Source organism: Dermacentor silvarum, chromosome 4, assembly GCF_013339745.2.
Source record: "Dermacentor silvarum isolate Dsil-2018 chromosome 4, BIME_Dsil_1.4, whole genome shotgun sequence".
NCBI classification, from domain to species: domain Eukaryota; kingdom Metazoa; phylum Arthropoda; class Arachnida; order Ixodida; family Ixodidae; genus Dermacentor; species Dermacentor silvarum.
This window is the reverse complement of record NC_051157.2, coordinates 95,970,714-96,042,802: the sequence shown is the minus strand read 5'-3', so window position 1 is coordinate 96,042,802 and position 72,089 is coordinate 95,970,714.

Sequence of the window (72,089 nt, the reverse complement as noted above, 5' to 3'; positions counted from 1 at the left end):
GGCATCCGCAAATACCAGCTCGGTGAAACGATGTCGACTTGGAAGTAGTAATGAATGCTTCACGTCTCGGGTGTCTTTGAGGTTCTGTAGTCTTCCTCCGACGCGTAGAAGCCCATTCTCGTCGAGACGAGGAATGGGTGTAATTGTGCTACCCATGAATTACTGAGCTAACCTTGTCTTTCCAGCAGCCAACTCCTCTCCTCAGGAAACGATTCAGTCTGAACTTGCCGGATCCAATATCTCTCAGCTGCCTATATTTCTTCAGCAGAGATAACTCCCGCATTTTGAATCTTGCGCTTAACGTTAGAGACATAGCGCTGCACCCATGCTGTGACACGGTGAAGCTTTGCAGTGAACTGAACTTCGTGGCCTCTAGCAGTGCGGTTAACTGCACTGCGTTTCCTGTAGAGTGAAGCTTCGTTGGTTTTGTCGCTGTTATTCATAGGATGTCGTTGATTTGGGGCTCTGAATGCTTCACAGCTGGTCATTTTTCCGAGTCCTTACTCAGCCAAGCTGGTCCTTGCCACCAGTCTACCTCGGTAACCAGCGTATTTAAGGAAACACCTCGGGTCAGTCTATCAGCAGGATTGCTTTCTCCTGGACAATGCCGCTAGCTACATCTTGCTGTAGAACCAAAATGTACTCTGTTCATACGCCAAACCTCTACCGCTTCTTCCTTGAAAGGAAAAGCAGGACTTTTTCAAACCACAGAAATTTGAATAGGTCACGGTCCTCTTTTCGTATCTCCACTTGCAGGAACGCCTTCTCGATGTCTCCTGTCATCGGTGCTAGGCACCATCTGAAGCGAAGGAAGACCTGCAGTAGGTCCGGGTTTAAGTTCGGGCCAGTTTCGAGGCAACTGTTCAGAGATCTCTCTCCTTTGGCGTGAGAGGACGCATCAAAAACCACGCGCAGCTTGGTTGTGAGTGAGTCCTCAAGAATAACGTCCCTGTGTGGCATGTAGTACGCAGGGCCATCTAACGATTCCTTGTCAAGTATTACTTCAGCATGGCCAGAAACAATGTACTGACGAATCGCCGTATCGTATCTCTCAAGCAATCCTTCGGACGTCGAGATGCGCTTAACCAGATTTTGTAAACGATTGAGTGCGACGCTGTAATTGTCTTGTAGCAGCTCAATATCTGGTTCTTTACACTGCACGGCTACTTGGTACCGCTTTTCAATCTTTACAATTTTACGTTGGAAAACAGACAACGTGTCTAAGTGCCCATGAGTTGCTTCCCTTGGCTCAATTCCCATAGCATCCAACGGCCAAAAGGACTCCCGTGTGCTTTGGTCTGATCCTTTCGCTTCTCCAGCTTGCACTTGGAGGACGCAGATCATCACTTCGGATGTTCCGTTTATGAAGCTCGTTTCTTGGCAGGATCTTGTAGCGTCCAGCCGAGAGTGGTCTTGACCGCGACCAATCCTTGCACTTCCGTGCTGCGTATGATGTCACCGCTCAAGATGTTCCATAGTTGATCAGATCCTATGAGGAGGCTAATGCCTTTCTAGCCACATCCTCGAGGCACAGTTTGATCGTCCTCCAGCGGATAACTTTGCTCGCTTAATTTGGCGGCGAAGGAACATTCCATAGCCGTAGCAGGGATGTCGTGGCAAATTACTGGCATGGCTATCGCTTCAATGATGTGCTCGCTGTCATCAAATTGACTACGTAGACGAAGTTCGACGACATTGCGATTTCTCATACCAGAAGGAGCGTCTGACGCAAACGTGTTCGCAACTAGGCATGTCTCTAATAATTTTTAGTCACAACTGCGCCACCAGGTCTTCCTTAATGAACGTGCGTTGACTGTCTCCGTCGAAGATGCCTCTGATATAACTTGTCTCGTTGTAACCGATGATCCAAGAACGAAAAGTCTGTAAATTAATGGCCTCGTCAAGTTGACAGCTTGTAACGGCAGTCGACCGCCTTCATTGGCTTGGTAGCATCATATACGACGTTATGTGACTTCTTGCCCCTTGTCGCTCGAAAAGCTGGGTCGCACATCGTTGAAATATGCCTGCCTTTGCATGCGGTGCACACCAACTTCTGCCGGCACTTGTTTGCGCGGTGGCCCTTTTTAGTACATAGGTAGCACCGCATAGGTTTAGCCAGCCCGTTCTTTTTCTCTGATATGGTCAAGGTTGCGCTACATACCTCGGTTGCATGTCTTCTAGATTTGCAAAAGAAACATTCGTTGCGGATTTGTTTTGATTCTTCCGATGCATGCAGGACTGATGACGATGGCACATGCTTTCTGTGAGACCCGCCGCCTTTGAAGGAGGATGCCGATGGAGCACACTGCTCTCTTGTTTCGAGCTCTATCTGTGTATATCGCAAGAGCTGCTCGAGTTTCTTGCAAGACGTTGTGGTTGCCTACCCTGAAGAAGAGGATGCCGTGCCTTGTGCGTCATCCTGGAGACGGCTATGGCGGTGGAACGCCAAAACGATTTCTTGTGGCAGGAATTGAAGCAGAACGTCGTAGAGCATCGCCGCAAAACTACTAGTTGGAACTTCTGGGACGTTGGGGCCGCGGACATTCAGCTGGACTCCGTCGTACAGCCTGCGCAACTCCCTCGTATCCGATATAGACATCACGGGCTGCAGTTCGCGGAGCGCTCTGAAGTTATGCTAGACAATCCGGCTCCTGTCCCCGAACCTCCCCTTTAGCAGATTGATGGCACTCTCATAACACGCTTCAGTCGTTAGTAGTCCGGCAATGGCAGCTGCTGCTTCCCCTACCAGGTAGTTGCGGAGGTAATGGAATTTATCAGTCGTGCGCAGAGATGTATTCGCATGGACAGCGCCGTTGAATTGCTCCCAAAACGACGTCCATTGACTGACGTCCCCATGGAAAGGCTTGATGGTCAGCGTTGGGAGACGAGGTCCGAAGCTCTGTGACGCAACTGTCGTTGGGGCAGGTGGTGTACTGAGCATCGTCGAGGGAGGAGTCTGCACCGTGCTGCCGATGCTGATATCTTCGAGCCGGGCCCGGAGGCGTGTCAGAGTCTCAAGCGTCTGGTCGTCATAATGCGCTGCAGACTCGCACTCTCTTTCAAGATCCTCGACGGGAATCACGTCCTCAAGCTCGGCATTAATCTTCTGAAGCTCGTCACGGCTGGCGATGAGCTTGTTTAGAACCTTGCGTAACGCCGTGTGGTCGTCGTAGCCGCTCTCCAACAGCGTCGTCGCCTCATTCATGATTTTCGTTGATTGGGTTTGTCTAGCAGAGCGTTTAGCTTTCAGACGGTCCATGTTTCCTTAGGTTCGTGGCTTACTTACTCGTAAGGTAGCCGGTTCCACGCGTTGCTTCCCTGGGTGCGGCTCCAATGAGGATCAGATTGCTTCGGCTGCAGTTTCTAGAAGAAACTCACGGGCGCCGGCGCTCGTTGTCCACGTCGTTGGGATCCGCTCGTTGTCCCGGGTTTCGGCACCATATGTTGCGGAACGCCGGCCACTCGGTTGCGTCGCCAGAAAAGACGGCGCCGCGATACACTCAACGAAGCCTTTAATGGCGAGAGACGAACACAAAAGGTATCATTGATGATGATAACGGTGCGCGCACTTCTTGGCGCCAGGCGCGGTGGCAGCATCCCACGTTCCATTCTTTTTCTTCGTCGTCTGCTGCTAATCTCCGACAAGAGTAGCAGGATTGCTTACAAGGAAATGAAAGATTAGGAGGCGTGATGTATATAGGTAATTTCAGGGATTTATGGGGCCGTTTGACTGGAGACAGGAGTAATTAGATAACGCTGCGAAAGGCCTTTGGCCTCCCTCAGGTATCATGTTGACTTAGGAAGGCAACGATGTTAACGACGGCGATCAATGACTGAAGTCCCGCAAGGGCCACTGAAGTACACCTGGGCGACGAATGATGAGCCCCTTTTTGTTACAATATATGGTTTTTACTTTTGTTGCTCTTCCTCATGGTCTTGTAAACACCGGAACAAGGGTGCACAGCCTTCGTGCCCGTATTGCATGTAGGCAGAACCACGTCTACAGGCACACGTGACGCTGCCTCACATGTTTTAGCTGACAAGAGGTAAGTCGAAAGTATTTTCAGTTACGAGAAGTTCCCGTTGTAACCCCATCTAAACGAAACATCTCTGAAATCTCTAGTTATAAACCCTGCTTGTACACCTTGTTGATGCTAGCGGAGTGCAACCTTATCCAGCCAAAATCCGTGCTGTTGCGAACTTTCGTGTTCCGAAGTGTGCTAAAGACGTGCGCAGCTTGATCGGCCTTTCTGGCATTTCCCTTTTTTATTTCTCCTCTCACTGAGCTTTAGAGAAAGATTTTATTTCTACGTGGTGCAATATCAAGGCCTCCGCGTTCTCTCATCTAATCAGCCTTCTCGGAATGCCACCCGTACTGACCCATTTTACCTCCCCCCCCCCCCCCCCCCCTAAACACTAAAATCCGCAACGATGCCAACGGCCATGGCTTTGTCGCCGAGAAAGCACAACGCCAGTGCGGCAACTACCGTGTTATTGCTTATGCCAAGAGGCTCCTCTCAACGTCGAAGCGGAACTACTCCATTACTGAGCGCAGATCTCTAGCCCTAATTTTGGTGGTTGAGAAGTTCCTTCCACACTTATATGGCCGGCGCTTTTCAGTCGTCCCGGACCATCGTACTATCTGCTGGTTGTCCTCAGTTAAAAGATCCGACAGGACGACTTAGTCACTGGGCATTACGCCTACAGGAATATTCCCATTCGGCCATCTACAAGCTTGGCCCTCTGCACTGATTGCTTGTTCCAGTACTCAGCCTATGAGCATGAGGACGACGATCTTGGTACCGCCAACAGCATGTTGCCTATGTCGGTCTTCACTATCACCGGCTAGAAACGGGTTTAGGCGCAAAATAAAACTGGACTAATAACGGACACGGACAAGCGCACTTAATTGTCCCTGTCTATTCTTAGTCGGTGGCTTATTTTGCGCCTAACACCATTTCTAACCATGTACTAACTAGCCCAACAGCAGACGTTACTAAGCTAGCTTCGGCTGTGAGCAGTACCGGGACCTATCTCTGGGAGCACTCATCGAGCGTTTGCAATCTTCACGTACTTACGCCCCTGGCCCCCGGTGCGTTCCTCAGGACGGCATCCTATGCCTCGGTTACTCCCACAATGGCAGGCCTCCTCTTCTCGTCGTTCCCAGACAGCTGCGTCGGACTGTTCTCTTCGCGCTCCTTTATGTACCCACTGCAGGGCACTTTGGGTTATCTCGCACGTACGACCGCATCAACCGCCGCTTCTATTGGTCCGGTCTCTCTCGTTCCGTCGAGTGCTACGTTCATGCCTGCGATTCCTGTCACCGTCGGAAAACGCTTCAGGAGATACATGCCGGCAATCTCCAGTCGATCACTATTCCCGTGGAACCGTCCTTCCCAGTAGGACTACATCTAATCGGCCACTTTCGCGCACCATTCTCTGGAAGCAAATGGGTAACAGTGCCGACTAATTACGCCAACCGATACGCCATCACACGGGCTTTCCCGACTAGCTGCGCCACAGATGTCGCGGATTTTCTCTGTGCATAATAATGTCCTACCTGAATGCGCCCTACAACAGCTGCTCACTGACCATGGTCGCAAGTTATTGTCGAGATTTATCGCCTACATCTTGAGTTGCTGCTCTACTGAACACAACCTGACCACCTCCTGCCATCCTCAAACCAACAGTCTAACGGAGCAGTTGAGTCGCGTACCTTCACATGTATGCTGTCCACGTGCGTTTCGAACGATCACCATGACTGGGACGCTGCCTTCTCTCAAGTCACATTTGCGTATAATTTTCATCATGGCCATGCAGGAGTTTCTCCTTTTTAGCTATTGTATGGTAGCGAACCGACCTCACAGCCACCTTTTCTTGCAGCCACCTCCCCTAGCGGGTACGCGCGTGGCGCCGTCGCCCTGACCGACCACGTTCCCCAGCTTGCCCGTATTCAGCTGATGGCTTCGCCAACCACTCCGCGGCGTTTTTACAATGTCCACCACCATGACGCACAGTTCTCGCCTGGCGCGCTCATGGTCATGTGGTTACATTTCCGTCGTGTGGCACTTTCAGAGAAGCTCCTTTCCTGATACTGGCCGCACCGCGTGCTGCGCGCCAGTGATGTCCTCACTCTCTCCTCTAGACCCAATGACGCCGTGTACATCAAAAGGCTCAAGGCCCACTCTATGCTTACGACTCTGGTTTTAGTTGGTCTCGGATGGCTGTTTTGTCACCGGCGCTAGTGCTACGGACCAATATGAATACTTACGAAGAGGCCGTTGGTATGGACAAGACGACGACAATTTGAAGCTAGCGCGGGCCTTCTGCCCAAGTGCAGCGCATCTGATTGTAAATATACTTGTATATGGCTTCTCATCTGCCTCTTTCTATGTACAATATTGCTACGTGCGGACGGGTGGTGCGGACGGGACCAAGTGGGTCAAGACAGGTGGATTGGTGAGATTCGTGATAAGGCGTGAAAACGCGGCAGCCTGAGGGAAACCCCACGTTAAAGGCACGTCTTTCTTCAGAAGTTCAGTGAGCGGTCGAGCGACTGCTGCGAAATCTTTCACGAACCGTCTGAAATAAGAACAGAACCCCACAAGGCGCCGGATGTCTGACAGACTGAGGTATAGGAAAAGCCGTTACTGCTCGAACCTTCTCCGGGTCGGGTTGTATGCCGGAAGCATCGACGAGATGGCCTAGCACTGTAATCTGTCGGCACCCGAAGTGACACTTCTATGAGCCTAATTGGAGCCAAGCCTTGCGGAAGACGTCAAGGATAGCTTTGACGCGCTCAAGGTGCTTCTCAAATGTAGGAGAAAACACACGGACGTCGTCGAGGTAACAAAGGCAAGTTGACCATTTGGAAATTTGAAGCAGACAATCCACCATCCGTTCGAACGTGGCAGGGGCATTGCATAGACCGAACTGCATAACCTTGAATTGGTAGAGGCGACCTGGACTGCCGAAAGCGGTCTTTACTTGGTCTTGCTCATCTACGGAAATCTGCCAATAACCAGATCGAAGGTTGATGGACGAAAAGTATTTGGTACCGTGAAAACAACGAAGAGCGTCTTCGATTCGTGGTAAAGGGTAAACGTCATTTTTAGTGATTCGGTTTAGGTGGCGGTAATCAACGCAGAAACGCTACGTGTCATCTTTATTTTTGACGAGCATGATCGGCGACGCCCAAGGACTCGACGAGGGCTCAACAATGCCTTTGGCGAGCATCTGGTTTACTTTCCTCTGAATAACTTGCCGCTCTGCCGTGGACACGCGATACGCTTGGCGGTGAATGGGAACAGCATCACCAGTGCTTACTGATGCTTAACAAGGGACGTCTGACCAAGTGGTCGATTGTCAGCGTCAAATATGTCGCGGTAGGAAAGCAAAAGGCAATATAGGGGGGGGGGGGGGCTGCTTGAGCATGTGCGAGGTCCGGAGCGACCATGGTACGTAATGGGCCATCGAGGTTCATGGCATCCGGCCGGCAATCAGGAGGATCTGGAGACGCGTCGGCTGCAAAAGCAGTGTCGTGGTCGTCTATCACTGAGCGGAGCGTGGCCACCTGAAGGCATAGCGCCTTCAGGTAACACTTGCTTCGTCAAGCCAAAGTCGATAACGGATCGGAGAGGCACATCCGATTAGCGGCAAGGGTTACGGCGGAGTGTGGCACAGAGAGGTCGCGCTCAAGAAAGACATCAAGAATAGGTGCGACGACATAGTCGCCATCAGGCACGGTTGCCGTTGAGGCCAATTAGACGAAGGCTCAGGCTTTCGGAGGTAAGCGAACATACGCTGTTGTGCAGAGGGTGTTCGGTTGTTCGGGCAAACGTCGGGAAGAAGAGGAAGCTCGAGGCACAGTGTACCGGCGGAACAGTCGATGAGGGCAGAATGCGTCGTCAGAAAGTCGAGCCAGAAGATTAGGCCATGAGGGCAACTGGTCAGCACGGTGAACAGGACAGGAACTTGGCGGCCAGCAATTCCTATGCGAGCAGTGCACATACCACTTGACGGCAAGAGTGGCGCCATTGGTGACGCGTACGGCTCGAGTGATGGCGGGCGTAAGAAGTTTTAACAGCGAAGCTGTTTAAGCCAGCCGCAATTTGTGGTTCGTGGTTCGTATCAAGAAACTGCCGCGCCGTAGCCATGACAACAACACGGGCGGAGGAGGACGGCGCGGCGCATGCGCACGCGGTCTCCTACTGGCGCCAGCTCCCGCCTTTCCCGACCCCCGCCTCTCTTCCCTCCGTGGCGCGTTGAGCCAGGAGAAAAAAAATCACCTCATATCCACGAAATGAATGATGATGAGTGGGCGAAGCACCGGGGGATCATTCGGGTAACCGTGAATCCCCCCGTACATTACCTTAATTGTGATCAATGCAGCAGCACGGCGACGCCGGCAAGCGGACCCAGAGGCAGCGAGAGCGCGGGAAGCGGCGGCAAAACGACGGAAGCGTTCTCTACCTGAGGTTGGTGGCGCCGATGCTCAGTTCAAGCGCGAGCTTCGCGAGCCCTCAGCTCCGGGTCCGCTTGCCGGCGTTCCCGTACTGCTGCAGCTTCGCGAGCCCTCAGCTCCGGGTCCGCATGCCGGCGTTGCCGTGCTGCTGCAGCGTCGCGAGCACTCAGCTCCGGATCCGCTTGCCGGAGTTGCCGTTTTGCTGCAGCTTTCCGCGCCCTTGACTCCGGATCCGCTTGTTCACTGCGTCGCCGTGCTGCAGCAACTTTGCGAGCCCTCGACTCCGCTTGCAGTTGAGCCGCCACTCTTGCCTTTTCATTCATAGTGGGCGCGCCGTTATCAGAAGCGACCGTTAACATCCATGGCTGAAGAGAGAAAGAGAGCGTGCGCCGGGAACGACCGCAGCACCCCTAGCGGACTCCATGCAAACCCGAGCTACGGACGACGAGGGAGGGACAAGGCTCAGCCCTAACGTGCTTCGCCCCTAAAAAAGGCGAAAGCTTGCATTAGGCCACGCAGATCTCAAGACACAGTGAAGCTGGCCGATTGATATCGAGCGGCTAGCCTCCAACGCGTTAGGCGTCGGCAAGCAACAGCGTTCTTGGCACTGTGTCAACCTTGGTTAGCCAGCCTGCGTTTGTGGCATGCCAGGAACGCAGTCACTCGTAGGCGCCGACGCGTCCAGAGCCAGTCACGCGAAATGTCGCGAAAGAGAAGGCACCTCCGGAAATGGTCGCTCGAGAATACTGCCGCTAGGTGTCACGAGCCAACAAAAATCTGTTCTTTAACTCACCGCATTAGATGGCACAGCTTCTTTTCCTCTGACTTGGTTGGGTCCACCCGATGCTAGAGGCGTGTCATATCCTCGACGTACGGCGTCACGCTCTCATTCGGCTGATGAATGCGGGATTGGAGCGCCCATTGGGCTCGTTCGTGGCGATCAGCATTGGTGTAGGTCTCCAGCAAGGCATGGTGGAACTCGAGCCACGATTTGATGAGCCCTTCTCGGTTCTAGTACCAAGTGCGAGCACTGTCCTCCAAGCTGAATTGGACGTTTCTCAACTTCGCCGTGTCGCTCCATTCGTTTACCTCGGCAACGGGCTCAAACTGGGCTGACCAGTCTTCTAGATTCTCGAATATATTCCCCTGGAACACTTTCGGCAATCGGTGATTCTGCAGCAGGTACTGAGTTGCCGTTGTGTCCGCACCTTGTATAATGGTCGGTAGACACGGCGACGTTCCTTCCATTAAGGTCCATGGGGGCGTCGATGTTGTTTCGGAGAGATGCTCAAGTTCCGGAGGCAATCCTCGGATTCTCCTGCTGGCCCGGTGAACAGGTGTGTTCACTAGTATAGGTGTTTTTCCGGTGTGTTCACTAGTATAAGTGTTTTTCCGAGCATGAAAGAAGCCCTCGAATACACGCAAAGTGCGTCGAGCGGCCAGTCGTGCGGCAATTATGCGTGTATTCGCTGGCTTCTTTCACACTCGGAAAAAAAAAAACACATTTATGTAACACGTATTGAGCAACAGAAAGCTGTATCGGGAGTTTTTCATGCCGCTCTACAACTTTCTTATTGAGACTTTGATAATTAGGACAGTACTTCTCGAGTTAGATAATTAATTACAATTCAAAAGTTAAATCTCAGTAACGAAAAAATTACTGCCGGCTACTCCACTGTACTGGAAACAATACGCACTAGGTTGGCTTCGCATAACGACGTTCCTCTTTTTTTTAAATCGTGCAGCGTTATAGCTGGGACACCCTGTATATTTGTTGTAATGAAGGCATTTAGGAATAATTTGTTTTATCACTCAGTAATTCCGTAGAAACACCAGACCAGCCACCTGGACACCTATAAGGGTAGTAAGACGGCAGTGGTGTCTTTCATGCTACCTATTCGGCAAGACAGCAGTAGCACTTAACAAGCAGCTACGGCCAGGGAGTTTTCATATCTTTTGTCAATAGTTTATCAAACTTCTCTTTATCAGAAAAGTTCGAGAGTGATCGCAAAGAACGCTTTGCTTTAAAAAGACATCATAGAAATGCGCGTGTAGTAGTGGCACAAGCGCTATCGAACGTTGCGGACGTCGCACGCTCTGCGCCAAACTTGAACGAGTGCACTTGCCATGGCATAAACAGATGGGATGATATGGATGCCAAGAAACATTCACGTCAGAAAAGTTAAGGAAATTATCTAAAAGGAAAACGCTGGAACAAAGCTTTGTAATCGCCTATCAGTGAAGCAGAAGCGACTTCGTCTCGCAAGATTAAAAAGAAAATGGAAGAAAGCAAAAGAAGATATGCAATACATCGAATATTTTTCTTTTTCTGTATTTACAATTTTTACAACTAAGTCTTTTATAACCTCAGTGGAAACGCCACATGCAGTCACGCAGTGTGTTCAATTTAAATGTCATGCTCTCCACCGAGGCCACCCGGCGTGCCTGGAATCGTTCAAGTTCAATCAGCTGAGATTTCTTTTTTCTTTTGGGGACACGTGACACATACTTTCGGCCACGGCCATAGAAACAGAAATTATGGAACGGTTTAAAACCACATCGGACTCACTCTCGTAGCTCCTTCCCTTTACCTCTCTGAAGTTTTAGCCATGCCAAATTTGTCTGGGAAATGTTTGTCTTTCTGCTGAATTTCATAGTTTTGAATAGACTTTCAAACGATGTGCAACTGAATGTCATACATAACTTTGCAAGGGTATATCGCGGATACTAGAAACAATCGCGGTGAATAAAAGCATAAGGAACGGTATACTACTCAGATCTTCAAATACTGCACGTATTCCCCGCATTCCATGTGAAGATGAAAGTGATCAAGGATATACAAGTGCCAATATTGCCAACTTTAAGATGCGGACATTGCTACACGGGACAACTGCTGCCACAAAAATGGTCGCGTACCTACTTTTCGAAGTTGTTCGCCGTACACTAAGCTTCACCGGGTATCTGAAAGATGCAGGCTGCGGTTTATGCGGCCCACCCCCGAAGAAATGGTGACGGCGGGTTGGTGTACGGTTATAATAATTTTTACTGGTGGGTAGCCTGCGAAATTGGAAAATGCACTAACTAGCGAAGGAACAGAAAAGCAAAATACGCCAGTGACGTGTTCAGGCAAGGAAAGTCAAAACAAAAGACAAAAGCTTGTTACTGGTAAGTTATGTATGAGCAAAACAATGTAGAAACACACACATTCAAATATATATATATATATATATATATATATATATATATAAACAGCGTGCGAACGGCAAAGATAGGGAAGGCAGGGTTTTCAGTTTTCAAAACCAACAGGAAGAAAATGATAGAACGACTGCTAAGTTCATACCGAGTAATTAGTTTAAGCTAACCGACTGTGCCTTTGTTCAAGCTAACCAAACGGGCTGCCACGCCACTGTGCATCTGCTCACGACATTCGAAGTTTTTTTCTGCCCTCGGACTACTGCTTGCTTGAGGCATCTAAGAAGAAAATAAGGAAAAAAAAACGTTTACCATAAAGTTTTTAATTGCTTTCAAGAATTTTTCTCTTTAAATATTTTGAGACGAGATGAAGAGAACGTCATTGAGGGTAGCCCCCGAAAAGAAACACGGGTGCTCCCCTCGTCACGATGAACTAACTTGCCTAACTCACCAGCTTCCTTCACTTTGTTTCATCAAGACCTTGCAACTTTCATACGGAAGCAAACGGTGAGTGGCACACGGATGAAAAATACACAAAAAGGGCTATGCGCCTACCCAAAGGAAATAAAAGAATGGCCGAAATTACTTGAATGTGCCCTAAGTATGGGTCCCGACATAACTCATGTCGTAATTCATGGCACACGTGCCCGGCGATATCGAATTGCAGCTCCGCAGCTAAGAAGCGAATGTTTAAATGAGAAGGCTGATTTATGTACATTTATTATATTGCTGCGCTCCCCCGTATATAGGGCTGCCTAAAATAAATCTAGGGGCGGAAGCGAAAGTAAGATGGCAAAAGTAGGGACGTGGTAATCTATTCCAGCGGAACGCGCGTATTGAGCGTGGAAGACTTAGGCGTGCCTCGTACGCAGAAGCAAGGGCGCCGGTGGCTGAACCTCCGCATAATCCTAAAGTTCGTGTGGCGAGCGCTAACAAAGGGCAGTTTAGCCTGCAGGGTGAAGCACTGAAAGCGATGGTGAGGTTTAAGCGCTGCGCTCGAGCTCCTCGCACGGCGTTCTAACAACACGCGGAGGCTACCTGACGTGACTCAGCACGCCAGACAACTGCTGCTGTGAAGCACCCTGGAAAGGCGTGTCGCAGTGCTGACGCGAGGAGGAACGTTGTTAGGGCGTCGTACCTTGACGGTGCACGAGATGAGGCGGATCGAAAACCGTCTGCGTTGGTCAGCGTTAAATGAAATGATTAGATATATATATTTAGGTTGATGTTTTCTATCGGTTCCGTTCAGACCACTGCGGTGCACCAAGGTTGTGGTATTCACATAGCTCTTGAGCAGGCACGCTAAAGCGTGTGCCCACAATGCTCATGCAGGCAGCGGAAGCCACAAATGCTTCCCTGGTTCCCGCGAAACCGATTGAACAGAGCGTGACGTTGCGTTCATGTGGCTTCGTAGTTTTTGCAGCATCTCTGGAGGCCTTGCGCATCTCTGGAGGCCTTGTAACCATCTATGCGAGGGTCACGAATGCGCCCTCAATACCACGACAGCTCGACGGCGGCGGCGACAGCGCTGACGGCGCGAACGCGCCTTGCTTTTCTGAATAATTTCTACATCGATAAAACTTGCTGACAAACGCAGTGGTACTATGTACAGTCGGTTAATTCAGGTCTTGAAAAGCGTCGGCAGTCATGCCCGGTCGAAAGCGAAGACAAATTCATGTTTGTGGCCTTTGTTCGGCGATCTACTATGCACCACAGGCGCTGCTGATATTATCTGGCGAGTGGTCCAATCATGAGGTTCGTCCTGCGAAAATACAGCGTGTTCAACGCGTTAAACTGGGTCAGAGTCTTGCTAGGCACGTTTCCTTCTTAGTATGTTCGCTCTGATGGTATATCTCTGAATCTGCTGTTAGATGAATGAAAAATTTTAAGAGGGCAGTTTCGAGTGCACGGCTTTAAGGCTTGCATTTGAATCGTGTACCTAACAACGGCCGCAATTGTGTTTGTTTTCTGGCCGGCCAGAGAGCTTTTTCACCAGCCCGCAAACACTTTGTAGGGATGTTTGGCCCCAGTGTACAATTTGTGATGTGCGCAATGCGCGGCTTTGGCGAAGTATTGAACTGCGGACGACATCTTCCATCTATAGGGTGCAGGTTGACTTCTTTTCCGTCACTCCGGCTTTAAAACCGAGCTGAAAGAAAAAAAAGAATAGCGTTCGTGCGGCAATGTCATTATTGCGAAACATAGTGTAACTAGTCGCAAACGGCTAGGCCTTATAGAAAAGGCAATTCAGTTGTACAATTCAAAAGTAGATCCTAAAACGTTCTTGTATTCTATGGCGTATTCCTGCCCTATTTTGACCCAAAAAGTGAGACCTTCGAAAACGAACCAAAACCTTACTTGGTAACCGTAATTATGGGAAACAGGCACGACTGTGCATGCATCATGAAATCTTGCATTTTTTAAAACTTCACTTGTAACATCTCTTAATGATACTTCTCGTTGAACTAGTTTGGCTGATTAAGCTTAGGGAAGGAAGTGACGCAGCAGACATGAGAAGAGAGGCCAGACATGGACAAGTGAACTCTAGAAGAAAAATGTTATATATTTGAGTGTAGTATATCGCGCGAAACGCCGATGACACGCTCTTGAATATGGAAATAAATTCTTTGGCGTAGTGCTAAAACACAATGCTAAAAACACAAATGTTGCTGTTTTAGACTATTAAATGGTGCACATGTTGTGCCATATCAAGGTTGAAGCGCAGAAGTGTTTATTTTGGCTATGTTACAAAAGATAGTGAAGTAACACACTATTTATGGTAATCTCGTTCGATACATGAAGGAAAAATGAAGAATTACATTGATGCGTCGTGGAATTCTACTCCAAATCCTCGCGTCGTGCTGCGGATAAGACGAAGCTTGACTGACGTTGACGTACACGCTTCAACTGTATATATATATATATATATATATATATATATATATATACTCGACTCTTACCACGTCTCGTTGTTGCTGATGGATGTAGTATTGTAGTTTTATGTATGGGGGGGGGGGGGGGGTTCGAGGGCCACAGCTCATGTCCCCATGCCAGTCAACGTACCGGTCATGGACATTGACCGGGCCTAGCTTGTCAATGTCCTTCTTGCGGCCTTAGAGTGCCATGAAGACTACACGTATGTAAAAAAGGGCGCAAAGATAAATTTACGCAATTTATGCTACGGCTCGCCTCTGTGACGAACATTCGTGTCTAATGACCAAGTTCTTCAAGCTATCGCGCAGGCAATGGTGACAATTCGGGTGGCATAAGACGCCGGAAAGTCCGGTGCTTCCAGCAGCCATAAAACGGGAACAAATGGGCTCACGCGCGTAGGCGTCGGTGGGTGTAGTTGCGCCCCGAGCGACACCGTTTCCTCTTGTTTCTGACTCATGCCGAACATGCCTGCACAATTTGGCCGCGCCAGGCCGCGAGCACGAACAGTGACGACTCCCTCACTCTCCAGGATGAGAGCGTCTCCAGGAAGGCATTAAGAGACAGCGCCCATCTGAAGCGCCAAGAACAGCTTTTAGCCTTCGCGCCTTCGCTCTTCGTTAGGAGCTGCTTGTCAGTCTGGCCGCTCTTTACCTAACGATGCGATTAGACGTTTTGCTGTTCATTAACCGCGTTTCTGTCTGGACCGTCTCCGCTGCTAGACATGGCCAAGCTCCGTATTTCTGGACCATCGCTACACTATAGGTGCTCAGGATCCCCTTGGCAATAAAGCTTAAGAACTACGGCTGACCAGCAAGTGTCGCTGCGTTCTCGAAACCGAAGAGGTAAAATGGAAATCAGGAAAGTAACAATTCGTGATAAAGGAAGCTCTTTATGTTTCGAAGCATGATCAGGATGCCTTAGAACGCGTAGTTATAAAGCGAGGTACACCAAGGAAGGAGAAGCATGTGCTTGCTGCGGTAAAGCTAGGGAAACGATAGAACACGTTTTTATTAGAATGTGATGATATCTAACGAGTGGTTGGTTTAGGTTCCGCTGGCCTCCTTGAAGCACTTAGGTTCAGGCATAGCAGGGGGAAAGTTAACATGGCCGCGATGGAGATTAGTAGTAAGAGGCGACTGGTGGTTTGTTGGCAGAAAAGTAGGGAGAACACAAACAACGGAGGCGTACAAATACGAAGTTCCCAGTAGTGATTCAGAAAGTTTGATGCTGAAAATTATTTGTGTGTGGGTGTTAGGCAAAATAAAAGAAAAAGAGCTTGGTGGCGCAACCCACTGTCCCACTTCAAAGGGGATGCACATGGCATCCATCCATTCATCCTGAACGCTTTCATGCTGAAAGGCATTACTGCACTGTCCTCGCATTCACGAAAATCCCCATGTTTCTCAGCAGGCCACCGACAAGTGTCCAAAATTTTGCAATCTTTAGGCAGAGCGCTGCGCGTTTAAGGAAAACACACTAGCGTTAACTGTACATGCAGTGCGGCAGCCATAAATACGGCTATGATATAAACCGATTGAGTTGGTTTTACGATGTATTGCAACTTTTAGGATGTCGTGCAACTTATCGCCTTTCTGCGGTGAGAGCAATGTGAGAGCAATTGAACTTTTGTTCTCGATAAGCGTGTTTTTTCTGAAAAACACCAATTTTAATGTTCGTGAAAGAGTGAGTTATACAGACAGAAAAACAGCCGTATGGGTGACGCCATGTAGTCAACATAAATGACGCGACCGAGAAGTCAAACAGGAAAAAAAAATCATGACAATTAAAAAACCAGCGTCATCCACTTCCTTTCCAAGCTTAACACTCGAAAAAGCTCCTTTTGTATTCATGATTATTGTAATCGTCGTATCGTAACCATCGTCGTTAGCGTTACTATTTTCTTAAATAATGCTTCTATCGGTGATGTGCCCAGCGCACACGGCGCCGACCATGACATGCCATCATCATTGTGTGGTCTCCTAGCCTACGGGTGCCTGGTTCCCCGCGATCTCGCAAAACAACACCTTATACAGTCACCGTAACACAGTGGTTCAAACAAACAATACGAAATGGCAGTGTGTAGCCACATTACTTCAATAACCGCAAATAATCGTGGGCTATAGGCACGGCCTCACGGATAATGCGAATTCTGGCTTCTTTAATGGCTTGGAGTGAAATGTTGCCCTAATGTCTCGTGGCAACTTTTGTCACAGAAGACAAACGTTCAGTGTCCATAAGAAATATAAGGAAATGAAGTTGCTGCATAAGTTTCAGCGCGCAAACAAACGAACAACTTTAGGGTTTGAAGTCGGAACACAAAAGTAAATGTATATATATATATATATATATATATATATATATATATATATATATATATATACATACATACATACATACATACAGGGTGTTTCAGTGAACACTTTCAAGATTTATGGTTGCCTGTGGAATATAGCCCGATTCTAGTTAATGAGCTGGTCTACTCGAAGAGGCGGACATTACTTGCACAAAAAATTGAAATGGATAATCGATTAATTAACAAAAATTCACTAATTAAGTTTGAAACTAATTACCCGATGGCCCATACTGCAATTTACAAATTGTCGCCGTGGAGTTCGCAAGGCGGATCCATTTCGAATTAATTCTCAGGATGACACCAGTTTCGAGATAATAATTCCCGAACTTTGCGGAGAAATGCATTGGCGTTCCAGTTAATTTTGGGCTTCAATGCATAAAGCGACGTTTTGTTAAGAACCTAAGTGGAACGCCAATGCATTTCTCCGCAAAGTTCGGGAAATATTATCTTGAAACTGGTGTCATCCTGAGAATATATATATATATATATATATATATATATATTTACTGAGGGGAATGGGGAGCTAATACCGACAAATGCCGCAATGCGGGCGTACTACATTGTCATCTCCATGACTTGGCCAAGCAGCAAGCTTGTGTGAAGTTTCTTCTGCTCACTGCATTGCTCGTTTTTTTTTTTAGCCTCTGTCACTGTCGGCGTCGTTTTCGCGATGGCCGATGCTAAATAACATGTGTGTGTCGCGGGCTGTTCCATCTTGAAGAATTTCTTTGTATAGCAATAAGCACTCATAATTTGTATTGCAGGATCGGAGATTCAACCAGCCTTTGTACGTTCAAGAGTACGAGCGGTTTCTTGGGGCCGTTCGAACAAAATTTTGAAGAGCTCAGGCGTGTGGCTTGTGCATCAGGACAACGCTCCTGCCCAGACAACGCTGAGCGTGCAGCTCTTCCTGTCAAAAATGAGAGGGCAATGCTACCGGATTCTCCCTGTAGTACCCGTATTACATTCCTTGCCACCTATGAAACTAAAACGAGACGTTGAATGCAAATGATCTGAAGGTGTTGCGGACATAAAGAAGGCAACGACGAAAGTATTTGGGGGCATCAGAGTGCTGGAGTCGATGCACAGTTTTGCCGTATGTATATTGAGGGTTAGGTTCTCGGCTAAGCTAATAAAACGCAGCGCAATGTTTTTTGCCACATCTAATCGCGGAATCAACGTTGTCGAGGTCAGCGATAATGCGTGACGGATCGTTACGTCGAGATGTTGTTAAGTCCCGGATGTTCGTTCAAGCGGAAGCTACTGGGTGATGAATGGTAAAGCAACGCGGCTTGTGGAAAGGACCAGCAAAAATTACGATTCCTCTTGATAACACGAAGAAGAAAAGTAAAAAAAAGTTGTCGCAGTTTCACCCGAAAGGCGAAGCATCAATTGCGATAGCAAACTTGTAGAGAGCTATACGGAGTAATGATATTAGCTTTATCAGCTGTATAAACTTGGACATGCAGCAGCATCGGCAACACGCAGAACTGTTGTCGACGCCATCGGCGTTTTGCCCGCGTTCGCTCAAAATGCGTGCGGCGTTGGTGACTGTTGCCGGAGCCTCTGATATAAATAGGCGCTGCGTGCCGCAGCTAAACGTCGCCTCCCTTCCCTCCCCCTCCCCCACGGCCTCTCGCGCGTCGGAAGAAGGCGCGTTTGCTCTACATACATGGTGATTGTAAAGGAGAACAGAGACGCCTACTTCTGCAGCCCTTAAGCGAGCACGGCGCAGAACGCGCGTTTGTTCTCCGCCGTGCGTTCACTCCCCGTGAAAGACGCGCCCCTCGCTCCCTTTCACTCGCACATACAGCGTTCGGCGCGCGGCGACGATTTCTTCTCCAAATGACGTCATACGGAACCTCACGGCGACGGCGACGGCGACGGCGACGGCGACGCCGACGGCAGAAATCTGCTTTTGAGTGTCCATATAATTGCTATCGCAATAAAAGCACGGGATAGCCAAAGGGAGAAGAAGAAATCCCTCAAACATTCAATTACACTTTGGTGTGTGCTGCTTTGTGTCAAGCAGCGACGACATGAAAGGTACTTCAGCGTTAACGGCGCTCATCGTTGGTGCTTTTCGCCGGAGATCGCCAGTCTTGCTCCGTGTGATGGTCTAACTGTATTACAGGCCGAAATTGATTGCTCCTGTAGCTAGAAAAAAAATTCTGGGAAGAATCAGTCTCATTTGAAGTTTCGTCATGTGGAGAGCAGGGGCTTTTCGCGGAGTTCTATTAAAGCAAACGCCGATTTTTTAATTCCCTCACTCTGCTGCTCTGCAAGGGAGGGTGAGTGGGTAGAGATACATTACAAGAGAGACAGTGGATTAAAGCAAAAATAAGCAACAAATGAAACCACAAACAACTTCCTGTATAGGTCAATCCTATGTAATCATGAGAAGCCGAAACACCCAGGGCGCAACCTGTCACCAAGTGGAAACCAATATGGGGTAGTCTGAAGGTGCGTCCTGCCATGTTGGCCACGTTAGAAAAGAAGAACCGATACATTTGGAAAGGTAGCGGCATCTGGACTGTTCGTTTCTTAGTTTTTTCATTAGAATAATCGTAACAACAGATAGAAAGGTATAAAGAAGCCAGAATGGTTAGGAGCAGATAAGGTGGTTCACTGCGGCTCATAGAAGAGCCGTAGGATTAGTGTAGGTTTAAACTGTCTGCGGGAGTGTGCCGCTTGGACTTTTCCCTTTTGCTCTAGCACTCATTACTGGAGTGAGGTTTGGGAACCGTAATGTCGGGGATAGTTTACCTCAGGCAAACTTAATGAGCTCTGGGGATTACCACGGTGACACGGCGTTTCCGACCGGAGCCCTATACTTAGCAGTGGTGTAGGCAGCCCAGACACTGTTTTATTTTCTGAAATACGGTACTCGTGCTGAGGTCCTTTCTAGTTTCAGTGCTTAATTACTTATGTTAAGCCAGTGTGGAGCGCAAAATTTTTCTGACGAAAGAAAATACAGAAATACAGGATCTCAAATGCAGAGAAGACTCAGCCTGCACCCTTGGAAGCATCGAACGCATTGAAGGAGCTTTTATTGACTCAACTTCACCGATTTTCCGCATTTCGCACATTATGAAAGATTCTCGGATTACAGCATAGATGTGCGAGCCCTCTAACTATCCATTTTGTGAATACGCCAGCACGTTATTGACCGCAGGCTGCAAGATTTAAAAGATAACAAATTCCGGCTGAACCTATCTCACGATGTCTGTAGGCGTCGTTCGATTAGCATTCAAGCAATGTAGCAACGCACCGCATTGCTGACGACACCTTTAATTAGAAACCATAGAGACCATTTTGAGATTTACATTGCTTCGGGTATATGCGATATGCAATGGATGCGGGATCGACCTCCTTTGCTATGACACTCGCTCGCCAATTTCGGCTATGAACTCCATGGCATGGCGATGACTGTATGGTGGCGACGCAGTAACGACGATGAAATGACGAAGAAAAATTGCCACTACCTGTATTAGAAGTGACACATTTCGAGTAGCTGTAAACACAGTGGTCAGTTCCTCGCCGAAGCTGCGTGGAAAATATCTTATTCGCATGTCCCGGCATTTCGGGCTTGGCATTGTAATGGCTTATTTCGTTAAAATCATACAGCTTTCTGTCATGGTAAAGTTTGGTTTAAAAGCCGTGTTAGTTCTGCCGGGATGTTAACTTCAGTTATGGCGGGATTTGGGTTAAAAAAAATACTATATATACATCTATTTACTTATTCCTTGCAGTTTATTTCTTGCAAAGGCCTGATATGCCGGTGCGCGCACATTTTTGTGCATGTTCCTTGCGATGTTTTCTGCGCGATATCTTGTAGGTTCTGCTCATGGACCCCACTGTACTTAGGATGCTATTACTGGAGTGTCTACGCTGACAGATGCAACAAACGGTTTGTTTTACCATTTGCCGTTTTCAACTTAGATGAAGGCAAACCATGTTGATAATTTCTTTGTACACTGTATTAGCCATATCTTTATTATTTTTAGTATTTACAAATCGTGGAAACGCACGAATAACTTGTGAAGGGAACGTCAAACAATGAAAGGAACAGCGTCGAGATATAGAGGATGCCCTTTCATCACCACAAGAAAACTGTCTAGTTCACTGAATCAGACATGAAAATCACTCTTGAAGTTGCTTACGTTCATGCCAGATGAAAATGCAAGTAGTTCTTGGGCTGTGCGATGAATAGGCTGCTGTCACAGGAATTGCCGGAGCTCGCAATCGTGTCTACTTGAATAATTTCTCGAGTCACACGATCCCCGTTTTGCTTGCCCACATTGAGAACAGGCATGTAAGGATGGACGTCATGATCTATTGTAGGGCGATGATGCAAGTGCTTTCCTCCAATATGAGAAACGCCGTAACCCGGCATTCTGTTAGCGTGGCAGCTGCAGTGGAGCGTCTCCAAACCATTTCGCGCGCCGCGTTGACTCCTGTAGCCGGGTCAAGAGAAATGGCGACGCTTCAAGCACAGGGATGGGTCATTTCGGCCATAGAGTTTCTCACTATAACACCTAGAGGGTATGCAAGTTTCTTAAAGGGCGCTGTGCCCTCATGGGAATGACGGGATCTGCGTCTGCGAGGCTTGTGTTGGCTAGTGTTGAACCAGGCTTCGTCTAAAACGTGGATATGGCTACACAAATAATGCGTTCTTAAAGTAAAATCTACATAAAAGGCTTTCACTCACCCATATTACATCTCTCAATAAAGTTTACTCACCTACAATGCAGGATCAAGCGAGGAAAAGCAAGAACAGACGACAAGTAGTTCCAAAGCGAGCGATAATCTTGTCGTCTGCCCTCCAACTTTAGCGGCCAGCTGATACTTTTTACGTTTCATATAATTGTGCATCCAATAGTTAAGTCCTCAAAATTAAACAAAACATGTTTTTGTGTAATAATAAAGCTAAAGCTGTTTTTTACATGCTGTTTTAGCAGGAAATGAATCATTGTGACAGTCAGAACGGCGCCAGCCAGCGCGTCTTCAAGGCGTTCTGGCTCTCCAAGAACGATGCCAATCCGAAGTCACAATATACCGGCATTCCCATGCATACCACAGCGCTGCAGCGCCAGTTTTCCCTCTAGGTAATATTGTGAGAAACTCTATGATTACGGCACGTTATATAGCTTCCGAAGTGGCTCTGTAGTAATAAAGAAGACAAGACAAGAAAAAGAAACCCCATTGGCCATGACGGAGAGCACGAAGTCATGGAGTTTTGAGTCCCCAGTGGGGCAACTGCTTTCGAATGTGCGTGGAATATAAACGCACTCGTGCTACCAAGCTCCGGACTGACGTTGTAGGAGCACGGGTGATGTAAATACATACACAGAAGTCCACTAGAGAGCCCTTGATATGTCATGCCACATTACACCTTATGAATGATATTTGAACGTGTATGCGCATATTTTGACGTCAAACGTGCTGAAGTGCAAGGTGATACTTTTTTGGCATAGAAACACTGGCCAACCTATTCTCCATACGTAATGACCTCTCCATACGTAAATCATAAGACAAGAAGTATTTCATGCTTATTCGCTACTTTAAATGGAGTGATGGACGGACAAATCGGTTTTCGCTTCTCGTAAACAGAAAAGGAAAGTGCCGATTATAGGCGTAATAATTCAAAAATGTGCCATATAAAATATGAAATAAACAAAGCCCAGTCTCTCGTTTTGGAATAGCATCGAAACATGCTCATAAGAATGTTGCGTGAGCGAGGAATGTGTGACTTTTGCAGACCTCCTAAAAATATAGCCTCCTCTCAGATCAAATGCAATTCTGGTGTCTTAGTATTGGTGTTCACCTACACAGTTTAATTTTACAGAGTAAAAACTAATTGTGTATACTGGTACCTAAACAAGGGACATAAAGTGGCATGTGACAACACTGCAGACGCTCATCTTTGTGCTGCTGCGAAAGGTGGTATCACAACTTTCGTGGTAACAAGGCAATTCAGGCCACTTTCAAATCCTAAGAGGTATGTAAGAAAACTCCGCAGTCACATCACTTACTTCTCTCTAAAGAAATTAACTTTATCAATTCAAATCAGGTGAAAGTGTATGAAATAGGACCTCAGTATTGCGGCCACCTAAAGTGGGTATTGAAGGCACTAAAACTAGTTGTTGTGCCCCTTTCTCAAGGACACAAAGCAGTGGAGCTGTGTGAAGCAATGGCGCGCATTTACCGAAGGCGTTTGAGTTGATATGTCCGTGATGATTGCCAAGAAAGAGACAGAGCAAAACTTTTATGTATCATGCTTTTACAGTGTAATTTGCCCCGCCGCGTTAGATAAGGGATCTTTTTCCTTCACTCTTCCATGGCCGCTAGTACAATGAGCCGTAAATTCATAGCTGATGCCAGGTAATGATTGCGAACTATAGTTTGGTCTGAATGAACGAACTTCCAAGAGCTAAAAGAGAAAGCGACTGACAATGGTTCATTCTGATCGCGTATGAAGAAATAATTTTGAGCATGTGTGCGGAGGAAACAGAGGCCAGACAGGTCACAAAACTTTCAAAAGAAAGTGGCTAAGGAGATTTCTCGGCACCGAATGAGGCGTACGCAACAATAAAAAGTATATCGTAGAATGAGCGAGAGAATCAGCGCAATAATAAGGTACACTACCATCAGTGAACGGACCCAAATCAGAGTTTTCACATCAGTCATCTTGTCTGCCTCAAATATATATAATAGCATATCGGAGTGTCGTACACAGACGTGGTTTCGTAGAAAGCCTTACGGCGGGTAATCTAGGAGGCAAGAGTCCACCCGCTCTAGGTCGACGACATTTTTCGAGGCCGAAAGCGTGGGCAGTCAAGTGTGTCGAAGTGCTGCGATACGGAAACGACAGGCGATTGTGATCACGGTGCTTCGAAGGAAGCAAAATACGCAGATAGCATAGCTGAGTTGGGCAGCGCTGGCGAAGTGGGGACGTCATACTCGTTATACGAGCGCAGTACAGACAGACGGCAACGACTGCGTGCGGAAAACAGCGGGACTGCCGCGTATGAAAAAAAGAAAACTAAATGGCGCACCAGGAATTCCCCGAAGAGTGCCGACAACCGTGAAAGCGATAGGCAAGCAATGGGGCTGACTATAATGTAGGGACGGGATGCCTCTGTCTCTTTTATTTGTTGCAGCAGTATTTGGCAGAGATAGAATGCTTAGTCGAAGACGTGTGCAATCATATGAGCGGCTCACTGTAACTAGATCAGGTGACTGGAGCCGCTCTCCGTAGAACTGTATGAGAAAGTGCAGGGAAAATATGCGGCAAAAGTGGCTTGTACTACCAGTAGCCGAAGCTGTGGTTGACATATTAATCGCATTACTGTTTTTTACATAGATACCTATAACTTATTGTTCTAGACTAATTTAAACTTATGTGAAACTTGTAAGCGTCTGTTAATTTGAGATCCTATACTTAATCTGTGGTTCTAAACCAGTGACAGAGAGGGGTTAAGAGAGTAAGAAGAACAGACAGAAAATAAATACAAAGCTGGATTATGTACGTTGCAGTGAAAATTGTAGATGCAAGCTTGAAATGAAATGAAGAAACAACGTAATGACCACTGCTTTTCCAAACAAGTTGTTGTGAGCAAAGAGGGTTACACGTAACGATGTCCTAAACCGCAGCTTAAGGAACTGGAGAGTGAAGGCTTGCCTTTACAGCCTGTTGTACAACATTCAGCCTTCCGTTACTATCGCATTTTGGTGGGTGCTTTAGCGATTACTTGCCGCAATTTTAAAAGACACGTCGCGGTGGCTTAGTCGATATGGCATTGCCCTATGGAGCTCGAGGTCGTTGGTTCGATAACGGCCGTGGTGGCCGTATTACGATGAGGGTGACAAAAAACTAAAAAAAAGAGACGCTCATTTGTTTACATTTTGGTGCACGTTAAGGAACACCAGAAACTCAAAATAGTCCGGAGTCACCCATCACAGCCTGCCTCATAATCAGATCGGGGTTTTGCAATAGGTAGTGAATTCAAGACAAAATCGGTGTTTTTTGTGAAGAAAATTCACAGACACAGTAGACAAATTGACTGGTTATCTCCAATAAGCACTTGGTTACTCAAAGCTTCGTTAACTATCATTTTTAATTTGTATCTTAAATTTACACGTTAGTGATCCGAAACCGAAGTGAATCGGTATGAATCCTAAGAGCGGCGTCGCCTTCGAGAGAGTTGAGGCCAAATTCAGTGACGAAATACACTGGTGTTACAAGCAGGGTCTATCACTTAATGTTGTGCGGCCGTGCTTAAGTTTTTTATGTGTGTGAGAATGATGGGTAGAACACCAATGCATTGCGACATAAATTTAGGGATTTGACATTTTGGTTACAAGTCAATGAGGACATTAACCTAGAAAGTGTAAGAGTATATAGGTTTCAAGATTATTATGCAGAAGACAACAAGCATGTTCAATAGCCTGGAAATAGAACAACAATTTATGGTCGCCAGCCAGCTTCTAGAGTCCGTGCAGGAGTATATTGTTTACCTAGGTCAATTACTCACAAGGGACCCTGATTAAGAGAAAGACATTTACAGACAAATAAACATAGGTTGGAGTACTTACGACAGGCATTACCAAATCCTAATGGGGAGCTTACCACTGTCATTGAAAAATAAATTGTACAATCATTGTATTTTAACGATGCTAACATACGGGATAGAAACTTGGAGGGTAACAAAAAAGCTCGAGAACAAGTTAAGGACTCCTCATAGAGCGATGGAAGGAAAAACGTTAACGTTATTGGAAGCAGGAAAAGAGCGATGTCGATCAGAGAGAAAACGGAGATATCCGATATTCTAGTTGACATTAAGCGAAAAAATGTGGATCTGGGCAGGCCACGCAATGCGTAGGATTGATAACTGGTGGACCATTAGAGTTACAGACTGGGTGGGCAGTTACATATAGGCAATCGCAGACGAGGATGACAGAAAATAAGGTGGTGTGATAAAATTAGGCAGTTTGCAGCCGCAAGTTGGAATTAGTAGGGAGACATAAAATGTCCTGCGGTAGACATAAAAATAGGCCAATTATGATGATGATGATGATAATGATGATGATCAAAAGAATCGTGCTAACCTCAAGACTGCTGCAAAGGTAATATACTTCTAGAACTGACTAGCTACCATTCCGCAATTTCCCAATACTTGCAGGAATAAATATTTAAAAATTTATTTGTTTAAAGCTAACTAATTAAATGGGTGCTCGATTATTATTGTACAATTGATATACTTAGTTTCAGGGTAAGAAACTCCAGCTAGTGAAAATATTCCGAATATCCCTCCACTACGGGGTTCCTCATAACCCCTTGTGTAGTCTTAAAACGTTAATCTCAACAAATGAATTTTTATTCTGTAATTCACGGTATCACCAACTGTTAATAAATTTTGTACAAAGATTGTCACAATCCCATGACTCCCTCCTTGCTAAAAAGCGGAGGCAATCGTATGTGAAACATCTTTCATATAACCTCACATACTATACTAATCAACATGCCCTGCCTACACCTCACTAAGTGGATAAATGTAAGCAATGCAGATGACAGTGGGCCACGTGATTGCCGACGGTTGCTGAGATATTCGTCGTTGATCCTCACCACTAAGCCTTCCCAGTCTAAGAGCTTCAATACTTCTTGTAAGCATGCAGTGAAAAGCATTGGACAGATTGTGTCTCCTTGCCTGACCCCTTTCTTGATGGGTATCTTTCTACTTTCCTTGAGAAAAACCAAGGTTGCTGTGCAATTCTTGTAAACATTTTCCAAGATATTCACATATGCCTTCTGTATTCCTTGATTACGCACTGCCTCTACGACTGCTGGTTTCTCTACTGAATCAAATGCTTTTTCATAATCTATGAAAGCCATATAGAGAGGTTGATTGTACTCCGCAGATTTCTCTATTACCTGATTGATGACATGGATATGATCCATCGTGGAATATCCCTACCTGAAGCCAGTCTGTTCTCTTGGTTGGCTGAAGTGAAGTGTTTCCCTGATTATATTGGAAATTATCTTGTTGAATATTTTATACAGTACCGAAAGCAAGCTAATGGATGTATAATTTTTCAATTCTTTACCGTCTATCTTCTTATGGATAAGTATAATGTTAGCGTTCTTCCAGCTTTCTGGTACAGTTGAAGTCGTGAGGCATTGCATATAAAGGGCCGCAAGCTTTTCAAGCATGATATCTCCTCCATATTTGATTAAATCGACTGTTATTCCATCTTCTCCAGCAGCTTTTCCCCTGGTCATGTCTTTCAAGGCCCTTCTAAGTTCATCGCTAGTTATAGAAGGAGCCTCTGAATCCTGTTCATCACTACTTCGAATGAAAGTAGCTTGGCTGCTCTGGGCACTGTAGAGGTCAGTATAAAATTCTTCTACTGCATTTACTATGTCATCAAAATTACTGATGATATTACCGTGCTTATCTTTCAGCACCATGCCAAGTTTTGTTCTCACTGATTTCATGCTGCATTCACATTTTACAGCTTCCTCAATCTATTCCACGTTATAATTTCGGATATGCCTTACTTTCTTCTTGTTGATTAGTTTCGAGAGTTCAGCCAATTCGATCTGATCTTTCGAGCTTGACACTTTCATGTTTTGCCGTTTCTTTATTAGGTCCTTTGTTACTTGGGAGAGCTTATCTACTGGTTGCCTTGGTGCCTTACCTCCTACTTCAATTGCTGCTTCTGAGATCAGCCTAATTACGGTTTCATTCATGACCCCTATGTTGTCTTCATCTTCCTGCTCTATAGCTGTATATTTGTTTGCGAGCACCAGCTGAATTGGTCTGCTTTTACCCTTACTGCGTCTAGGTTGGTCTGTTTTTTCTTGACTAATTTTATTCGTTCGCTCTTGAAATTGAGAGAAATCCTAGACCTCACTAACCTATGGTCACTGCACTTTACCCTACCTAACACTTCTATATACTGCACTATGCTGGGATTGGCAGACAGTATGAAATCTATTTTATTCCTTGTTTCTCCAATAGGGCTTTTCCAGGTCCATTTCCTGTTTCTGCTCTTTCTGTAGAAGGTATTCATTATTCGACGCTTATTATTTTCCGCGAATTCTACCAACATCTCTCCTCTAGTGTTCCTAGAATCGATGCTGTAGTTGCCAATTGCTTGCTCACCAGCCTGCTTTTTCCCCACTTTCCCATTGAAGTCGCCAATGACATCAGTATACTGAGTTTGCACCTTTCTCATGGTTAATTCAACATCTTCATAAAACTGTTCTATTTCTTCATCATCGTCACTTGAGGTTGGGGCGTAGGCTTGTAGTACCGTCATCCTATACCTTCTATTCAGCTTTATTTCAACGACTGCTACCCTCTCATTAATGCTGTAGAATTCATCAATGTTGCGCGCTATGTCCTTAGGGACTAGAAATCCTACTCCGAATGCTCTCTTATCTGGAAGACCTCTGTAGGAGAGGACGTGGCCATTAGTCAGCACTGTATAAGCCTCACCAGTACTTCTAACCTTACTAAGGCCAATAATATCCGAGGCAATACCTGATAATTCTTCAAATTGCCCTCCTAAGCTAGCCTCATTCAATATGATTCCCGTGTTGAACGTTGCCAGGGTCAGTTTCTAGTGGTGGCCTGTCTGGGCCCAGATGTTCTTAGCACCCTCTGCCGCGTCGCAGGTCTGACCACCGCCTTGGTCAGGCGCTCCGCAGCTGCTGGGGACTGAGGGCCCTGGGCTAATTGTAGGAGTTATGAGGGAGGTAGGGGTCAAATACTGCACCAGGAAGGCCAATTCCTGTTCTGGTGAGGGAGTGACTTTGTTGAAGCTCAGTAGGCCTTCCTAATTTGGTTGCACCTGGACTAGTAAAGCCCCATTAGCTCTCGGCGATAATTTTTTTTGCCGATGTCATGCGCCACTCCATGCCTGCGAATGTAGTGGATTGGAGGAGCATTCGAACTTACGATCTTCAAATTAGAGGCCGGGTGTTCTACCTCTGCTCCATGCCACCACTTCTAAAAATAATAGATTAATGGAGGATGAACGTACACCCAAGAACACCTTTACCAGGGAAAGACAGCATGAGTCCACTGTCTGAAGTTCGCGCTTAAGCATGCTTCATTACAGCGCTGGTTTGTGGATGAAATTTTGCTTAATATTATAATGCACATCGTTATTTAGCGCATGCACTGGTTAATATGTCCAGATAGATGTTCACATTGGCCGCAGAATGAAAGGTTATGATTATAGATAGTATTATTACAGCGCATATTGAAAAAAATAATGACACAAAAACAAAACAGGAACAATATTCGTAATGGGGTATTTAGCCAGGGAACCAAGGCACTGCATTTCCATGGTTGCTTGTCTTATTCAGAGCACTTGTCGTCACCAAGGACAATAGAGTAATTCCTATCACCCCGAATCTAACAAACCAACCGGCGTAGTTTGGGCACCACTCGACTAGAGACGTTGCGCCCCTCGAATGCTTGGGGCCCAATTGTCTGCTGCATAATACAAACTTTGGCCCGCAAATTGCATGCCATTCATGGTATTCAAATGATAGGGTACGGAGGATATACACGCACACAATAAATTATCGGCCAGCGACCTCCGTTTGGTGCTGCAAGTGCGTTGAGTGCCGCGCCGTGGAACAAAGCCCGGCCATATCGCCGACGAAGTAGAGAAGCTCTCAAAGAAATCTCGACGGCATCACCTCGTTTGCGCAGAGTCTGCATATCATGGCACCTACGCATGTAAAGTCAGCGCATTTGTGGACTAGAGGACTTTGGTGTTATGTTCAATCACTTTACTTCAAGCGTAATTATTCAAGAATAATTGGCTATTCAACGTGTGAAGTATGTAGGCGCATTGCGTAGGAAAACATAATTCTCTCGAATGCGCGTGTATCACACTTAAATATCGTTTGTTTTTTCGCGCACATTGCCGTACAAGGTATTTAAAGGTTATTTTACTGATTTATTTTGCATAACGTCAAGGGTTACAATGAGAGACATTACAGGAGGGCGGTTATGGATAAAGGTGGGCCATTTGCTGATCAGTGTAAAACGTCAAGAATCGCGTAGTGCCGCAAGCGAATGTCATGGAAAACACGACAGCTTACACACAAGCACGCGCGATTCCCTTGAGATCCCACCTGTCGTGTTGGATCTAACACTGACAATGTTAGTTGCTCCGATATTATGGATGTCCTCTCATCTGAACCCCATAATGTAAGCCGAAATTCCGCAAGCTTTTGTGAAATTCCTTTGGGAGTGGAATCTCTGATGTCAAACAAAATGCAATGTGAGGATAGTATTACAATTATTGCTAATGGATAGCCTCGGCTCGGATAGTCTCCCACATCTAAGCGAAATAATGCAAAGATTCGTCATGTTGATATTACGGTTGCATTTTTATTTAGCTCGCAAAGAGAAATGCCGAAGGAGGATATCGGGCCCGTCTTGCGAAGTTCCCCGACGTAGAGCGGTCTGTTTTTTGTTTGTTTTTCTTAAAAGACTGTCCATTATTGAAAATTTCTCCCAACTAGCTATCGAGTTAGCTACCAATGCACTTCCAGTTACTTGCCTTTGAATATGCTGTATTGCACTCTACATTGTGAGGAAGTCTACCGTATGGACGAGTAAAATAAAGTGTGAAAGTAACTATTGCTCTTTTTGAACAACTTGGCATTCCTCGTTGGCTTGTCAGGGGCGTAATTGTCCCACAAAATGTATAGCTTTGTCTAGAGTGTCGCAGACAGTTGCAAAGAGCAGCACGATTTGTCTAGAGTTTGTAGAGTGTCGCAGTTCCTGGAGTCGCAGTAAATGCCAGTATGATAAGGCGTCAATGCATATAATAATACACTTCCTTAAACACCATCCAGAAAAGACGCGAGATATTTCTAGTACGTGTGAACTGTACAATATTTAGCAGGAGTACGACACATCTTTATTAATAGCTTGCTTCAGTTGCTAGAGCTATGGCTTCAATTCAGGGGTACATAAATGACAAAAATATTTTTCTTGCTTAAGCATTTTACCACCCAAAATTATGGAAGTTACGTCACCTTTTCTCCGCAGCCTGTGCCGAAATTATTTATCATGTAACATCCTTAGTCAGTGTTTGTTACTGATGGGTTTTTATTTTATGTATGTCATTACGGCACGGAAATTCATCTGCGCAAGGACTTTAATTTTGAAAGTGCACGCCTTCAGCGTTGACTCAGTAGGAGCCGTACCTGCATCATCAGCGCTTATTCTCATTCACGGAGAATGCCTGTTCTAGAGAATCGAGTTTTCAATAGTGATTAAGAGGAAGCTTTAGCTCGGGCCCAACTCCGGTGCTGCCTATTCAAATACATGTAAAATGCAGAAACGATTTTCTGAGATAACCACTAGGCCGATTTTCATGAATTTCGTGGCATTTAAGAGATCAATATAAAATCTGTTGGAAGCCGAATTTCGATTTAAAGCCAGAATTTTTGAAAAGAAATTTTCAGAATTTGATAAGCTTAAAAAAAAATAGAAGCAAGAAGTTTACAAGTTCATAGCTCTGCACAAAGAACAGATATCGCAGTTCCCTAAACTGCATCCTTTAGAACATTGAAAGCGGAAAATTTTGATATGGCAACTTTTATCTTACGTGAATTTGTTACATTGTTTATAAGGGTTTTGCAAGAGTCCCACACATGTATGAATGGTCTATTTGAGAGCCTTGTATGATAAATAAATTTTGACCGAATTAGATGTACTATTAGATGCAATTTACACAATTGTGAAATCATTTTTCGCTGCTGAGTTTACAGAGTAGAAAACTTGATAGTATCGTTTTTGGAAAATTTGCGATTTTCAACAATTATTTTAAATTATTTGACTAAGTAAATAAAAATTCACTACCAACAGCCACTAGATTTAATTGTTTTTCTCTTAAGTGCAACAAGCCTAATCAAGTTTGGTGCAGTGGTTGCCGAGAAAAACAATTTATCTTTTCGCATGTGTTTAGATAGGAGCCTCCGAGCTAAAGCTTCCTCTTACGAAATTTAATTAGGAATCTCGGCAGTTCTTATATTAGAGGGTCAAAGCGCATATAAATCATCCTTGGGAGTAAAAAAAGTCGCAGTTTCGCGTGAAAGGCGAAGCATGAATTACGATAGCAAATTTACTAGTTTGAGCTATACGGAGTAAGGATAGTAGTTTTATCAGCTGCATAAACTTGGAAACATTCGCTTACTAACTGAATTAACAAGCATCGTGTCAGCGCGCACAAGAAAACATGAATAGATCCCACTCGATGACCGCAGACAACCACTGTCAAAACGCTGGCGTTAGCAAGCACAGCAGCAGCAGCGAGCGAATGTTCGTGCGTTCTATCGCTTCAACGTAAACTGAGTGGCGAAAGCACAGCGCATACAAAGGTAAGAGCCGTGGGGAGATCGCTTTCAAGATACGGTGCGCGCGACAGCCCTCAGTCGCGCAAAGTACAAGTACGCAGTTGCTGGCAGAGCAGAAGCCGCGCCACCTCCCTCCTGCGCAGCCTTCCCGCTTTCCTCCTTTCGCGTGGAAGATTGAGTCGCCAGTTCCCCTGACGCCCGGTCGCAAGATACGCATTTGGTGCCGCAGCTAAATGTCACCTCTCCTCACTTCCCTCCCATCCCCCCACGGCCTTTCGCACGACGGAAGACTACGCGTTTGCTCTCCGCCGTGGGTTCGCTCTCCGTTAAAGCGCGCGTCCCTCGCGCGCTTTCACACGTGCATACAGCATACGGCACGCGGTGACGGCTTTATCGCCGTTGGACTTTATGCGGAACCTCACGGCGACTACAACGGTGACGGCAGAAATGCGCTTGGAGTGTCCATATAAATAATCGCAATAAATAAATCATGAATTTTTGTTAAATTTCTTATGACATTATTACTGCACCCATTACAACGTTTTTCACGTTGCAGTGCTCTTTATAACTCTTAGTCAAAACCTTGCATTATTCATTGTGAAGATTTATGGATTGAATAGACAAGAGCCGATGGTGACGCAAGATTTTTTCTTGATGTAAATGAAATTGCATACAAACTTTATATATGATGTATTCTACAGGATGTCCCAATTATACACCAAGATTTAAAAATTTGCAAATGCCACGTAGCTGGACACAAAAAGGTAATGTTGTTTACCATCGCTTATAGATGCTCGCATTATTTGATCATTCCGTCCTGTCGTAATTAATTAGTCCTAATTAATTATTAAACACAAACATTATAATTATATTAAAAGTGTCAATGAGAAAATTTTAGAGCAACATGAAAAACTCCCGATACAACTTTCCGTTACTCAAAATCTCCTACATAAAAGTGTTTCTCCGAGCGTGAAAGGTACACGCGAATACACGCGTACACAAAGTGCGGCCAGTCGTGCGGCCAGTCGCACGACAATTTTGCGTGTATTCTCGGGCTTCTTTCACGCTCGGAAAAACACTTTTATGTAGCGCGCATTAAGCAGCAGAAAGCTGTATCCGGAGTTTTTCATGTTGCCCTACAATTTTCTCATTGACACTTTTAATCTGATTATAATAATTGCGAAGGTGAATAGTTAATTAAGACTAATGATATAGTTAGGCGCTATGTAAAAAATTATCTGAGTATCTCCAAGAGACGGCAAACAACATTACATGGGTTGTGTCCAGGTACGTGCAATTTCCATATTTTTAAATGTTGGTGCATGATAGTTGGGGCACCCTGTGTATATATATATATATATATATATATATATATATATATATATACATATATTAGTGAAGCCAATAATCACAGGGGCCGGCACAGAAATAGTTCCAAAAAATAGAAGCACGTAGGCACAACATACACCCGGACCTAACTAACGTTTCGGCCGGACCCCGGCTGAAACATCAGTAAAGTCCCGTTATAGGTTTTTCCTAGCTGCTGATATGTATATATATATATATATATATACAAACACAAAGAAAACAGAAGGGCTTCTATGTTTCTTGATCGCGGCCACGTAAAGCCAGTAGGCAATGGAGCCAGAAAATTTTAGGAGTAATTAGATGTGGTTAAACTTGCACTGTAGAAAAAATGAGGAAGAAAAAGGGAAATGAAAGTGGACGAAAAGATAACGTTTTGCTGGTGGGAGCCAAACCTACAATCATCTCATTACGCGCGCATTGCACTACAAATTGTGCGACGTCAACGCCATCAACCGGTCTACTAACTTGGGCATTTATGTGTACTAGGTCTATCCCTCAGAGCGTTAGCTACCACCACTCAGAGCCAGGGTGGGCGGATGTGAAACACCCTTTTTTTGCCCAATGGCGTCGCGTAAAACGCGAACTTAGGATAGCTGGTACGTGGATAATAAGCCCTCGTATGTGGGCTGCTGAGCACGAGGTCGCGTTATCGAATCCCGGCCACGGCGGCCGCATTTCGATGGGGCCGAAATCCCCGAAACACCCGTGTACTTAGATTTAGGCGCACGTTAAAGAACCCCAGGTGGTGGAAATTAATCCGGAGTCCCCCACTACGGCGTGCCTCATAATCAGATGGTGGTTTATTGGCACGTAAAACCCCATTATTTAATTGTTTAAGCCCTCCTATGCTACCTAATGACATCAAGGCTGCCGGATTCGAGACCCTCGATATGAATGAACGCGAAGGGAAACAGAAGAGGCTAAATATTTGGTTCTGACGGCCATATGAAGTCAGCAGGCAATGAAGCCAAGGAAACAGTAAGGGGAATTAGCTGGAGATGAAATCGAAAAGTGGAAACGAATGAAGAAAAGGTGAAGTGAAAGTGGATGAAAAGATAACTTGTTGTCGGTGGGGACCGCACCCACAACCTTCTCATTGCGCCTGCGATGTAGAACCAATTGTGCTAGAGCGACGGCCATCATTAAAAACCATATATATGTTTATAGATATATACGGCTATAGATATGTGTAAGTGAGGAAAGAAGGTAAACCTAGGGGCTCGAGTTTTGTTAATCACGACCATATATTTTGAAATACGGCATTTTGAAGTAAATACAAAAAGTAATAGGAAGCCATTGACTGTTGGCTTTATATTGTGTCGAAATTATATATATATATATATATATATATATATATATATATATATATACATTATAAGAAGCCAACAAACACCAACGACAACATAGGGTAAATTACTTGTACTTACTAATTGAATGGAAGAAATGATAAATTATTGTAAAATGCAAATGGATGAAAATACAACTGTACGCAGGTGTTCCCACATAGGGGAAATTACTTGTTCTTACTAATTGAAATAAATAAATGATAAATAATGAAAAATAAAAATGCATGAGAATACAACTGTCCGCAGGTGGGGAACACCTGCGGACAATTGCGTAGCCTCAGCGCACTTCAATCGTTCAACATTGTCGAACGATTGAAGTGAGCTGAGGCTACGTGCTCCACATTGTCCGTATGTGCGTGCTTATGTTTTATTTGCTCATTTCTTCACGTCGCTTCTCTATATTTATTAGACAATTAACTGTTGTCGAAACGACAGCGAAGAGAGTTCCAACGTTTCCAATATTTTGATATGAAAACACATACGCAATGCACAGAGAGGTACATAGGGAAGGAACGGGCTGGCAACTGCCACCGAGAGGGGCGCAAATCCTACTTACTCTTTAGGAAGGAGGGGATAGAAAAAGAAATTGAAGTAAGGAGGAGGGAAGGCAGCCAGAAAGGAACAGCAAGATGACAGGCCACAAAGACGATATTAAAGCAGCGACAAGAAATGAGTGCGCCAATAAGAACAGAACATAAACGTAGGAACACGCAGGTCGCACTGATTGCAAACGAATTAAAAAAAAAACCAACCCAATAACAAAATGAGAAATGAATTTTTGTCCCTCGCAAAGAGTGTCACAAACGGGAAGCCAAGCCACTTCCTTGTAGGAAAGTAAACAGGGTGCGATGAGCTCGGTCTCGTCGAGAAGCTCAACCTACTCGGATACGGGCAATGATTGAGGGTCTTGCACTGCAGTTCAAGTAGGCTTTAGTCCCTTGGTAGCGATGTGTGTCGAGCAAGGAAAGCGGGGCGCTATTTGAGGCCCCATTCGAATTACGTGATATGTGTTGTTAATGCCTTGGCCCAATTTTGTGAATAAAGAGGAGACAGAGTTAACTTGCGCCAACTTCTCAGCAAAAGCCATGCTAATGGCATGAACGAAATAGTGTGAGCATTAATGGGATGTCAGCGGTGTTAAACGTTACTGCCGAAGGAAGGGTGCCCTGGCATAGTGCAAGATAAGCAACGTGTGCTGGGTTGTCTGCGAGTGATCATGTAAAAGAAACGAAAAAGCTTGCGTCTTCTTCAGAGCAAGGCTCGTGAAGAATTCGTATGTCATACTTATTTCCGGGTTTCCAAAGTAAAGTTCGCGCGAACAACGAGGAGCCAAGAATCCCGCATTCGTCGGACCCTCGTGCGCTTGCCGTCATCAATGCCTGCCATTTTCCTACAACTGTATGCATAGTTTTGCAACGTTCAAAAAAGAGGAAAACAACGGCAGTTTGAAGTGCATGAATGGCCAAGAGACGGCTGAATGTCTGTCGAAAAGTTCAGCGTTTCCGAAAGAAGACGAAACTGAGAAACAGAAACACCAGCCGGGCGTTCCGCATTTTGTCTGATGTATAATCATTTTCTCTTTACTTGAGGTGTGTGAATGGAATGCCGGGCCCATTTGGTAGATCGAAAAAGATAGAAAACATTTATTTTTGTTTTGAGCCTAGCGCAGCGTGTGCTTTAGTAGCACAGATCAAGAGCTGCATTCCGCAGCAGCCTATTCCACTCTAACTTTTGTTCGTTGTGCTGTCATTACTTTTAGAATAAGTCATTGAACGGAATGTCCCGTGCGTTTGGGAATGGATACATTAAGATGCCGCATTTATTAGCACAAGGGTGTTCGAGAATATTAGTGGGGGATTGATGAGAGAGAGACAGAAGAAAGGGGAAAGGCAGGGAGATTAACCAGATGGGAAGATCCTGTTTGCTACATTACGCTGGGGAGAGAGGGGAGGGGGAGCTAAAGTGACAGGAAAGTAGATATAGAGAAGGAAAAGGAGCACAGATGCACAATCACAATCGGTCACAGGTGGCACAGCACAGCAGCACTTGCAGCACTATAAACATCTGTCAGGGCTACAGCCGCTTGTTCAAGTCTGTTGCCCTTAAAATAAGCAACAGTGCCCTCGTCGCCCTCCGCTGCGATGGCTTGTGATGTCGGCATTCTAAAATAAGTTCCTCTGTTAGAGGTCTTTGGTCAAAGCGTGCTATCGCGTGTACGAGCGATCGTCGCTGTGAATTATAGCGAGTACAGTCACAGAGAAGGTGCTGAAGGGTCTCCTCGCTACCGCAGTCATCAGACGAGGCGTCGTCGGCCCATCTGATTCGGAATGCAAAAGACCTTGTAAAGGCCCCTCCTAGCCATATTCGAAAAAGTAGGGTAGCTTCTCGACGGCAGAGTCCAGCTGGGATGCAAAGGCGTAGAGAGGAGTCTAAGTTGTGCAGCCGGTTGCTTTGAAAACTTCCTGCGTTCCACAGGGAGAACGTGATATCACGGGTGAGCATTCGAAGTTTTCGAACGGCATCTGTCCTTGATAACGGTATTGGTTCCTCTTCGTCGCCTTGAAGAGCCGACCGAGCAGCGTTATCGGCTTGTTCGTTTCCTCTAATGCCGCAGTGACTTGGAAGCCACTGAAATGTCACTAGATGTCCTTTCTCAGTCAAGGTATGAATTAGTTCTCTAATCTCGAATACCAGTTGTTCGTGTGGTCCACGTCGCAGGGATGATAGCAAAGACTGCAGTGCTGCCTTCGAGTCACTCAATATTGATCATCTTCGAGCGTGTTCTTGGCTGACGAGACGAAGTGCAGCGCGAAGAGCTGCAAGTTCCGCAGCCGTTGATGTCATTGGGTGACACGTCTTGAAACTGATGGTGGTGGCTGGCGTTGTACTAAACAGTATACAGTAGCAAATGTGGTGCTTCGTGGCGAAGACATCGAGGAAAATTTTAACTTTTGGGGTGTCATGACTGCGGACAGTGATATTTCTCAGCAAGCTGTGAGAGGCTTGACTTTGAGCTGCTTGCTTCATGAAACATTGCTGTCCACGACGAAGTGCTGAAGCCGAGTAAAAACGAAATTTAAGAAAAAGTGCGGGGAAAAGTGCGGTACTATATACAGCTTGAAATAACTCCTATAGAGATAATATACATAGGTAGATAGAAAGATAGTGAGTGAGATAACGGTTTATTGGGAGCCATCACGAGTGTTTGAGAATACTACATATTGTACCTGAAAAAAAAAACAGAAAACACATTTGTTTTAAAATAATAATTGTAGTCACTTAAGTGCACATGCACTATGGGGTTTTTTCTACTCCAGCAATTCTTTTATGCAGCTCTTGAGGCGCGCGCACAGGGAATGGACGGTGGAAACACATTGTAACCGTTGTCGTAGTAACAAAATGTTTGGAAACCATCGACGAATATTATCCATGTAAGCAAATCGGTGAACGTTTCTACAAAGTTTTCCTATAAAAGAATGATGCGCTTGAACGCTTATAGTTCCTTCGAAAACATTAGTAGTATGAGTGCCTATACTTATAAGCCAATTCATGTGTGTGTTGTCTTCAGCGGTGTGAGCACAGGTGATGAAGGCGACTGTTATCCTCCTCTCCCACAGCCTCCAATGTGGGAGAGGGCAGCAACAGAGGAACAGGGTTGCTCAGATCTACAGACACGCCAAAGCTCTCATGCGACAGCACGTGCGTATCAAAGAACTATAAAGGGTGGCTTTCGGTGGTGAACGCGCCCCCCAACTCGGTTGGGCAAGAGCATACGCATTTTACATGATCGCGTACTTGAAAGGTAATCCTATGCAGACTGCACGACATTCCGGGTAGCCAGCAGTACGTGAGGAGGGGAGCTGAGCGGTCCGAGGCGATCTTAATGCCCGGAGAGGTTTACGCTTACTGAAGAGAGGCAAGCGAAATAGGCTTGGGCTAAAATATTTTGGGCTGGTGTACCTTTCAAAGAACAATTCAGCTATAGTTAATGAAAAAAGTTAATAATAGGCTTACTTAGTCCGCGGGTCACACATCCGCATTTGTGCTTTTTCGCGCCGGAAAGCAATTGTTTCAAAAAACAATTAGTGGCGAAGGGCGTCTGAGAGCACAAGGGACAAGAAAAGGAGATGTCCGCGCCTGCGTTTATTAGAGCGATAGCTCTCCTACGCCAGGTACAAATGAAGAAAACAACTGGTTTCTTAAATCAAGCTGAGCCGAGGTGAAACTGATACTTATTCAGCACAATGCGTTTTCTATACGGCTCTAAAGTTCTTCTACCACTAAAGTTGCTCATACCTTGTCTTACATTATTTATAAAGTTATTCCTCGGAATTTTGAGAATGACAGCCCATAAACAAATATCGTGAAAGCAAACACCGATAGCGCATGCCTTTTATGTTAAATCTTTTCAGGCTGAAATATCAAAAGTGCGAAACAATAACAGAAGATCGGCCCACGCAAAAGGCCGCGTTTCTACCAGAAAGCTCGCCTTCGTGCATAGCGTTCGCCGCCAGCGTTTCCCGATAAACATACGGTTACATGAGCTGCAGTTGCCGGGAAGCGTGAGAAGAAGTCAGGTATTTTTGAATGCTATCGGGTTCCACTCTCCAAGGCTAAGCTTAAGCGTCCCCTAGTCGTAGTCGTAGTGCGTAACCAGTCTTACGCTTTGACCTGCAAGGTGGTGCCGGTGGGAGATTTCTCCTGTGCGTTGTTGAACAATAAAAAATTCGCAGCGTGCGCGCTAACTAAAAGCCGAATTCTTCTGTCTCTCATTCCCCATTAGCAGCCATTGGCATGTTCCAGTAGGAAACGTTAGTAGAAGTAGAAGTGTAAGTGTTAGCTAAAAGCCGACTTCTGCTGTCTCTCATTCCCAGTAGCAGCCATTGTTTACCTCCAAGGTAGTGCCTGGTGAGATTTTATGAATTGCTTAATAGATGGCGTTGTGTGTCCGTATATGTATGTATACCCATATATACATATATAAGTATACGTATAGCATAACCGGAAGCCGACTTCCGCTTCCGGTTCCACTTCCGGTTCCGCTTCCGTTTCCACTTCCGGTTCCGCTTCCGGTTCCGCTTCCGGTTCCGGAAGCCAGCTTCCGGCTTCCGGAGAACGCTTCCGGCGTTTTATGAAAAAAAAAATTCCGAAAGTTGTGTCCGTAGCGCGGAATCAAACCAGGGACCCCTCGCTTCCGAACGCGCGGCGCTAACCACTACGCCACGAAGCGCACATAGACACACGCACCACGATGGCAATAAATACCCAACAATAACGAAAGGCCGCGTTTCTAGCGCGTTTCTAACGCGTTTGTGCTAGGGCGTTACGGCCCGTGTAAGAAGCTGGTGTAAGACGCTGTGGCCTCTCCGCCTTACCTTCAACGCGTTTCGAACGCGCTGCCCAAGGCGGTGGCAAGTCAAGTTCAAGTCGAGGAGCGTTTATGAATACGAGGGGTATACTCTCTCAGCAGTCATGTGATGGCGTCGGCAAACGCGGTGCACGTTCCGGCATGTGTAAATGGCTGCGTAAGACGCTGTGGCCGCTCCCCCTTACTAGAGAGTACTGCACGTTTCTAACGCGTTTGTGCTAGCGTCCCCTTAAGCGGGAGATCCGATGATTCCCTCCGGAGCTTCGCCCACTCATCATCATTCACCCCGTGGATAGGCTGTGATTTTTTTATTGCGATAGCAATTATATGGACACTCAAAAGCAGATTTCTGCCGTCGGCGTCGCCGTCGCCGTCGCCGTCGCCGTCGCCGTGAGGTTCCGTATGACGTCATTTGGAGATGAAATCGTCGCCGCGCGCCGAACGCTGTATGTGCGAGTGAAAGGGCGCGAGGGGCGCGTCTTTCACGGGGAGTGAACGCACGGCGGAGAACAAACGCGCGTTCTGCGCCGTGCTCGCTTAAGGGCTGCAGAAGTAGGCGTCTCTTTTCTCCTTTACAATCACCATATATGTAGAGCAAACGCGCCTTCTTCGGACGCGCGAGAGGCCGTGGGGGAGGGGGAGGGAAGGGAGGCGACGTTTAGCTGCGGCACCAAGTGCCTATTTATATCAGAGGCTCCAGCAACAGTCACCAACGCCGCACGCATTTTGAGCTAACGCGGGCAAAACGCCGATGGCGTCGACAACAGTTCTGCGTGTTGTTGCTACCAAAGCCGCTCACCTTACTTCGTATGACATTGCTGTGTTGCTATCGCATTCATTGCTTCGCCCTTAGGGCGAAACTGTGACATTTTTTGTCTCTCATGTTCTCTGGCGCCGATTGCCGCTATATGTATATTAAAGCGAAGCTTTAAGCGAGCTTTATATGGCTAGGCGAAACGAAGAAGCGTCTGCCCGTCACCTGTGTACAGAAAAAAATGTCACAGTTTCGCCCTAAGGGCGAAGCAATGAATGCGATAGCAACACAGCAATGTCATACGAAGTAAGGTGAGCGGCTTTGGTAGCAACAACACGCAGAACTGTTGTCGACGCCATCGGCGTTTTGCCCGCGTTCGCTCAAAATGCGTGCGGCGTTGGTGACTGTTGCCGGATCCTCTGATATAAATAGGCACTGCGTGCCGCAGCTAAACGTCGCCTCCCTTCCCTCCCCCTCCCCCACGGCCTCTCGCTCGTTGGAAGAAGGCGCGTTTGCTCTGCATACATGGTGATTGTGAAGGAGAACAGAGACGCCTACTTCTGCAGCCCTTAAGCGAGCACGGCGCAGAACGCGCGTTTGTTCTCCGCCGTGCGTTCACTCCCCGTGAAAGACGCGCCCCTCGCGCCCTTTCACTCGCACATACAGCGTTCGGCGCGCGGCGACGATTTCTTCTCCAAATGACGTCATACGGAACCTCACGGCGACGGCGACGGCGACGGCGATGCCGACGGCAGAAATCTGCTTTTGAGTGTCCATATAATTGCTATCGCAATAAAATATTATCATCAGCATTGGTTCGAGCGTCTTCGTCTTCTTCCGCAGCTGGCTCCGTTGCCGCTCATCATTCCAGCGTAGAATTTCACTTCTCTTCTGTCGTCATAATGGGGAGGCCGCGTTTACGGGCGTGTGAGCCATTAATTGTCTTACGTAACGGATATATTTAATTTTGTAACAATTTAATTTCGATGAATCTCAGGCTGCAATGGTGGCCGAATGCTGCGAACTACACCGATGAGCAAATTCGAGACATATAACGCAAGCAATAACGGCGGACTGTGGACATACCGTCAGATTAAAATTAAATAAATTATGGGGTTTTACGTGCCAAAACCACGATCTGATTATGAGGCACGCCGCAGTGGGGGACTCCGGAAATTTGGACCAACTGGGGTTCTTTAACGTGCACCTAACTCTAAGTACAGGGGTGTTTTCGCATTTCGCCCCCATCGAAATGCTTCCGCCGAGGCCGGGATTCGATCCCGCGACCTCGTGCTCAGCAGCCCAACACCATAGCCACTGAGCAACCACGGCGGGTACGTTTTTTGGGTCGCAGCCGAATGTGTTTGTAACCTCATTAGAAACACAAAGACGTAACCAATAATTGAGAAATACTTTAATGAACCGTTGGGATTAACCCAGTCATAAACACCGAGGCCGCACGTTTCGGCTTCGCTGGTTAAACGTCTGTATGGAGTGCTTGGGCAGTGATTTATTATAAATGAACAAGCTAAGCCAACAATGCGTTTTGACCTTACACTAGCGAGGATTTCATTCTTTTACAAGCCACACCAAAAATACAAGAACAGAAAGCGAACCACAGGGCATGTGTCTTTGTTTTTAGCGGTGCGAATCGCAATGAATAGTCACCAAATGACCCAAGTTAATGTCATGCTACACCAGTGTCTTGCAATATCTCAACATTGCTTCGGAGTATCAGCGTTGACTTGGAGTTTCAATTGCTTTCATTTTGAAGTCGCCACGCCGCAGGGTAAAATTTGCAGTGAACTTTGGCACCATGGTATATTTTTATACACGTAATCGATCATGGAGGGGAGAGCGAGAGAGAGAGAAAGGATGCATAGAAAGGTAGGGAGGTTAACCAGAGGTCGTTCCGGTTCGCTACCTTGCACGGGGGGAAGGGTAGGGGAGAAAAAGAAAAAGAGAGTAGAAGGCGAGGGGAAAGAGAAAGTGGACGAGCACAAACAAAGTAACCACGTACACTATAGAGTGGTAGTGGGCGGCGCTGTTAAAGTTTATAATGAAGGCCTGTATACAGCAGGAAACGCAGGTGACCGCAGTAGACCGCTCTCTTTAGTAGGAGAGCGTTTCAGAACAGGACCGAGGGCATAAAACTTACCGAAAAGAACTCCTTAAAGTTTTGGGATGTAAAAAATACAGGAGGCCGCTTTATTACTTCGTGATAAATAAATAAATTGTATGTCCTCCTATGACCTCTTGTACAATGCATTGCACAATGCTCTTCAGCTCTTTTTTTTTTTAGAAATTTACCCGAAAGCGATCACGCGCAATATACATTCTGGGTAGGAAGTACGTTGCATGTGTCACGGTAAAGAAGTGGTTTACTTCTATTCTTGTCGTCCACTTTCGAGAAATTTTGCTCTAAACTGATATATACCACTGTGTCGTCCCAGACAGCCGAAAGCAAGCTTGAGGTGTGTTTCGAAATCACTGAGATTGCCTGACAACACCAGACGCGGCAGAGACATGGCAATATACTACACTTATTTCCATCTTCATCTCTGTGTTTGATCGATGAAATGCCGTTTTTACCGTAGCGAAGATAAGAAGATGATGGAGATAGTGGAGACATCGAGACGCAGTTTTTGGCATCTAACCATGCTTGTTAAGTTTAAAAAATTTTTTTGCAAGTTTATAATATAACAGTAGGCAATAAAAACCACCTTGAAGAGCGATCAAGTGCCATAGTTGTGTTCGGGTCTCAGGAGGATATGTGGGAAAAGTTGTGAAAATTTTCACACGCACAGCGCGAAAGTAATCAAGTTTTCAAACTCTGGAAGTTCAATTTCCTCTACACTTCCTTGTTTTACATCGGCGGCGAAAAGACTTTCTGACAGAACGGCAAAGATTTGGAGGTTGGGATGACTTAAACCAGCTGTACTTCCCCGCAATCCCATTTCCGCGGCTCTTGTGCGAATCGTTTCCGCAGCCTTTGAAATGAAGGTGGGCGCTTTTGAAATAGTTAATATTTCATCGGAAGAAACTACTCTACGTGAAGGTAATCAAGAAAGATAACGCTACACAGAGTGCTGATTGGGAGCAACTCGTTTTTAGCGTCAGCCGTAAGCTCCTGTCTCTGTCAGGTTTGGAGATGGATTTGCGCACGGCTTACCCTATACGAGTGACGGTGAGGAAAGGGCACGATTCTCCTCTGCCCTACAACGCACAAAGGCGTTGCGGCTGGTTTGTCGACTCCCTAACAAGGCGCAGAGCAGGTTCCAGATTTAGATCGCCAACAAACGCGGGTTTACTAACCCAATATTCACCACAAGGCAACCGTCACAGCTTGCGGGTAAAGGCTTACGGCACCTTACCTTGTCTCCTCCCACTTTCTGTTTCGATTTTGCGCTAAGTGGCCATAAATTGTATGGTCTGAAATTGCTCAGTATGAACCAACTAGCCCAGCAACACGTATATTACTGCTTACAGCAAGACTATGAAGTACGCGCGCCCGCTACGCTAACCGGGTAGCGGTCCACCAAGAGCGAAAACGAGAAGCCACGGTAGCAGAAGTCCCGTGTAACAAACCATGTAACCAACACGAGAGAGTGATCGTGAAGAGGAAGAGGCGCTATTTTCTGCATCCATTTAGGGAGCACTTCTTAGCGCTTGGTTGCGGCGAGAAATAGCACAGCGGAAGGTGCTCGGGTGGAGAGGGCGCCGAGGTGGGCCGGCATGAGGGCTGCCAATCGGGGCGCGTCCTGGTGACGTGTGCTGACCCGGTGATTCGACGCCAGGAGGGAAAGGAGCTCCGGTATGCTAGCCAGGCTCCGCCTTGTCGCCGCTGGGGCGGCGGTAGCCGGAGATCGAGATTGGCAAATGGCTGACAAAACGCGCGAGCTTGGGGATGAGGTGCCGGAAGATGCATCGATCGCCACGAATGGACAGAATATCAGAGGCCGCACATTTGACGGATGTTATGTCATAGCAAAATAAGATGTTGCGTAAATGTGTTGAACCAATTGTGAAAACTTATTCCTGGTGGTAGAAGTTTCCTCTTTATTCGAACTTGTACGCGCAGGCGAGGTACGGACTGATCAGACACACAAGCAGGTTACTGTTTTTTTGTGTACTTCGGAAAACCATAAAGTACTTATAGCGGTCTTTGCGTCTCCTTAGTGTACTGAACAGATGCTCACAGAGGCTACTCATTCCAAATGAAGGCCACTCATTGAACAAATGAAGAAAACAAAATCTTACGGAAAGGCAGAATCTTTTTTTTTTACAATTGAATATTTTAAATAACAATAGCTTATTTGAGGCTTTAAAGATTGCAGAGATCAGCAGTAAAGATCTGTTCATACAAGATTATGTGGTGCGAATTCTTGAATCCCTTCCTTTGGAAATGTTCACTTATAAAATACGCAAGAAAGTCACTAAAATTATGGTAATGACACTTCGTAATTTTGATGCTAAACTGGACGCGAGAATGCATAGTTATGGTTTATTTGTAGCAGAACACATCGTCTGTGCATATACAAATGGTTGTAAATTCTCACCGCTCCTCGTTCACCGTACGCCGATATTATGCTAATCTCAGCGGCGGTAGTATAGCAAATGCAATACTAATGTGAAGCACGTAGTTATTATCAGGTGCACATACTTCCACGTATGTGTTTCTGATTTGGCGCACTCCTGTTGGAAATGTAAAGCGAGACAGGGAGCTGTATTTCGCAGCAAAAATCGATCGTGGGTGATATTCACGTGTCGGCTGGGCCTGGTCAAATGCTGCGGCACTTGTTCAGTCAACGCGCTTCATGTTTGTTATATCTTGACGTTTACAGCCATCGCAGGCTTTAGCTTAGTGATCGTCTTGAATTACCGGCTATCTTCGTGCCGACTGCCTTCTCCCGGCGTAATGCTCTTCTCGTGTTAACGCGATATCGCGCCACTAGACTTGAGCACTTTGATTCTCCATGGAACAGAGAAACGATCGATAGCGTTCTATATAAGATTCCGCGAATTATTATTTTATTATTTTGTTGCGTATGGTTGGTTGAGATTCGTAAGGGCTAATTAACAATGAATATTTGCATATAAGTACAACGTTTACTTACAGTTTTAGCAATGATGTTTTGAATAGTCCTTCATTTTTTTTGCAAGGACTATAATGTGAGTGTAGTTGTCTCTACGGCCTATAAAGGGAAACTACTTCGGCAGAATGCGAACAAGTTGGCCATTAGTCGAGATGACTTGCGAGTCCGGTAAATTGCATCACCTGCATCTAGAAATGTGAGGGAATAAAAAATGGTTAGAGTTGCGGATATCTGGTTGACCTGTGAGTGTTTTCGTTTTCTTCTTTCACTCGATGCAGTTTAGTTCGTTAGTGTTCGTACTACTTACGTTTACGGCAGAAAACTGACTTTTTTTTTAACATTGGAGAAGCACCAATTACGGTGAATTTATACCCTCTTAAACTGATTGATCTAAATTAGATCGAAACAGAAAGAGAAACAGCACGGACCTTACTCAGTTTCCTGAATGGATAGTTAGCAGTACTGTCATCAGGCTTAACTTGAGGCGGCAGCTAAGCACGCCATGAAAGACTAGCAGAATACATAAGCAATAGTGGTTGTCAGAGGTGGTTAGAGGGAGGGCCGCAGAAACATTCCATGCACTAAGCAGCCCATAGCCTTTATAGTGGTTTGTGTGTTCTATCATACTTACTAAATCTGATCATCAAGTCTGCAGCCATGAAAGGAACAAAGAATTCCCCATAGTTGGCTTGACTTTTGTCGCAAATCTCGTGGTGCATTCAGTGTCGGGTGAGCCATTCTGCTGGAAAGATATAAAACAGATAGGTTAATGACTTCTCCGTACCAGTTAGCCTAATTTTCGCTGAGTTGGTGGCCCGTTTCTCATTATTGAACCGATGTTAATATTATCCTCCTCACAATTACCACCAATGAAACGGGTGCAGTTTACGTACAAACCACGTTAATGAGGGCACGGAGACATTGCAGCGAGGAATCACTTATTCAAAGGCGGCTGGTTATCATCCAGCTTGAAGAAAACAACTATGTGTTTTAATAAAAACGGATGTCTGCTGCAGTTTGTTATCACAGGAAACACAGTGTTTTAGGACTTCGTAACAAACTGCGTTACGCGTGATCACAACGCTTAAAGCTGAGCATAAAATTCAGGAGAAGAGTACGTATTAGGCTGTCGATGCAGAGTTGCTTGCTTCATTGCACATGACGGCAAGTCGGACTTCTTTTCTACTACTGCAATGGACAAGCTTGCCACTCAGGCAGCTTCACAGCAATTATATGAGATACCTTTTCCATAAGATAAGATCCTGGGACTGTGGCTTCGTTTGTTTGCGATGTACAATGCCGCAAAAAAAGCTGATGCGTTTTTTTAGGTGCAGAAGCGTAAGCACCGCTTGTGATGAGCTATTAAAAAAAGTTCCATTGCTTGTGTGTCCATGTCAAAGAAACGTGAACTTCTCTTTTTCCCATTTTTTCCGTTCCCTTTCTTCGTTACATATAGTGCAAGATAACCAACCTCGCTCTGTCTGGTTAACCGCCTTGCCTTTTCCTTACTGTCTCTCTCCGTTCTCTTATTTCTCTCTTTCTGGTATGAGAAGAGAAAAATCAAGCCAGCACGCATTCTAGGTGAAGTAGTTCGTAGTATAACGACAACAACAGTAGTGAATTTGCAGAAAAATAACGGAAGAAATGGTGGAAAGAAGCCGGCCCGTTTAGTGAATACGCAGGCCGCTGCACTCAGTTTCAATTATAAAAGTTTATTCACAATTACAGAAAACGTAGTGCAGGCGCAAAGGCAAAGCGACAAGCCTTGCTGAATTGTTGTATGGCCCATGGACAATGTAAAGGAAATTACGGGACGTTCGTCACACTTAGTTGTCGTATCACGCGATGAGGAAAGGACGCAGAAAAAGCAGTCGAACTCGTGAAGAAAACCCAAACTACACTTATGATATCAAAAACCAAATTGCACCGGGAGAGAACGTTAAGGCACATGACATGACACACATGCAAGGCTAGAACAACTAAGGCTGCCGTGAGTCCAAGAAACGAACTGTTCGAGACAGCTCACGGTACGGTGGCCAGGAGACGAGAGGCAGCCGAAGCGCTTAGCGGGGACAGCTGGGCTAGTTGGTCGTCATTAGCATTATCAAACTTCGTTCCAGCGCACAATTAAAACATCTCCGAGAAGAGAAAGACAAGACGAATGCTGGACTTCAACTTTCTCTTCTCGTCCGTGTTTAATTGTGCCTGGAACAATGTTTCAAATTGGTAGCCCAGGTGATGGGTGACGACGTTGTTGATGTTGGATGGTGAGGAGATGGATCTTGACGAACTGGAGATGACCGCTCAGCAGTCAGCCTGTATCCGAGCCGCAGTGCACGTTGCAGGAATGGTCAGCCTGCCCAGCGGACAGCTTGCGCACGAGCCGCATTGCTCGGCGCATATGCAGCCATTAGACAGGCCACGAACGATGCTCCGCTGAACAGCTGACCGAGGAGACACCTTGCCCGCGATCCGCAATGCTCGCGGCAAGTGGTAGCTCAGCAGGCCAAGTCACGCGCCGAGCTGCAGCACTCGTGCTGGCGAACGCCTTGGCCAACGGCAACGGTCGGGTGGCAGCTCCATGAACGGCCGCGTTCCCTGGAGCCTTGATCGCCTACGTCCGACACTTCTGCCTGCTGTCTTCCCGTCTCCCGCTGACTAGACGCGTGTCTCGCCACGAAACATTTCGTCACGTGCTCGCCATAAGTGACCTAATTTTCGCACGACGCACCTTCGGAATACCGCTGGATCATCGCTGATTTGACGAGATCACTCACATGCGTGGTCCAATCGCGAAAGAACCCGTGTACACTTCGTTGTCAACGTCGTCGTTTTCTTTCACTCATCACAGACAGCATTTGCCAGAGACCTGCGAGCTTTTTCAGCTGCTGTTTCGCGAGTATGACCACTCGTGGCTACTGGGAATGAACTTTGATAGTGGTGGACTACAATTTGAAAACAGCTCGCTTGAACCTAAACACTGAGAACAACGATGCACAAAATGCGGCCCTGGCGCATTTGCGAAGCGATAATGATGCAGGAGTTTGAATAAGTCACATGCCTATAACCAATTGCAGGACACCGAATATCTTAGGGGTATGGCTTTGTCACGCAGCGCAAAGTTTTTCGCTGTCAAATGGCGACACGCAAGTTTGCGAAAATCATGAGCTGCGCAGCAGAAACAAGCGGTACGTCTCCGGGTGAACACAGTGTATGGTGCTCCCAATGGGGAACATGAGCAAAACAGACAAGGCCACGAGGATGGTAGCAGTTAGCTGCTGGAGCTTGCTGATGAACCTGCTGATAGCAACCTGACGATGAACAAATATGCATAGGTGATCACAAATGAAAACAAAGTGCCTAGTTTAGCTATGTCTGGTGCAACGACGGTGCTATAACGTATACCCAGAAGGCTATGTACTTGGAGTCTCGACGGCTCACGGAGCTCAGTAGCGCAGGCCATTCAATAAAAATAAATCGGAAACACATTAGCAAGCGGTTCGCTGTCTGTGTCTCTTCTGTGGCCAATTTTACGCTCAAAAGACGCTACTTACATACTGCATGATACGTTTTTTACCACGTATAGATTACCATTTGTCGATACTCACGCTCTTGCCGTACGTTTAACTAAAAACAATAGAACAGCTGGCGGTTTGCTTTCTCTAGCTTTCGCCGAATCGTTTTCCTTGGAACACTTGTTTGGTACAGATTAAAATTTGCTGTATTTAGTTGGAATCGTTTTGAATTAGTGGTTTATATACCCGCTAATAGTTTTTCACCTTTCCAGCCTACCGCCGGGATGCGCAAAAGGTTGAACCACTGATTATACTGAGTATTCTTCTTCTTCTTATCATTTGGTTTTAAAAAAGATATAGGAATGACAGAGAGGGGAAGGAATTATGCGGGTCCCAGGCACTGTGGGAATGAACAAGTGTATGTTCATTAGTGTGTGTCCTCTTGCACAAGCGCCGTCTTATGGCTTCAGCTCAGTGCCGTTGTCGTTATATGGAAGGCGGTTGTGTGAACTTTGTAAAATATTTTATTTGTTTATATTCCTGGCAGTTTCCACGTGCATTTCTCTAAGAGCGTCGCTTGCGAGAGCGGCAACATTTACTTGAGCTACTACTACTACTAATGTCGAGGGGTTATTCGTGCCAAAACCAGTTCTGATTATAAGGCACGCCGTAGTGGAGGGCTCCAGATTAATCTTGACTTGTAAAAGACTGTCCAAAGGAGCAAGTTTATTTTAAGTAAAGTGCTGACGCTTATGCTCGGCGTTTTGTTTTCTTAGCTACGCCGCTAGCACTGCATAATGCCATTCTATTCAGCTCTTTAAATTTCATTGAATATAGATCGCTTCAGCGGCGTAGGCCTTTAATTACGAGCAGTTTCCTTTTTGATGAACTTCTCACGTCTGCCTAGATAGGGGAAAATATATGTAAAAACTAACATCGTTTTCTTCATCTACGATAAAGACGCGCAATTTCTTGTGCCGTTTGCGTGAATGAAGCATAGCCAAAGTTTTGGTTTTATTCATTATTTTCTAGAAGTTAGAAAACTGTGCATGCTGTTACGTGAAGGAAGATAGCGTTAGCGAGGACGTAGTCTGGAATAGCGGCAAACTAGCTGATTAACGTGAGCGAACAAAGGGAGCCTTAGGGATGAGAGGGTGGCACATCACATACCAGACGGGATAGTAGTCAGCCTGCCGTGGTCTAGGCTAAAGATGAATGTGAAAACAAGTGCATTTTTTTCTTTTTTCGTTTTTAGAACGTTTCATTCAGTGAAGTTACCGTGGAGCTTCGATGGTGTTGCTGATTTTGCGAAGCGCGTAACGAGGTAAAAAAAAGTAGGCCTCAAGAATGCGTAACGCTCTAGTGGCGCGCGCCAATAGCGTGAAAGGAACTACTCGAGAATAATGGTGGAAGAACACATTATGCACCTGCACACCCTCACGCAGGCTTTTCCTGGCAGTTAACGTCGTTTTCCTGACATCCTTGCGTACTCGTACCTTGTCACAAAGGGAAGTACTTGCCAAAGAAGCTGTTTAATGCTTGCGCGAACAAAAGATCACGATAGCCACGCGTTGCGTAGACGTCGTTGTCTTGATTTAGGGTCTGTTCTCTTAATGGACGCACAACACGTGAAAGCGATCACCCCTGGCGCGTGTAATAAGCCAACTCTAAACTCGGTAACCTTTGCATATGTGCTTATTTTGTGGACGTTGGTTTGGGGTCTTGAAGAAGTTCTTTCTCAGTGGAGACTTACGAAGACAACTTACACGAAGGACAATTTGAGAGAAGGAACGGAAAGCTGGCATACTCCGTTTCACGCGTACGATGTGAGTGTCGCCGCCAACGCTAAGAACGCTAGAAATATATAGCTGTCTCACTGCTAGACTTCACGACCAAAGAGTAGTACGTCACATTTAGAAGAAATACATCAGGGGCGCGATCGGAGATCTTTGATCGTTTCGGGTACTGTTAAGTTGCTGCAAGCTCACAAAGTGGCAGTATGGAAAATTTGTGACAACGACAGGGAGAGAGCCATAGAGTTTCTCACTATATTACTTAGAGGAAAATCTGGCGCTGCTGTGCTGTGGTATTCTTGGAAATGCCGGTATATTGTGACTTCGGATTGGCATCGTTCTCGGAGAGCCAGGCGGTACGGCTAGCACAGTTCCGCCTGTCACAATGAATAATTTCCTGATGAAACAACACGTAAAAAGCTGTTTTAGCTTTATTATTACACAAAAACATGTTTTGTTTAATTTTGAGGACTTATTATTGGATGTACAATTATATAAAACGTAAAAAGTATCAGCTGGCCGCCGAAGTTGGAGGACAGACCACAGGATTCTCGCTTGGTTTGTAATAACTTGTCGTCCGTTATTGCTTTGCTTCGGTTGATTCTGCTTTGTAGGTGAATAAACTTTATTGAGAGATGTGATATGTGTGAATGAGAGCCTTTTATTTAGATTTTATTTTAAGAACGCATTATTTGTGTAGCCCTATCCACGTTTTAGACGAAGCCTTTTATAACACCAGCCAACACAAGCCTCGCAGACACATATCAATTCATTCCTATGACGGCACAGCGCCCTTCAAGGAACTCGCATAGGCGGTGGCGCCAGATTATCCTCTAGGTGTTATAGTGAGAAACTCTGGAGAGAGCAGCCAACCGGCAAGTGGCAACGGACTAAGAACGACGAACTCCCCAGACGTTTGTCGTGTGGGAGTTCGTTGTTTTTGCTGACGTCAACATGACGCCATGCTCCTGTCAATCATTTTGATTACTAGCACGTCGTCTGCTAGGAGCAGAATGTGAGAGAGATGAGAAGTTCGAACGAACATCCGCTCGCTACGAGACCGGCTTCGCATGACACGTCTGCATGGTGGATTGGATTAGATTCAAACGGCGTAACTAAGAAACAAATATTACAACATTTGAAAGGCGGTTAGAACCTGCTATAGTACAGAAAGGGTAGTTTCGAATAGATTAATTTTACACTTTCTTCTTTGTGATGTATGCAACATCTTTTCTGTACGACATATCAACGAATGTTGTGAAAATCCCACTGTGCACTGAGTGAGACTGCTCCACTTGCATATAGCCCGATTTTGTAGCGTTGCCTTATAAAAAAGAAGCATAGTGCAGATGCTGTGAGTGCACGGGGGAATTACTTAAAAAAAAGAAAAAAAGTGTCAGCCAGTAAGCTTTGCAAAATTATGAGAGACATTGAACTAAGGAGACTAAGGAGTCAATGAAATACGCGAGGAAAATATGTCCAGGCAAAGCGATTTGCGGATTGAAATCGTTCGCGTAGTTAAAAACCGTTATTGACTCGTGAAATTCAACTGGAGGAATTCATAAGTGGTAGTTCGTAAGTGATCGATAGGTTGCAACGTGTCTCGACTCATGACGTTTCGAGGGTACCGTAGCGCTTACAGTGAATAATGCTCGATTGATTTCAGGACCAGTGGTGTACAGTAATCATCATTGTCTTGAACAGGAGAAACGATTTGGATATAAATGGCAGAATATTGTTCTAATCTAAGTCATCACCCATGGAAGCGATCAACATAACGTACGGACGACGTTTTTTCTGACGACATAGCGGTTGCTTGTGTCTTTCTTAAACGCAAGAAGTAGTTGGCCGAAAAAAGAAAGTGCTCCATATAAAAATAAACTTGAATTTTGTGCCCCGGTACACGGTAAGAAGCACTATAATTAGCTCGTCAGAAACATATAGCTCAGCACAGCCGACAACGCCTTTGTTATCGCTGCGATGTGCAGGCGAAGAATGAAAAAAAAAATGCTCAGGGCTTATTTAAGCGGAATAGCTGTCTTTCTGTAACAGCAAAGACGAAAATTAAACGAACGCGACATACAAGCGGTAGTAAAGCAGAATCCACCATATATTGCAGAAACTTTGAATGAACCTTTTCTGAAACCCTCAGCCCATTTAGTTGGCAGCACGAGCAAGCAGGAAAAGCTAAGCTAGTGGCGCTTTGATGCATGCTCTTGCAGCGTGAGGTGTTAACGACAACCGGACTCATAAACGTGGGCAGCAGGCTGCGAGGCCCCTGCTGAGCTTAAATGCGAGTTTAGGCACGACGTGGCCGCAACAGCTCATCAGACTCGTTGGTCGGGCTAGATGGAATTTTTTTTTTCACGTAGCGCAGGCGATGGGCCATTTCCCCCGTCCGTGGCGAAATGCTCACTTGGAAAGCAGTCGTTAGCTGCTGTCTTCGGTTCAGAAAGCGCGGAGGTGAACATGAGTGTCGAGGCCTCAAATGGGGGACGCTGCGTGGACCCGGGGGACAGTTTATACGGCGCCGCCACGGTAATCGCCGTGCAGTCGCATCCGCTCATTAGGCCTAATTTCTTCCCCACGTCCGGGTAAACCAGGCAGTATATGCGTTTAAAGTCTGCTGGCTGTAACTTGGCGAACTTTTAAAGAAATGGAAGCCGACAACTCGGCTTATAGATTCACGCCTATCTCTATACCTCATGTGTTGTATCCTTCCTGCGTATAATTTCTGCTAATTTGTGACAGGGCCGACGTCGCTAGCAGCGCATTAATAGTGCTTACGAAACATTAAGCTGCATGGCTTTTCGGACCACCTAAAAGAGTACCAGGTCTCGGGACAGAAAGTCAATGATATACTGGAAATAATGCAGAGTATACAACCAACCAATTCTCGGCCCATCCCCCAATGTGGGTAGTGTGATGTTTTCAAGTAACGTCAGCGTCATCAACTGAACTTTGTTTCTTTAATAAAAAGAAATAATATCCCAATACGAATCAATGTTTCAGGATTTAGGGAACCCCTGTGCTGATAAAACATGCAGGAAATACTTGCACTATCCTTTTTTTAGCAAAGCGCGCATGATGGTGATAACCGAAAAGTAGAGCACTGCACGGGCCGATTTTTGCGGCCCGGGCCCGGCCCGGGCCCGTTTTTACATTGGGCTTTTACATTGGGTTTTTACATTGGGCCCGTTTTACATTGGGCCCGAGCCCGATCGAAATTTTTATGGCGAGACCCGGGCCCGGCCCGGGCCCGTAAACATATGCGTTACCCGCCCGGCCTGGCCTGAGCCCGACTCGAAACCGGCCCGAACCCGGCCCGAGACCGAAACATACATGTTTTTCAAAAGTTGAGAAGCCCGAGAATAACTCGCAGACAGCCCGAGCCCGGCCCGGGCCCGCGTCAAAAAACCCGAGCCCGGCCCGGCCCGGCCCACGGGCCGGGCCGGGCCCGGGCTTTCGGGTAAGCCCGAGCCCGTGCAGTGCTCTACCGAAAAGCCTGATTGTCGCAATATTGTGAATAAGCAGCGGCAGGATTGGAAGCGAAAAACACACAGCGTCGTGTAGCTGTTGGTTGTGGCCTAGTTATGAGTACATGACGCCAGTGTTTGGGCCGTGCGAAACGTAAGCAGGCAGTGCTTGGTGCGTTTGTGCATCGTATTTGTCTGAACTTGACGTGAATGATGTATCGGCCAAAAAATTTCTGCAGACCAGGGGCGCTATAACGTAAAATGATTCCAAACTGTTTTGATTCCAATTTCTGCAATCAGCCTCCACGATCGGTCAGAACATTTTCGGGCCACTCCCAACTTCGCCTGTCTGTCACGCGACGTCGCGAAAACCGCGATAGCTCCCCATCTGATAAAAGGTGTGCACATTGATTATGCATGAATAAACCACACAAAAAATTATCATTCCTGATTGGACGCCTTATCACCATTAGCCCTCTGGTATTGGTCCATTGTATTATGCCTACGCCTTCTTCGCCTGTCTGTGACGCGACGTCACAAAACCGCGAAAATTCACCGCGTCAAAGTGACGTGTACGCGAAAAAAAATGCATTAATATGCCGAACATAACTGACAATTTTTCTGAATAGCCACAGACTGCCCCGTTCCGAAAGGAATAGAAGATGGCTGCCCGCCAATCGCTCAGGCCATCGCTACTCAGCGCCTGCCGGTGAGCATGTATTTATTTGCGCATGATAAATCTTTTTGCGTGGCAGTAAAACGTTATCGAGCCCTTTCGGCACGCATACGACATCGCTCTGCCAACTCTTCCTTGCTGAGGCTCCGTTTTCGCGGCATTCTTATCCTTCCGTTGCACGCCGCCGCGATTTTAGACCAGCAACTGCAAGCTAAGTAGGGCGAAGCGGCCCAGTCGGAGAAGCCGGCACCACCCTCTTAATGCGGCTATCTATTTTCACTGTGCTGGCTCGGCCCCATCGACACCCTCTCCACTAGAGCATGCTCCTCGCCTCTTGTCGGCCAATTAGATAAGAAAAACCACTGAGTGTAGACAATGTTATTGGTTTTGAAAGCGAACGAAGGTGACCTCCTATAAACGAGGAGAGTGTTTGATTGGGTTGTTCAAACAACGCTGCGGGTCACCGCCCGATGCTTGCGTCGGTGGTTACGTAAATTTGACGTCAGGTTTTGGAATCAAAACAGTTTGGAATCATTTTACGTTATAGCGCCCCAGTCTGTGTTATCGCGCTGGTGACCTCCTCGTGCTTGTAGCGAAAGCTCTTTATAACCTGAAAGCAGAGTTTAGTTGGCATAGAATTTCTCAAGTGTTGTTTATGGGAGAGAAACAACAATCGTCGATTACACTCGTCGATTACCACTCGTCTATTACCGAACCCTCCTGAAGCTCTTACGTATACGATGCGCAACTGCTTACGCTGATAAACGCGCCTCAAAAAAAAAAATAAATAAAACTAAAAAAACAAGAACTTTCATAGGGAGTGCGGTTGAAAAAACGGTAATGAACCTTCACGCGTAAGCAGGCATGGTCAATTCAGTAGATTCAGTTCTCCCGGAAAACAGGAAATAGGACAGGGACGCTTTGGACAGGTTAGAGGAGAAAAGCAGCCTAAAAAAGGAGGAGGAAGAGGGGGTAGAGTAAACTGGGTTTTATCAAGCGTTTGTACGAAGTTCTTATTCTGACAAACACAAGTACCTTTGTTGAAATGCTGGTTCCAGCGATGTCTCTTGGTTGAGAACGTTGATGACAAATCAATGATCTTGGCGCATTACAAAACATTTTGGCAGAACTGCATCGAACAACTCGACCTCCCGATGCACCATCTGGCGGCGTGGGTGCTGTTGTGCCTGGCGGTGGTTCGGGACAAAGGATGCCTCAACGACATGCGTGCCGCTGTGGAGTGCTGTTCACGTGTCATCGTTTCTCGAGGCCGGCGAGTGTCACCGTCACCCGGGACTAATGGAGGAGCAATTAGACCCCAGGGTGCAATGAGAAATCGGCCTCGTGCGTCGCTAAAACGGAAACGTGGCTTTTGGTGTGTTTCCCTGAAGCACCTGCACCCACCCAGACTATGACGGGGCTCGGCGGTAGCTTCCGCAATATCCAGTCTCCTGATTGACAAGCTTACCGTCACGGAGAGGTCACTGATTCTTCCAAGGTGCCAACGTCAAGCAGTTCCGTGGCAACAGCTTCGACGTTTGGTTCCCAAGGTTCCACCCGTTGCCTTGTATGCGGGGGCAATCGAGAAACATTAGAGGCGGAGCGCGGCGGAACGGCGCCGTGTAATGGGCGGGATTTTACGAACGGTCGACGACTGTGAATGGCCAAGAAGAACCACAATGAAATCCCTCGACGAGTGAAATGAACTGATAAAAAGCGCAGATTGAGTGTTGTGTGGACGCTCGGAGATGAAAAACGATAGGACATACGAAGACGTTAGCATGTAGATGGCTCCAAGAATCACGGTGCCCTTCGTGTAGAATAACATGTACAGTTGTAAATAAAACCCTTTTCTGATCTCTCTGGACCTCTCCTTCTCCCGGTACCTGGCACGGCACCATCCATGGAACCTTCGTGACCGCTCGGGCTTCCGACTTCGCAACAAAGCACAACGCTACACCTTGCTATTGTTGTTATTGTTGCTCCCTTCGGACGAAACTGCCACTTATCCCTTCCCACTTATCCTGCCACTTATCCACTTATCCCGCCACTTATCCTGCCAACATCAAGTAAATTCCTATCCATCGGCAAGGTCAGTGGAGGCATTGCAGTCCGGGTCGATCTAGCAGCGTCACCCCTCGGAGCTGCACCCGTCAGTTTCCCGTAGAGCGCCGGTACATGGGGGACGGAGAACGGCGAATAGTGGCTGAGCGAGACAGGGGACGTCGTGGTGAGGGTGAACGACTCTGCCGTGTAGATGCGGACGCCTGAGTAGAGTAGTATGGCTCTGTGGAATCTTCCGGTGGTGGTCGAGGACCGGGTGAGCGGCGGTAAGGCGGGGACGCAGACCGATATTGCGATGACGTCCAGGTATTGCGGCAGTGACGGGAAATGTGGCCAACGCGTCGGCAGTTGAAGCAAATCGGCCTGTCATCGGATGTTCGCCATTCAGCTGGGTTGCGAAAAGGCCGAGAGGGGTACTGGTGTCGCGAAGCAGGGATCGTAGGGAAGGCGTAGGTATCCGATCGATTGACGGAACAGACAGACTGAATGACAAGGTTCGCCAACTCTTCGCGTACGACAGACTGCACGAGGGAAACTGTCGGTCGAGAATCGGTAGCATAGGTCTGGAAGCCAACCGGTGCCGCGGCTTCGATCTCTCGCTGAACGACACGAACGAGGCTCGCGGACGTTGGCGGCTGAAGCGGAGAGTGAAGATCCTCGCACGACGACGTAGCAGCTGTGTTTGGAAGACGCGTGAATTGGTGTGTGATGCGACGACTTTTTGCTTCTTCGAAGCGTCGACATTCATTAATGACGTCGTCGATGGTGGAAAAATTCTTATATACGAGCAGATGAAAAGCGTCGTCCGCTATATATGCCCTTCAGTACATGGTTCACTTTGTCTTCTTCCGACATCGGCTCGTCAACCTTGCGGCAAAGGGCGAGAACATCCTGGATGTATGCCAGGTATGATTCGGTCGACGTCTGGACGCGAGACCCAAGCTCCTTTTGCGCAGCTCGCTGACGGCAAACAGGCTTGCCGAATAACTCGCGGAGCTTTTGCTTGCATTGCTCCCAGCTAGTCAATTCTTCATCGTGGTTTCTAAACCAGACCCGTGCCGTGCCTTGCAGGTAGAAAATTATGTTTGCCACCATAACAGTTGGATCCCACTTGTTATGGGCGCTGACAAGCTCGTAGATGTGGAGCCACTCATCGACGTCAAGGTTGTCGGCCCCGGAAAACGTGCCTGGGTCGCGGGGCTAGGACAAGATGACTGTCGGCATTGGGGTATAAGCGGTTGCTCTTGTCGGCATGGTGGCTGTCCCTGCTCCGGCTCCAGCGCTCGTAATGTTGTTAGTGGCCAGGCTACGTCCGCGGCAGAGCTCCGTCGTGCACAGTAGTACCCAGCACCTCCACCAAATATGTGACGGAGGGAAGAAGCAAGACCGGAAAGTATATTTACAATATTTGCACGATTGACAATGATTGACACAACCAGTCAGTCACTGAAGCGTCGTCTTCTTCAGCCCCCCAGCTCGTGTTCCTCTTCCTCGTCATGTAGCAATATTGTGCAAAGCCGTGTAACAATATGTATATATATATATATATATATATATATATATATATATATATATATATATATATATATATATTGTGAACATGAAAACATGCACTTGGGCTCGGGCGCTCGTACACCGGACGCCAGGGGGCGAACGAGGGGAAGACGACGACGAAGGGGAATATAGAACAGCCGGCCCAGGAACGGCGTGGAAGAAACTTCTTCTTAACCAATGCCCTACAAATTGGAGTAACTATACGTATGCTGCAGCTATGTTTAAACGAACAGTATCTTTAGCAAAAAGTAATTATGATGAAAACGATATAATTTTCTGTCGAATAGTGGTAATAAAAAAGCGCTTTTTAGGTTTCTTCGGTTTCGCAAGGCTATACCAACGCCAGTAAATATTGATTCAGTAATCCTATCGCCTAAAGAATTATCAGAATCATTGGAAAAAATTGCCAGAGGACTAGAAAACCGTTTTACAGTTCAGCTACAATTGAACTTTGTCAAGATTGCATCCGAGGACATTTTTATAAATGTGACGATTGAAGAGCTTTCGCACGTTGTAAGACTGCTACCTGCCTCAGCTCCAGGTCCAGATGGCATAACAACGAGCATGCTAAAAATATTATTTGACGTATCTCCACAGGACCTACTTAATATCATCAACTACTCCCTAAAGAACAGTTGGATTCCTCCAGATTGGAGGCTTGCTAAAATTCTCCCCCTACTTATGAAACAAGGAGCGGGATTGCATATGACCCGCCGTGGTAGCTCAGTCAGCTAAGGCGTTCCGCTGCTGAGCACGAGGTCGCGGGATCGAATCCCGGCCGCGGCGGCCGCATTTCGATGGAGGCGAAATGCAAAAACGCCCGTGTGCTTGCGTTGTAGTGCACGTTAAAGAACCCCAGGTGGTCAAAATTAATCCGGAGCCCTCCACTACGGCGTGCCTCATAATCAGAACTGGTTTTGGCACGTAAAACCCCAGAAAGAAGAAGAAGAAGGGATTGCATATGGACATCATAAGGCCCATTGTATTAACATCTAACATTATGAAACTAATAGAAAGAGTGTTATACATCCGTATAATGAGGATTTTTTAACTACTAACACATTACTGAGCTCATGTCACATCGGATTTAGACCGGGATGCTCGATTTGGTGTGCGCACGTTGATTTGGAGGGACGTATTAAGCTTGCTCGTCACAGGCGACAGTTTGCAGCGCTAGTGGCTCTTGATATAGCTAAGGCATACGACAGTGTAGAGCATATCATTCTCCTCAATATCCTAAAGAACATGAATTTTCCTTCATATATAACAAATTGGATTTATGAATTCCTAAGATGTAGAAAATTCTATTGCTCACAAGGCGGTGTTTCGACGTCAAAATATAATCAGTCCAGGGCTGTTCCACAGGGTTCCGTTCTTTTTCCCATTTTGTTTAATATTCTAATGAGCTGAATTCCACTGTGTGATGATGTACAAGTGTATGTTTACGCAGATGACGTCGCATTCTTTGCGTCAGCGAGTGACATTCACTCTCTACAAAGAATATTACAATCATATCTAGCAATACTTGAAGATTGGCTTGATGATATTCGTATGACATTAAATGTTAGCAAGAGTGCCTTGCTTGTATTTCCCTTAAATATACCGGTTAATGTCTCCTTCAATACCGTCAAGAAATAATCCATCAGCGCGACTTTATTAAGTATCTAGGCGTTATATACGATCAAAAACTTAGTTGGGGCAACCACATCGAACATGTTACGTCTAAGGCAGCGCGCGCTGTTGGCATGATTTGAAAACTCGGTCACTGCCGCTATGGCCTACGCAGAGACACTCTCATTATGATTTATTGTATGTATGTTCGACCCATATTGGAATTTGGGTTTGTTTTATGCTCTGGTGGTCCAGCATACAAGATCAACCCCCTCGTTCTTCTAATTCCCTATAACATAAACTAAAATACGGCTCTAACATCAGTTAGCTTCATTGCATAATTTCAACCCACCTGTTCAACCGCCAGCTACTTGGCCAATTCCCCGTGGTGGGTATGCGCCATGGCATAGGAAGCAAGCAAGCAAGCAAGCAAGCAAGCAAGCAAGCAAGCAAGCAAGGAACGGATGCTGTCTCTGTGTCTCATTCATTACGATGGCGCAGCCGACGAAAGCCAAGTCCTAAGGGGGTTCAGCCTTAAGCACCGTGCTTCGGAGACCTTGCGTCCTCCGGCATCTCGCGTCCAGGGTCCTTCCGGTGAGGGAACGCTGTCAACGCTTCCCTTCGGATAGATGCCGTGCCTGGGACTACGTCAACCTCCGATCCGCCAAGGCATGCCGTCCACGCTGCCTTAGACATGGATCCTCACCGTCGTACGTTCCTCCTGCCGCCAGGGATCGCCGTCCACGCTTCCCGTACCCTGGATCTCTGCCCCATGGTACCATCGACAACTAAGCCACCAAGGGATGTCGTTTACGCTCCCCTGGCCATGCTTACGGCTGCAGTGAGTACCGCGGCCGCCACCAGCTCTGGCTCAACGGATGCCGTTCACGCTCCCTTGGCCACTGGTCCGGCTGGCCCGAGTACTGCGGCCGCTGCCGCTGCCTCAGGGTGCGCGCATTCCGCCCCTGGCTCAACGGGCGGCTCAAGCGGCAGTTTAACCGATGTCATGCGAGCGATCTCGCTGCTGTCACAGCAGCTGGACTACATAGTTTCAGCCCACTTCCGGTTTTTCTCCAGCAGCTTTTCCATCACCTGCTGCCTCAGAACTACCGGAGTTCCATGGATTTGAGAATGACCCCATTCTGTGGCTGCAAGCCGCCAACGCGCTCGGCGCACGCCATGCCTGGCCCGACAACACGATATGGCTGGTTGCAGCGGGGCGACTTCGAGGTGCCGCCAAGACATGGGAAAGCTACGAAGGTATCAAACAGCGGTCCTGGCCTGAATGGAGTGCTGCTTTAATAGCTGCTTTCGGCCAGCTACCTTCTGCCTGCGGTGAGTCCGACCAGCGAAGTTCTGCGCACGCAGCTCCGGCGCGCCACTGCTTCGATGCTGCGGCAGATGTGCCCAGCAACGCGTCGACAGAGTGGTGCGCAGGCTGCCTCGCCGCAGACGCCGACTCACCGGGGATCGCCGTCTGCTTCACCCCAGACGATGGGAAGCGCGTGGTGACCACCGCCTCCGCTAGTATTCCGCTTCCGATAGAACCACCTAGTAACCGCCAGTTCCCTTATGCCTGCGCTGCCCCTACATTCCCAAGTATCAGCTGCAGCTCGTCATCCTCGAAGATCGCGGCTGAGATCCAAGGGTTCAGCAATAGAGGCAGCGAGTCGAGCCCTCAGCCGCCACCATATCAGTCACAGGCCTTCGGTTCGAACTCCATGTTGGCGTCCTCCGCCATCCATAGCGAACCCGGCATTAAGGCCTCCAAGACAGTGATGAAGCTGCATCAGCAGCAGCGTCGGCAACAGAGGCATGCGGCGACGACGCGGCCGATGTAAAGTACTGCGATCCTTTGGACACCGGCCCAGCCGCCGTGGCTTTGCGGTTGCTGAGGGCCGAAGAGCAGCGCAACAAGAGCTCCCCTCCAGCACACGCCACCCCTGCTGCAGGAAGGGCGCCTTCCGCCGACGAGAAGGTTCACAGCCCTGTCCTACGTCTCCTTGGGCTGCAGCAGCAGCCGCGTGCAGGCCCCCTCCACCCGGTGCCATCTTCGTCCTCGTCTTCCGGAGTGTCGGTTGTGACAGGTCGCAGAGGAGGCATCACAGGACAGCCTTCACTGCGGCATGCCTGTTGCCCGGGGCCACCACCGCACCAGGGGAGTGGTGGCAGCACTTCGGCATCTTCTGTTGTTCAGCAGCGGCCAGCACCGGCACCTCGGGGTTCCAGCAGCCATGGTGGTGGTGTCAGTGGGTTCCGGTCTACGTTCTCGGACAATGTGTCGTCGTCCTCTTTTGCGGACAACAGTCCCGGCAGACCTGACGAGAAGCGAGGCCGGCATGGTCCGCTGCAGTCAGTTGCTACTGGTTGCAGCCATGTGGCAAGCACGACAACTCCGCTTCGGAGTGGCTCCGATTGTGCCCTCCAGTCATTCAGGGCATCGCCATCCATTCACAACCTCTCCAGTTGTTCCTGTGATGGTCCTCGAAGGTTTGAGAAGAGGCGGGGAGGACTGGTCGTGGTCGCACCACCCATAGTGGTCAGCGGAACATCCTTGGTGGGAATCTCCTCAACTTCGGCGGAAAGTTACAATGATGAGCGGCAGGATAATCGTCGGCAAGACCTGCGACCAGCGCGCAACAGCCAGTGCCGCCCGCCAGAGAAGCTGGTTGTTGGCTGGACGGCTCACCAACGACGACTCAACAGGTTGCCTTCATTTTAAGTGGCGTGTTTGCAAGCCATGCCGGAAACTTGCAGCGTGGCCGAGTGTGAAGATGAAAACACGCACTTGGGCTGGGGCGCTAGTACACCGGACGCCAGGGGGCGAACGAGGGGAAGACGACGAAGAAGGGGAATATAGAACAGCCGGCCCAGGAACGGCTGCTGTCTCTGTGTCTCATTCATTACAATATATATACAAACATACACAGGGGATTCACGGTTACCCGAATGATGCCCCGGTGCTACGCCCACTCATCATCATTCCCTTCGTGGATATGCGGTGTATATCCACGAAATTGAAATTTCGGAATAAGGACAGCCATTTTATTTGCTTTGAGCTTTCCCTGTTTGTATGAGAGGTTGTAGAGAACGACTCCCGATTATTTTACCCAGCCTTGAGCTGCACCGAAATTTCAGCATGTGGGCGTCCTTTCATACTGGCGCTTTTTGATATGCAAGGTCTCTTCCCACGAACCACATGGAGTCATTGTGAACAGAAAAACGTGCGCCGTAAGGAATACGAAACTGCAACTGATAAAGGACGTAAGAAAAGAAGATATTTTTTATAACTCGAGGGAACAACTAATGGAATGCTGACAAAATTTGGACAACTCTTTCGCAGAAAACGCGTGGCAGAGTCGACATCAAAGAGCGGTACACCTTGTGTTCTCTGGTCTTTGAAGTCAAATAAAGGCTGCTGTGTGAAAGCAGTCTACGCCAAACACAGGGAATTGAGCGCTATTTCTGTATGTAAGGTACATTGGAAGCGTTGTTTGAAACCGAGCCTGCAAGAATTCGATTACTAATGGTGCTTCCTTCGAAGGGGGTCCTTCCGCGTTTCGTTTTTTTTTTGCCATCGAAAAGTAGTGTGGCAAGCCGAATTGACGAAAAAAGAATGTATTGGATGTTCTCATAGATAAATGACTTACAACTGCCATTTCTGCGTTTCCAGCTGAGATATCAAAATCAGAATAGTTGTCAGAGTTAGTAAAGAACGATGAGACGTGGAACGCCTGATACCCAACAAAAGGGGTGCTATTTGGTGAGTTAGGAAGAGACAAGTAATAAGGTTGTTTCTACCCTCAGAATACGAATTACCAAGAGAAGCTTCCCGAAGCTTATAAACTGCCCCTAGTGGGCGACATTGTGGTATTTGTACCACCAAAGAAAAACGTTTTTCTAGAATGAATCCCAATATTCAGAATGTTAACAACATGGCGACAGGACTTCACACTTGGTCTTTTCAGTCCGCGGCAGCATGGGCACCGCTTATTGCAGAAGGTTCGCGTGCTGCGAGAATGCAACGAGATCTGAATGCGAAGGCTCAGTAGCAGGACAAGCACGAACAAGCGTGAGTGGCTTAGTTACGCATTATATACCCGAGATATCTGTGATGCTTGTATACACGGAAATATAGAAGGCGACGCGTTAACTGTTGGTTAACCATCGGTTTATTGCCTCAGCATTCGAGATCCTTTAATATCGTGCCATTAGTAGGCAGTGCATGGCAAGAAGAACTCATTGTCAAAGAATTTATTGAATATAACAGGTGACTTGAGCTAACAAAAAGCGACACACGGTGAAAGATGGTATAGCGCTGAGAGTCCGATTGGGCAAATTATCCCATTCTTTCACCGTACCATAAGGACGTATAGTCGGTAAGAGATGCAGTCATATACTATTTTTGTGAAGGCGATATGAGGCTATAGATGGAACAATGCTGTCATGATCGCCACCTCTTAGACAATGGCATACTGGCGTGCTATGTTTTACGGTGCTGTTGTTCATGAGTTGACGCATGCACGATGAAAATCATGACCGAGAGCCATTCAGCGTCTCATTCAATCGACGGAATAGTTTAGGTTGACTCTGCCAAGGCGAAAGGTAAGTCAGCAGTTCATGCTTCGAAGCTGATATGGAACACTCAGCATCATATAACTTATTCGTTGACCGAAATAACACTGAACTGTCTTCACGAGGCTTTGGAGACTGATCGGGTTTGACGAAGCAGGCTAAACACTTACTATGGGGGATGCAATAATAACTGACTCTGGATATATTTAACCTACTTGCACTTAGATTGGTGTGGTCCGGAATCTCACAAATGTTATTTAGTGCTTCGCCAGCGTAGTAGTGCGGCCGCCGTGGCAGCAGTCGAACCTTATACCCTCGAGTTGAACACCAAACAATGTAGCTCTTGAGCAACTACGACGTGTGATCACTCGTGATTGAAAGAAGTACGGCTGCAGCTAGGCCGACAAATCGCTAGCTAATATTGAGTTTGCCTAGGCACGAATAGCCCTTATGATGAGGAGATTATCGTCTTTATAGATTCCTTATTACATCCCATGACGTCAGCGCGGTGCACCGTGTTCAATCAGGGCTCAATGTTCGTGACATAGCTGATCGGGCGTACTTGGCATCTCAGATTTTACTTTATGAGCAAGCGATGCGTTCTTGCACGATCACCAGAAGCTGCCCACTTTTGATGTTTACTAGGAAGCTTTAGATCAGGGGCGCCTATCTAAATGCATGGGAAGGGCAAAATTATTTTTATCGGTAACCAGGCAACCTAATTTGATAAAGTTTGATGCATTTGAAAGGAAAAAAAATTAATGTAGGTACTTCTGGAAGCGAATTTTTTGTTTAGGGCGGCAATTTTTTTTATAAAAGTCGTTGAAAATCGCAAACTTTCAGAAAACGAAACTATCAGGCTTATAACAATGCAGTTCAATAAAAGACGATATCACGATTATGTAAACTGCATCTTGTAGTACGTCTAAAGGAGAGAAAAGCGATGCGTTGTACATTGTTCTCAAGTACACCGGCAATATGCGAGCAGAAGTTTGCAAAACCCTTCTAAAGATTGTAACAAATTTTCTTAAGATATAAATTGATATAGCAATATTTTCCGCATTAGATGCTCTAACGGATGCAGTTAACAGAACTGCGATGTTTGTTTTTGGTGCGGAGTTAAGGATTTGTAAACTTCGTGCCTCTATTTATATTAAGCTAATCAATGTTTGTAAATTTTTTCTAAATTTCGGCCTTAATGTAATTTTTTCGGTAGTCACTAGAATCTAGCTTTCTCTCTAAGATGCAACAAGTTTCATTGAAAACAGTTGAGAGGTTTTTTTTATAAAAGCATTCTTGCGGGTTTTGTAAGTACTTGAATAAGCGGCATTCAAGTTGGCCCCGAAGCTGAAGCTTCCACTTGAGTGGTGTAGCACAGCGCACAGGCAATAACTTATACGACTAACGTTTCCAATTACTAAGACAATACTTCTCTACAGATCTGCAATCTTGATACAGAAACTGGCGGTTGCGAACGATAATTTTATGAGCCAACAGCTTTCTTGTGAGTGAGAGGCCATCGTCATCAGACATTTTCAAACCGGCCTTCACAGCTTTATGTCATGTTCTGAAACATTGAAGAGATCGTCTATAAATAAACGGGACTGTATAAAAAGTTAATTGCTTAAGCCGTGTACTGAAGACTTCGGAAAAAGTTACATATAAGAAATATAAATCAGATATGATAGCACATATTTCCAGACAACTAGAAGAGTTTTGACAGGAAAAATAAATTCTTACCTCCTGCGTTCAGAATACTTGAGATATAAAATTTAGCTGACTTTCTTTTTAGACGTGTTCTTGCTCCAATTATTGCGCTGTAGACATAGCTGGAAAAAAGAAAATGACAGTTTAGAGGAGGTGGTGAGTCAAAAAACACACAACTAAAATGAAACGTATAGCTTGCATAAAATAACACATAAATTAAGGAAGTCGCAGTTTCGCCCGTAAGGTGAAGCGTCGATTGCGATAGCAAATTATTAGACAGCTATACGAAGTGAGAAGAGTAGTTTTATGGGCCGTGTAAACTTGTAAACATTCGCTTACTAGCTAAATTAACAAGCACGGCGTCACGCGCGCACAGGCAAACGTGAACACATCTTGCTCAATGACCGCGGACACTCGCTGTCAAAACAAAACACTGGCATGAGCAAGCGTGGCGGCAGCAGCGAGCGAATTGACCTTCGTGCTGCCTCTTATTTCAACGTGAACTAAGCCGCAAGAACACAGCGTACACGAAGATATCAGCATTCGGCACCCTGTGTCCCTATGACAGTGCGGCCGGTCCATATGCAGCCATGATGATGATGATGATGATGATGGTGATATATTGGCATCCCCTTTGAAACGGGGCGGCGACAAATAGACACCTAGCCTGCTTGATTTAATCAGGTGTACTATACATGTTCTTTATCTAGCATTTTTGTATACCTCTCATTATTCTTCTTCTTTTTCAAAAATTTACCTTGTACCGCTACCTATGATTTTAAGAGATCAGGTCGTATCCATCTTTTCCCTGCTTTTTCCCACCAGTACTCTAATCGTCCCTTGCTTATCTATATGGCTTATCTGTTGATATTTCCTTCCACTTTCAATCCGAGCGCTTCCGGGAGTTGCATGTGACCTACGGTTCTCGCTGGGTGGATCCTGTCGCATTCCATTAGGATGTGCTGAGTGAACTCTGGATCTTTACTGCAGCATACACATGCCTCACCTAGTTCCGAATATTTGCTCCGGTATGTTTTGGTCCTTAGGCAACCGGCTCGAGCCTCAAATAGCAAGGCACTGCCCTTTGTGTTATCGTACAGATTTTCCCTTCTAATTTCTTTCTTCTCATTCTTGTAAATCTCCATTGTCCTTTTTGTTTCCATTCTTTGCATCCAATTCACGGTCTCTATTCCTCTCACTTTTTTTCTGATGACTCCTGGTTGTCTATATAAAGTTTCGATTATCCTGTACTTGGTTGCCAACTTCCTTGACTCTTCCTCCATTCTGTGCTCACGCTTTTCATGTACAGATACTTGTGCACTTTAGCCGCCCATTTATTTTCATCCATGTTCCTGAGCCTTTCTTCAAAACTAATTATGCTCTGTGATTCTCCGACTTCAAAAGAGGCCCAACCCATGTCACCCTGCACTGCCTCATTTCTGGTATTACCGTGGGCTCCCAAAGCCAACCGGCCTACTGATCTTTGGTTAACTTCCAAACCCGACAAGATATCTGATTTGAAGCATAGAATGGCATTTGCGAATGTTAGCGCTGGCACCATTACTTCTTTCCAGATTCCGCGCACCACCTCATATTTATTGTGGCCCCACAGTGCTCTGTGTTTCATTATTGCTGCATTCCGCTTCCCCTTTATTTTCAGATTATCTTGGTAGTTGCTTGAGTAATACTTTCATTCGTTTATGTGTGCGCCGATGTACTTATATTGCTTCACTATGGGTATTACTTGCTGTTGAATGGACACCATGAAGTTACTCGTCTCTTCATTAAAGATCATAATTCCTGATTTCTCTGTGCTAAACGTAAGGCCTAGATTTGTCGCCACTGGAGCATAGCGCCTCGAGTGGCCAGTCGCGCGCCAATTTTGCGTGTACTCACGGGTTTCATTCACTCTCGGAAAAACACTTTTATGTAGTACGTATTGAGTAACAGAAAGCTGTATCGAGAGTTTTTCATGTTGCTCTACAATTTTCTAATTGACGATTTTCATTGAAGTATAATATTGCAGAAGTTCATTATTTTTTATATTATTTTATAAATACTGCAATCACCATGCAGTGATTTTAGCAGGGTGGTACAAGCAGAATGAATACAATGGTATGTACAGAAAATGCACAGGTTAATAAAACTGCTCTTTGAATAAATAAAAAGCATACAGGTTTGGCACAGACAACGTTACACTAAAGAACTAAAACACTGTCACTGCAAACATGATACAAACAAAATAATATCACTATAAACATGATAAGAAATAACTAATGTTGGCGCAGAGACGACGCTATTTTTTAGCTGGTTCCAGTCCACTATTGTGCGCGGAAAAGAATATTTAAAAGAGTTGCCGCACGAGAAAAAAGGAGTTATAGGAAATTATGTCTTTACTGAGTAGCGTATCCGGAGAAGAAAGCTACGATATTTGTTATGTCCATCTTGTAATGCCCCTTTATTAGTTGATGCAAGAACTTTAATCGTGAACAACGCTTTCTCTGTGCCAAAGAAGAAAGATTAGCCCTCTTTAAAAGTACTGTAACAGAAGTTCTCGTAAATGTGTTGTAAATAAGAACTCACGGCTCTTTGTGCCTGTTCTAGTTTGGCGATGTTAGTTTTTAAACAGCGGAGCTGTTTAAGCCGTCCGTAATATGTGCCGCCTGCCACTGCGTTGCCTAGCAACCACCCCGTGGAGCGTCGCGCGCTATGCTCGGGAGAGAGAAAGATAAATGAGAGCGAGAGAGAGAGAGAAACAAATTGTAGCAGCACCAATGAGCGCTTCACCGTTTCCCCGCATTAGCGCCGAATGTTCGGAGTGTCCGTGACTGCAGTAGGCGCCTCTGGCCGACGCTCGGCCGAACTCCCACCAGCTGCGCGCTACTCCGCATGCGCCGTGACGTCATCCCGGCGTGTCGTCTGGCGTACGGGCGTACGGGCGGTGGCCTCCCGTACACTGTGCATAGCTTTCGCCCCACTTACCATACGTGTGCTCGGACTGCAAGTGCTTCGCGAGGCGTTCCCCGATGCCACGGACCACGAGGAAACGCTTATACACTCGTATAACTTGGCATCACTTGGCATTACTTCGTATAACTTAGCACCACTTCGTATAGCCACGACCAGCTTGGTCGTGGCTGTGTCTTTAGTCTTGCGCCACTAGTACAAGCTACCCGGATTTTTTTGTAAAAGGGTCCCATATCATGGCCGCGTAACCTAAAATGGGCAACACAACGGTTTTGTAAGCCAAGAGGCGAACAGAAAGTGAGGAAAACTTGCAAAGGTTTCTTTTATGTGTTATTCTCATGAAAACAGTTTTTTCAACGTTGATCATCATCTGCCATTCGCGACACCAAGAAGCAACCTTCTGAAGTGCACTGTTCAGGAATAAGGCTAATTATGTAGTTATTCGAAACGCTAAAAATCACCTGAGTATCCCTAAGCGACGGCAAACAACATTAGCGTGGTTCTGTTCAGCTACGAGACATACGAACATTTTTGAATCTTGGTGCATGATAGTTGGGACACGCTGTATACATGCGTGTGTAAAATGTGAATCTTTCGGCATTTTGACAAACTGCGTCACATTGCTCAAAAGATAGACTCAGGTTGTTCATTCTTCCCTGTTATTTCATTTTTTCCCTTCTAGCTCTTTTCTCTCTTATTGCGTACCCACTTCCCACTTCTCCAGTACAGGGTAGCCAGTAGGAGAAATACTCTGGATAACCGCCCTGTTTTCGCTTCACCTCTCTTTCTTTCTCTGAAGTAGGAGGTGATCTTGCGGTCAGCGGTATAGCTGTAAAGGAATCTAACCGTTTTAACGCGATAGCATTTAGGGCTCCGTGTCGCTAAAAATTCGGCGTCGGCAACCGGGGTGTGATCGTGGATGGCGGAGAAAATCATCCAACCACATCCACCTCGCAGGCCCTCCACATGGTGCAAGGTTTTGGTGAACAAAAATTGAATTTCTCACAGTGAAATCCGTCAGAAAAATGGCAAAGTATGACATTACCATTCGGCGTCGGATTCGCCGTCGGATTGTTTACCAATCGGCGTCTTATTGTAATTTGAATGTAGGATTATTATTATTATTTCTGGAGTTTTACGTCCCAAAACTAGTTTTGATTATGAGGCACGCCGTAGTGGAGGGCTCCGGATTAATTTTGACCACTTGGGGTTCTTTAACGTGCACTTCAACGCAAGCACACGGGCGTTTTTGCATTTCGCCTCCATCGAAATGCGGCCGCCGCGGCCGGGATTCGGTCCCGCGATCTCGTGGTCAGCAGCGCAACGCCTTAGCTGACTGAGCCACCCCGGCGGGTAGGAGAAAACCTAATTATGCTATGAGGAAACTGAAACATTTCTACCAGACCTGCGCGCGTCCGGGCAATAGCAAACAATTAATCAAATAATAAAAAAGTTCTAGGGTCGTCACATTTTAATATAAGACCACTTATATTGCCCCTGGAAAAACGTCTTTCCAGTAATGCATTTCAGGTTAAAAGTGAAGCCGACTATAAATAGATTGCTGTAGACTTAGTCTTTGTAAGCTGGCTTTCCCACGTTCAGTATTGCAGTGAATGAAGCCTACTTGCCGTATGCGAACGATGCGATACGAACGAGTCCCGATAACGCTATCGCGTTCTACTCTTAAAGGCGAAGCTTAAGCGTCCTCCAATTTTTTTAGAGCGCGGCTCATAGTCACCCATTCCTGCGGCGAGCGTCAGCATCCGTCGCAACCGAGCGAACGATCACAGCGAGGAATGAAAGAGCGAACGCGGAGCGCAGTGGGGGATGAAAGACGGCAATAGTAAAGAGAGCGCGAAGATGACAGCGGAGGAGGAGGGTA